The 72,089-nt window shown below is 43.0% G+C and overlaps 1 protein-coding gene across 3 annotated transcripts; it reads right to left on the bottom strand.

Annotated features, from left to right (window-relative positions):
- Window positions 1-11,491: 11,491 nt before the first annotated feature.
- On the bottom strand, window positions 11,492-69,970 carry SPACA7 (sperm acrosome associated 7). 3 transcript variants are annotated; one of them, XM_003832095.5, is made up of 7 exons: window positions 69,813-69,970; window positions 53,266-53,322; window positions 48,240-48,329; window positions 47,203-47,310; window positions 45,195-45,290; window positions 13,775-13,852; window positions 11,492-11,814 (listed from the first exon to the last, which is right to left on the bottom strand). In XM_003832095.5, the coding sequence occupies exons 1-7, from the start codon at window positions 69,955-69,957 to the stop codon at window positions 11,750-11,752; spliced, it is 639 nt and encodes a 212-aa protein (XP_003832143.3). In that variant the 5' UTR covers window positions 69,958-69,970; the 3' UTR covers window positions 11,492-11,749. The 3 variants fall into 3 exon arrangements, with proteins under 3 accessions (XP_003832143.3, XP_057155601.1, XP_057155602.1); XM_057299618.1 differs by having other exon boundaries at window positions 13,680-13,852; window positions 69,813-69,955; XM_057299619.1 differs by lacking the exon at window positions 69,813-69,970 and adding an exon at window positions 67,561-67,643.
- Between the last annotated feature and the right edge of the window lie 2,119 nt (window positions 69,971-72,089).

Genomic DNA, 72,089 nt, shown 5'->3' with positions numbered 1-72,089 from the left:
AACAGACCCCAGCGCTGAGACAGTGACAGTGAGCCTCTGTGAACACCTGCGGGTCCCCAGCCCAGCTTCTCACTGTGAAATCTTGAGGGGCAGCGGGAAAGTAGGGGCCGACCTTGCTCCAAGTCCCTAACAGGGAGCCCGCTTCCCTGAGGGTGAAGGCAGAGGGGCTCAGCTTGTGCAGGACCAGGGCGGGGAGAGCCCGGGGAGGGTGGGCGTGGCGGGCAGGGCACGGGGAGCGGACCTTGAGCGGCCGCCTGCCGCCCCCTCCGTGGGGGGTGCAAGGGGTGGAAGCTGTGAGTGTGGACACGAGTGAAGCGGACGCAGGCAGGGCAGCCTCAGGTTATTCCAAGGGGGCTTTCTGGTCAGAGTGGGAGGGGTCTGACATCTGTGGTTCTGTGGTCACACAGCCTTTACCCAGTATTGAAAAGTGATGATGCCTCTTGGGAAACGGAAATGGCCAACAAGGGTGCGTTCACCTCAGTCCTCCTCACCCGTTCACCTCAGTCTCCTCACCCCCACCCTGCTCTGTTGTTCACCTCAGTCTTTGAGACAGGACCAAACGCAGAGGCGGCGCTGGTGCAGCAGGGTCAAGGGGCAGCCTGGGCACCAGCCTCTCAGCCTCCCGGCCAGTCAGCCCCCAGCCGGTCTCAATCTGTCGGTGCTTCCTTGGGTCCTTCTCCAACCGGCGTCCTTTTCAGCAGCAACAGGGAGGCTGCAGAGGCTTCCGGGCTGTGGAAGTCTTGACCAACAGAGCCAGGGGCCAGAGTTGCGAGCGATCATAGCCACTGTCACCGAGAGGGCTTTCTGGGTCGCAGCCGCTGTCGCTGAGGGGGCTTTCTAGATCATAGACACTGTTGCTGAGGAGGCTTTCTAGATTGTGGCCTCTGTCGCTGAGCGGGCTTTCTAGATGACAGCTGCTGTTGCCGAGGGAGCTTTCTAGATCATAGACACTGTTGCTGAGCGGGCTGTCTGGGTTGTAGCCACTGTCGCCAAATGGGCTGTCTAGATCGTAGCGTCTGTCGCCGAGCAGGCTTTCTGGGTGGTAGCCTCTGTCGCCGAGCGAGCTTTCTAGATTGTAGCCTCTGTCACCGAGGGGGCTTTCTAGATTGTAGCCTCTGTCACCGAGGGGGCTTTCTAGATTGTAGCCTCTGTCACCGAGGGGGCTGTCTAGATTGCAGCCTCTGTTGCCGAGCAGACTTTCTAGATGACAGCTGCTGTTGCCGAGGGAGCTTTCTAGTTCATAGACACTGTTGCTGAGCGGGCTGTCTGGGTTGTAGCCACTGTCGCCAAATGGGCTGTCTAGATCGTAGCGTCTGTCGCCGAGCAGGCTTTCTGGGTGGTAGCCTCTGTCGCCAAGCGAGCTTTCTAGATTGTAGCCTCTGTCACCGAGGGGGCTTTCTGGATTACAGCCTCTGTTGCCGAGTGGACTTTCTAGGCTCAGTCACAGGCCACATGCTCTGCGTTCGCTGCCTCCTCTGCTTCTGCCCGCTTCTCCAGGGCTCACCCATCCTGCAGATGAGGGGCCGAGGGCTCAGAGGGAAGGGCCCGCGTACACTGAGTGCATCGCTGTGTACACAGATCCCGTGGTGAGGCGCAGTCCCAGACCCCCGCTTGACCCCAAACCCCAGTCTTTACCCCCACCCAAAACCCCCAAGCCCCATGTCTCCCAAGCCCTTTCACAGTCTGCTCTGCCCACTGCCCCCACTCTCATGGCCTCTGGTGCAGCCACAGGGCCTTGGTAATGGGGGACTGTTCGGGGGCTATCTTTTCGGGGTCTCCTCTGTGGCCCCATCTGCCGGGGAGGAGAGGTCACGGGGGCCTGTGTGGGGCAAGGCAGCATGAAGGGCTTTGCTGTGGGGTCATGGGTCTGGGATGGGCTCTCGGCCACCCTGCGGCCTCCTGTCAGGTGTGCACAGCTGAGCCTGCTTCCCGGACGCAGGAGGCTGCTATTCCCGGACCCGCCATAGAGAGGCAGTGCAGGACAGGGCTTGAGGTCCCGGCCCAGGCGCTGCAGCTTCTGGGCTCAGCCTCGGCTCTGTCCACTGACAGATCCTGGCTTCTCCGCCAATCCCCCTGTGTTTAGCGGGGTGAGGATGGGAGGGTGAGGTGATGGTCAATCCTCATGTCAACCTGGCTGGGCCATGGCACCCAGATATCTGGACAGACACCCCTGGGACGCGGCTGTGAACTACTTTTTCTATGAAATTAATGTTAATTCAGTGGACTTTGAGAAAAGTCGTCTGGCTGTGGTGTGGGTGGGCCTCATCCACTCTGCGGAACGTCTTAAGAAAAAGACTGGGGTCCCCACAGAAGAGGGAATCCTGCCTGCAGAGAGCTCTGCACTTGAACGGCAGCGTCGACTCTCTCAGGTTCCCGACCAGTTCCTGAAAATCTCCCCCTCTGTGTGATGTGTGTGTGCGTGGGTGGGCGGTCCCACAGCTTCTGTCTCCTGGAGCCCCTCACCACTCCAGGCGTGGGGCTGCCCTTGGGGCTGGAGGGTGCGTGATGACCACAGGGTGGCGGTCGTGTGTCCTCCCTGCCTGGTGCCGTCGCCTTCGGGTGGATGAGACGTGTGGCTCCGCGTCAGCCTCCAGCACTGGCGGAGGGGTCGGTTGTTCTTATTATTAACCATCTCCGTCACTTCCTCAGACCTAGTGTTTTCGACGTCTAAGTCAGTCCTCACCACCACCCCACGAGCTGAAAGATCTTGCCCCTGACTTTGAGACGTGAACCCTGGAACTCCCTTCCTGGAGCCTGCGTTGCCCGGGTCAGGGGTGGCCAGGGTGAAATTGGCAGCACCTGGTTGCTCACTCCCGGCCAGCCCTGCCTGCTCCACCCAGCCCCGGGGACGGATTCCTGGTGTTTCGGGGCTGTCTGCCGGCCATCTGCTTGGTAGGGCCGTCGGAATCACCTTTTACAAAGCTCTTCTATCAGTGATTCAGGATCAAGGAGTAAGAGTGCTTTCTGGGTTGAAAAACATCGTGTGGGATCTTTAGCTGGAAAACATTTTATTAGAAATATTTTTCAAGTCTATGTGGCCTCTTAAAAAGTCCCATCTTTTTAACACAGTGTTTCCCGGGCCAGCCACGTTTAGCCTTCTAAAGCTTCGTATGCAGCCTCTTACCTAGGAAACGATGCAGCTGTTCAGTCTTTTGCAAGGAGCAAGCCTTTGGTCTAAGAAGCAGCTTCGGGGGTGGAAGAGGTGGTGCTGCTGGGAGACCCGCCCCAGGCACACGTGGAGGTGGGGCTCATGGGAGAGGTGGGGCCTGCAGAGACCCGTCCTGAGGTTTGTGCTCCCAGAGCTGCACGGGGCAGCGTGGGAGTCACCAGTCACACAGATCGTTTACATTTAAACTCATCCAGATAAAATGAAGAGTTCAGTTCTGCAGTCGCACCTACTGGAAGTGCTCAGGAGCCCACCGTGGTCCCCGTGCAGGGAGGGACTGCAGGGCGGGCTTCTCCTCCTGCCGAGAAAGCTCCCGTGGGCGCAGCTCCCACCTGGGTTTGTAAATGAAGCTTCCCGGGACACAGCCAAGCCCGTGGTTCGTGGGTCCCCTCTGCTGGCTTTTGTTTTTTTTTTTTTGAGATAGAGTCTTCCTCTGTCACCCAGGCTGGAGTGCAGTGGCGTGATCTCAGCTCATTGCAACCTCGGCCTCCCAGGCTCCAGCGGTTCTCCTGCCTCAGCCCCCCGAGTAGCTGGGATTACAGGTTCCCACCACCACGCCTGGCTAATTTTTTTTAAAAAATATTTTTAATAGAGACAGGGTTTCACCATGTTGGCCAGGCTGGTCTTGAACTCCTGGCCTCAGGTGAACCACCGCACCCGGCCTCTAGTGCTTTTGTGCTATAATCCGGAGGTTGAGTTGCCACAGGGACCAGAGAGCCTGCGAAGCCTCAAATGCTTTCCATCTGGCCCTTGATGGAGAGCCTTTTCCGACCCCTGCCCTCAAGCACAGCTGTGAAATCCAGCTGGGTCTGCCTGCAAGGCAGTGTGGCCACATCACACCTGAGGCCCACTGTAGGTGGTCATGTGGGGCGCGGGGTGCTGGCCTTGCCATGTTGTGAGTGGCAGGTCTGGGCTGTGCTACGGCAGTGCACACGGTAGGGCTTCTGTGCACAGCAGCAAAGGCGCCAGTCGTGGAGAGCACGACGGGTGGGGGGGGTGCGGGCAGGGAGCGGCCTCGGCACAGATGACCTCAAGTGTGCCTGAACGTGCGTGTTTCCCATGGGGTGTGTCCAGCCAGCGTGTGAGCAGCGTCTCCTTGGGCAGAGGTGCGTCAGGCCATGGGACTGCCTGGGACCATTTCCTTTGGCTGGGGCACAAGGAGACGGAGGACCACGCCAGAGCAGAAACCACCCCAATGCCCAAGGAAAAGGACCACAGGCTGTTTTCAGAGAGACCAGGAAGGGCAGAGGCCTCCTTGCCCACGGTCCCCAGGGGAAAGAGGCCATGCTTTCCAATGGAAATCAGGTTCATCTCTGGAGAGCTGTGTCTAGAAAGTGCAGTTCACCAAACAGCATAAACTCCAGAAAAGGAAAACTCACACTTGGAATAAAGGTGAGGAGGGCGCCGAGCATCGATAGCAGAAGTCTTTGGAGCCAAAGCCACGCAAGGACGCTGGCACTGGGGCGTGGGGCTTGGGCCTGCGTGGTTCTGGAAGGGTCTGTTCCAGCCGCCGAGGACTTGGGCTCAGCTGATTCAGCAGTGAAGACACAGGCAAGTTGGGGACGGGGGGGTCGTGGCAGTCCATCCCTCTTCTCTGTAGGAAAGCCACAGACAGTGGCTGGGTCCTCTATGGCTCTTGCTGTGTAGACACTACTCAAAAGTAGCATCTTCTGAAAGGTGGTGAAACTCCTGGAGTTGGTTTAACAGCAGACAGGCGTGTGCTTTTGTGAATAAACGAATGGGGGCCGGGCGCGGCGGCTCACACCTGTAACCCCAGCACTTTGGGAGGCCGAGGTGGGTGGATCACCTGAGGTCAGGAGTTTGAGACCAGCCTGGCCAACATGGGGAAACCTTGTCTCTACTAAAAATACAAAAATTAGCTGGGCGTGGTGATGCGTGCCTGTAATCCCAGCTACCTGGGAGGCTGAGGCAGGAGAATCGCTCTAACCTGGGAGGCGAAGGTTGCAGTGAGCCGAGATCGTGCCCCTGCACTCCAGTCTGGGTGACAGAGCAAGACTCCATCTCAAAAAAAAAAAAAAAAAAAAAAAAAAAAGAGAATGGTGGAATGGTGTCCTGACACGTATTCAGTTAAAATCTCAGGGAGGGCAAGCGGATGCCCTGTCTGCAGTCATTTGTCTCTGAGCACGGCATCTCAACGCTCCCTGTAAGTGACTGTCTCAACTATGCACTGTTCCAAGTTCTCCTGCTTCTTATCTGTGGTCACTGCAGGGCTGGGGGAAGCTTTGGGTCCCTTGGCCTCTGAACTGTGGTTCTCAGAGGACCCAGGGTTGGAATCTGTTCATCTGGACACAGCTGTTGGCACATAGGGACAGAGGCAACCTCCTCTGGAATCAGAGTGAGGAACTGGGAGGATCTTGGGCAAAAGGCCAGCTGTACCGCCGTGCGTCAGCACTTTGTCATGGTTTATGTTTTGGAAATCTAAGAGTCTGGGGTGTGGCTCTCAATCTTGTTCAGGCACCAGTTTACCTCAGAGCACCAGAGGTGACCAGGCCCTGATGCAAGATGGGGAGAGAGGGTTTGTGCATTTAACAACAGAGCAGCTGGTTGAGAAACTCAAACTGCAGAAGGAACTATACTTAGTTCACTAATAGGTGACTTACGCTATAAACGTGCAAGAGATGTTCCAGATAACGTACAAGTGTAACTTGATTCTAGTGTGAAGTTCCAATTCCTCCTCATTGATAGAGCCCTTAGTCAGCAAATCTCTCTCTCTCTCTCTCTCTCTCTGTCTCTCTCTCTCACACACACACACACAAACACACACTCACCGTGGATGTATCGAGCAGTGTCTTTCTGCAAAGCACTTTGTCAAGGTGGTTTGGGGACCAGCCTTGCCCTGGTCCTGACTCTGCTACCTGTGTTCTTCCATTACCCTGGTCTTGTTGTTCCTGGTGCACGTGCTCTTAGCCATTGATGATATTGGTGATAGAATGCAATTCTCAGAGCCCTCTCAGTCTGTCTGCAACAAATTAACATTCAATCCTAAAACTGTACAGAGTTTGGGAAGTGGCTGGGTGTTGCCGTTGGTGTTAGGCTCTTGGTTGGTCCTGCCCTGACTCACAGGAGGTGGCACGGCTGCCACCTCTAGTTTCTGGAGCCATCTCTGAGCTCCCTAATGTTGCAGTGCTCCCCACTGCTCACACACACCCCTTCCTCTGAGGTGGTTTTGATCTGTTCCCTCCCTGACCCCAAGTACAGAAGCTCTGTTTTTTCCTCTTTGTGGCAAAATCCTGTCTTCCTTGTAGATGTCAGGATGTAGCTGATTAACTCTGTTTCTAGATGAAAGATTCTAAAATGTGGTTCTGGGATAAGTAGCAGCCGCATCCTCACTGAAAACAATAGGAGAACCTCGATAAAATGCAGATGTGTATACTGAAAAACTCCCAAGACGGGCAGAACTTGAGTGGTCAAGATTAAGAGAGAAGGAAATTTGCGGATGTGAGTTTTATATTCTGAGCTCATCACCCCCTTGAGGCATTTGCTAATTCTTATGCATCACAGACAGGTTGCGCAGCACAGCAGAAAGCAGTTGCTAGGAGGCTTTCAGTAATCTCCCAGGGCTGGGAAGAAAAAATGTGAGTTAAGGGCTTCTTACACAGCCAGGGCTTCAGGTGCTAAGATCCCAGAAAGAAGGCTTGTTCAGTGTAGTGAGTCCAACTAGCCAATCTGCTTGTCCCCCCTAAAGCATTCCCTAAGTCCTCAGCTGTGCTGCTGGGGAGAAGGTCAGCAGAAAGTGGTAGCAGAGAGGCTGAGGAGCTGAAGAGTTTTCAAGCAGTCTCCTAGTGTAAAAAATAAAAGTTGCATTTGAAGGGCCCTGGTAAATTCTCAGAGCTCTAAATTGGAATTCCCATAGGAACAAGGAAAACTAGAAATAGACCAGGTGTTACAAAGACAAATCTAGTATTAAAACAACTTAATTAAGATGATCTGTCCTCACTCTAACTGGCTACCAGAGCTAGATGTCTTTCAGAGTTTCTAGTTTTTCATCACACGATGTCCAGCATTCCATCAAAAAGTACCAATCATATCAATAATCCAGGCAATAGAAACAGACTTCTGGATAATACAGATATTGGAGTATCAAATACAGATTAGGCATAACTATGATTAATATATCCATAAAACAGATGAGACAATGGTGAACGTCACAGATAAGTGGAATCCATAGAACCAAATGGAAATTCCAGGATTAAAAGATGTAGTAATTAAAATTTAATTAATTATTTTAATTTTTAATTAATTAAAATAAAATATTAATTTAATATGATGATTAAATGATTATCCAAAGCTAAAGAGAGATTTAGTGGTCTGGATGTAGGTCAGGAGAAAATATTCAGATTGAAATAAAAGAGAACAAAAAATGAAAAATAAAAAGAGTATAAGAAAAGTGTGGGACAGAGCACAAACATCAAACATGCATAATTGGAGGAGAGAAGAGAGAGAGAAAAAAGGCACAGAATATTTGAAAAGACAGAATTTTTCAGAACTTACTAAAGAAATAAGCCATGGGTTCAAATATCACCATAAACCCCAGACAGGATAAATGCAATGAAAACACAGCTAGGAATATCATTGTAAAAATGCTGAAATGAAAAGGCAAAGAGAAATGATTAACATTAGCCAGAGGTAGAAAGACACATTACTGTCCAAGGAGCAGTAATAACACAGAGAGCGACAGTAGATTCCCCAGGAGAAATGATGGAGGTCAAAAGACAATGGAAAAGAAAGTACCTGGTAATCTAGAGCCTACATCTAGTGAAAACATTCTTCAAAACATGAAGGTAAAGATATTTTCAGACGAATAAAAACTGAGGATTTTCCCAGTAGGGCTACACTAAAATACTAAAAGGAGTTAGTTGGCAGGAATGTACTGCTAGCCAGAAGCATTAAAAATGCATAACAGAATGAAGAACAAATAAAGGAGTAAATATGTGGATAAATCCGAAACAAATATTAACTGCATAGAACTAAGTATAATATTTTGAAGCATTTAAAATATATGTAGAATTAAAATCTGTGACAAAAATAATGCAAAAAATGGTAAGTGGAGTTAAGTATTCTTCTATTCTTGCATTATTAGGAAATGGTAAAAGTGCTAATTTTAGGTTATAGGAAGTCCAAGATGCATACTGTAGTAGTCTGTAATATAACCTTTAAAATAATATTAAAAATACATAATCCATGATCTAATAGAGGGGGAAATTGAATGAAAAAAAAGCTTGCTCAATCTAAATAAAGTGAAAGAAGAGAAAAGGAAGTGGTAAAAGTATTAATTTTAGGTGATAGTAAGTCAAGGATATATATTGTTGTCTCTAATATAACCTTTAAAACAATATTAAAATACATAATGATCTAATAGAGGGGAAAATGGAATTTAAAAAAACTTGCTTAATCCAAATAAAGTGAAAGAAGAAAAAAATGAGGCATGTGAGACAAATAGAAAATAAATAGTTGCTTCATAGATACAAACCCAGCTCTAGCACTGCTTATATTTCATGGAAAAGGATGAAATATTCCAATTAAAAGACAAAAGGACTGGATTTCTAAAAATGTACTCCTATATATTACTATATATATATATTACTATATATATATTACTATATATATATTACTATATATTACTATATATATTACTATATATATATTACTATATATATTACTATATATTACTATATATATATTACTATATATATTACTATATATATATTACTATATATATATTACTCTATATATATTACTATATATATATATAAAATACAACATTATAGGATGGAAAATGATATACCATGCAAACATTTACCAAGAGAAAGTTAGCGTGGCTATGTTAATATCAGACAAAATGAATATAAGGCAAGAAGAAATATTACAGATAAAGAGGAATATTTCATAACAATAGAGGCTTAAATCCACCAGAAAGACAATTTAGTCTGTAGGACCCTAGCAATATAGCTTTGAAACATACAAAACAAAATAGAACCAAAGAAATAAATCCCTTGCATTCACAGTGGGGATCTTTTACACCTCTTTTGATACTGGATGACCAAAGAGGAATGAGTAAGGAGATATTTTAACCACACAATTAACAAACTTGGTCCGATTGACTCTGTGGGATCCCACCCCCAAAACTTCAGAATACACCATCCTCCCAAGTTCCAAATGGAATTTTTACCAAAATTGGCTGTATGTTTGGCCCTAAATCAAGTCTCAAAAAATTTCAAAAAACTGAAATCATACAGCATACATTAATATGTTTCACCATTTTCTCCCACCCATAACATATAATAGGGGACCACTCTGGCCACAATTCCCACCCTGGGTGGCAGAGCCCCCCCGACACTCACCCACCCCTGCCCTGGCACCTTTGGGACACTTTCTTCCTGGAATGCCCATCCTAGTACATGTGGGGGTCACTTCCACCTCACAGGCACATCTTTAACACCCCTGTAAGCCAGTTCATCACTTGCCTTGGGGTAGCCAATATTAACATTGATGATTTTCCTCATCAGCTTAGTTCCCGACTCTGTCTTAAGCCTCCTGGGAACAGCAAGCGTGTGTCCCATATAGCAAGCGGGGCGTGCTTGAGCCCTGCACAGCAATCATCAATCTGGAGACCCAACGTGTTCCCATGGCTGTTTTCAGTGCCATCCCTGAGAGAGGGAATATTTTGATGTGATCAAACTAATACATCAAACTTCCAGCTTTTGAAGACTGTGTAATCAGGGATCTCATGTGGTCAGGACAGAGGAGAGAGAGTGGTCAAATCAATGACACTTTATATGTTTTGTCTTCTCTGGGTCAGCATTGCTCTGCCAAGGTTTCCTGGGGGACAAACCCTGCAAGACCCTGCTTGGAAAACGATGATGCCATTGACGATTAAAACATCCAGCAGCAAAGGCCTGGCCTGGGGCACGGTGTCAGGGCTGCAACAGGCCAGGTGACGGTGTGGCAGTGAGTGAGCCACTGAATAACTCTGAGCCCCAGGCCCACTCGTGTGGAGTGGAGGCGACGCCTGCCTCCTGGCCTTGCTGTGAGGACTCGGTGGCCCACTGTGCATGGAAACAACTTATAAACCACAGAGTTCACTAAAAATGCTTTGTGAGATCCATGCACAAGACAGAAAAATAAAAACTACAAGTGTACAAAGAAAGGAGAACTACACGGAGCTGTCCCTGTATTAATAGAGAGGCTGCAGCGTGGTTTAGTAGACACAGGTTAGCACTGGGCATCAGAAATAACTGCATCCTGCCTTGCCACTGACTTACTGAGTAACTAGTGAGTCATATGTCCTCGCTGCCTCGGTTTCCTCATCTGGAATTGAGGGATTGCATGAAAGGCCTCAAAGGGTCATTCCAATACAAGCATTCTCTGATTCCAAACCCTCAGTCTTCTGCAGTTGCCTTGGAGACACCATAGAAAGAGGGCACAGGACGTTTGCATCTCTTAGGAAGAGAGCACAGCCAGCAGCTACAAGTACAATGGCATTGTCTGCTTCCGTTTCCAGCTGCCTTTGAAAATGGTGTTATTAATGGAAAGGACACCAATCCACTGCTCAACTGTGCAAAGGGCATGGAAGTCGTCTGTCCAGGATTGTTCTCAAACGCAATCCATGAGCTTCTCCAAGCCTGGCTGCCTTTCTAGAGAAATGGGAAAATCGTATTTTGTGCTACATCTTTCCAGACGGGTCACTTCAATGAATCCAGCAGAGGTTGCAGCCCCTCCACAGTCAGAATCAGTTTGGATAAGAAAAGTTGCCCAAGATGTGTCCTGGTCACCCCCAGCCCCTACCCCCAGGTAACGCTGTAGGTCACACACACCACCTGGAGCAAACCTTCACCTTCCACAACACACAGTCCCAGCCAGCATTCCCAAGCTTGGCAAACATTCCGATGCAATGAGGCTTCGTGTGTGCCCATGTGTTGTATGTGTGTGCGTGTTGCATGTGTGTTGCATGTATGCATGTATTGTATGCACGTGGATTGTATGTGTGCACATGTTGCATGCGTATGTGTTGGATGTGCATGTACGCTGCATGTGTGTGGATGTTGCATGTGTGTTGTATGCATACACATGTATGTGCTTGCTGTTGTATGTGTGCACGTGTTGTACGTGCATGCGTGTTGTGTATGCATGTGTTGTGTTTGTATGTATGCGTTATGTGTGTGCATGTGTTATATGTGTGCGTGTGTGTTTTGCAAGGCATGGCAGTAGGGAAGAGACTCTCAGGCCTTTGTAGTCTCTGTTCCTCATGGACGAATTCTTTATGAGCTCTGAGATTATGTTATTTGTAGACAGAATATTCTGATGCTCTTATTTCCAGGTTTGATATGTTTTTTTGTTTCTTGTTTTCTTCTTTTTTTAAAAAAAAACCCAAATCCCACATACCCTTTGGCTTAACACTTAAATAAACCAACTCCAATTGGGATCGTGTGAATAAACGATTTTCCTTTATGCGGAATGGTTCAGAGAACGTGGGCGTGTGCACACAAGTGCCCTGTTCCGGAGGCTGGTGGGTGGGGGTTCTAGCAGGCTCCTCTCCTGCGCAGGGGCTCTGGGGCTGCGGCCTCACTGACTGCCTTGGCTCCTCCTCTGTGCGCTGGTCCTCTGCTGCTCTTTACGGAAAATGTTTCCTGTGTGGAAAGAGGAGATTTTGAGCCTGGCAGTGTGTGGTATGAGAGAGATGGGGGCACTGGCAGGATCGAGGGACACCAGGGGACAGGAGGAACCAAGCCCTCAGTTGTGGAGGGAGGGGAGAGCCCTGCGGTTGTGTCTGGGGCAGGAGGACCGGGTGGGGGCGCTGGCTGCGTCAGGCTGCCTTTGGCTCTCCCCGCGGGGCCACCCTGTCCAGTGTCATTTCCCCTGCGTTCTCCCTCAAAACCCATCGACAACGCCAAGCCTGGCGGAGCTGGACTGGTCCTCCTCCTCCTCCCCTCATGGCGGCCGGCTGTGGATCTCATTCCTGGGATGTCAGTACCAGGAGGTTGGGGACTCCTGGTTCTTCACTGTCCAACATTGCCAGGGCTCTGGAAGTCCCCACTGTCACCTCCGGGGCTTCTGTTGCCGACGGCCACACCTAGAGGTGCTGGTGATGTACAGGAGCTTCATCAGTGCAGAGGCCCCTGTCTTTTGCTGTCTGTGTTATAGGAGAATTTGTGGTTCTCCCTGCAGAACAGTCAGGTCCCAGGGAACTGGAATCTTGACAAGGTCAATCATGAAATTGTATCTAAAGCAGCAGAGGTTGTCCTGGACAGTGGCACAGTCTGGGATATTGGCCGTAGCTTGAACGACCGCTCACTGCCCTTTCTACACCGCGTGTGTTGGCCTGGTCCCTGCTGCTGGGGGCACGAGCAGACCTTGTGGCCTGGGGTTTTGTGGTCCCGGGACTGACACTGGCCTGGCAAAGTCTGAACATGGGGGGCTGGGGGCCCCACTTCAGAGAAGCTCCTGGCCTGTGCTCGATGACAACTCATGCAGCAGGGAGGTCTCCAGCGACGTTTCCCGGGACCGTCCTCTTTGGCATTTTAACAAAGGACGAGCTGGCCGGCTTCCCACGCTTGTGGACAGTGAGGGGCTGGGAGCAGTAGCCGACAGGCTGGATGGAAAAGTCAGAACCCCAATGCCTTAAGAGGGGACGGGGAGGTCCACCTAACCGTCCTCTAGTGGGTGAGCTCCCAGGCAGGGCTCTCTGTTTTATGTGAGAAACCCCAGAGCCTAGGACAGTGCCTGGCACGTGGTGGGTGCTTGGGAAGCACCAGTGGAGGTGAGTGAAGGCGACAGGGTCTCAACGTCTGGCTCTGTGCTCGGGCTATGAAAAGCCAGCCATGTGGCTCAGCAATGGCTCGTTTGCCAAAGTCTTTGGCATTCACAGACAGCAGCTCGGCATTCATGGTGTGACGTGCTCCAGATGGAGGGTCTCAGGCTGCGTGGACGGGCAAGTGCTGCAGGGTATGGGAGGAGGGTCTGGGCACACTGGGCTGCCATGTGAGTCAGGGATACCGGGAGGACAAGAGGGCTGTCAGCCTCACCCAGGACTGGCTCCCAGGTGTTCTGGAAAGCTCCTAGGAGAAGCCTGGGGCCAGGGACAGAAGCCACAGGATCTGCATGGCCAACTCTTAGCAGGCGGACAGTGGTGGAGCTGTGTGAACAGGGAGTGGAGAAGGGCTGGACTGGGAGTCCCCACCCCACGAGAGGGTGGGGGGCCTCCTGAAGGGGGTGTGGGGGCCCTTCCTGGGCCTGTCATGGGGGAGCAGGCTCCCGTCATCACGTGGTTGAGACCCTTGAGTAGGTGGGTGGTGGCAGCCTTGTGAGTCCTGATTATTCTTGGGAAAAGGGGGACTAGTCCCCTCCTCCATTCAGCTGAAAAGGGAGAGCACTCCCTCATTGACACGGGCCTCGACTCCTTGAATTGGACTTGTCCGGTCAGGTGTCCACACATCAACGGTCGGACAGGGGCTCCTGTGGAGCTCAGGTGGGTCCACCTGGGGGCTGGGCTCACCTGCTCTCCCTGGAGCTGCTCGGAGACACACCTGTCCCTTGAGCAGGAAAAGAATCCCCAAATGAGAAGACACTTATCTATTATTTCCAATCTACCTGGAGATCTTCCAATATTTTGAAGGATTTGGTCCAGAATGGATAGATTTTCATACTGAGTGTTCTTTGAATTCTTTTCTGTGGGGAAAACAATAAGTACAATGATCACGCTTTGTAAATAATTAAGGCATGATTCCACTTTTCCTTTAACTTCAGGGAGCCGTAAGCACTGAGCAAAGCAGCACCCACGCACAGAGCAAGCGGGGTGAGGTGCCGCGGCTTCTCGAGACACAGCCTCAGGCGAGGCCATCAAAAACATTTCCTCCAGCAAGCCCCAGAAAGTGTGGCTTGGTGCCCAAGCAATGAGTGGAGTCCTACATCTTTATGCTTACTCTGTGTTTTCTCTTTACACTCTTAGGAGACACTAGCATAGAAGTATTCTGTCCACTCTGTGTCCTAAGGGCTCCCCACTGCTGGTGGTGAGCAGGGCTCCCTTCTGTGGATCTGACACTCATGGTCACTTGAGCCGTGGTCCTTGGACCCGGACACAGGTTTTACAGACACTGAATTTCCCCCACCTTTCTTCCTGGCCAGCCCTTTCTACCGATGACTATGCTGTGTGGTCCCCGCTGCTCAGGAAGAGGTGCAGGCAGTGTGAGCGGCTAATCAGTTCAGGAGTGGCTCCAAGTGCCCCCAGACCGGCTCTGGCTTCTGCAGCTGTTGGGTGGGAGGCTCCCTTTGGAACAGCCACCAGCCTGGGAGGCACATTTCCTAGTGGGGGGCACCCTACAGAGAACCCTAATCCTCTTCCTTTATTTACTTTTCTTACTCTCAAAGCACGCCAGGAGGACCCACCTCTCTTTAGTTCTCCCAAAACTCCGTGCAGGTGCAACCTGGAATCCTTAAAAATACGGTTTGGTACATCTGCATTTTGTGAACACATGAATAATGACTACTGTTGACTGGCCTGACCCCTCAGTCTCATTTCTTGGAAATAAGAATCCCCCATATATCTGCCGAGCACCTGGCAGGCTCAGCAGGTATTGCTGAGTAAATGAGTCTCTTGTTGACATTAATGTTACAGGAAATGAATAATTATGACATGAATTTATATATGTCCTATGGGATACTTAGATTTTACCAGGTCCCAAAGTCTTAAACTGAAGTTTAGGCACAGTCAGTATGTCAGGAATGATATTATGAACCACGAAACTTTTCTTACTCCCAGAAGTTACAGACTACATGGGGAAGTTGGGTTTTCTGGCAACAAGGAAGAGAGGATAGTTGCAGATCTATTTTCCTCTTAATCCGTTTTACATTAAGAGGAACGTGGATCTGCAAACATTCATTAAAGGCTGCAGGCATCCTTAAAGGCTGCTTCAGGCTTTAAAAACATTTATCTAAATTATTCTTAGGTCCTCAGTTTATATGTTTAATAAGGACACAAGCCCATGGAACAATTTTTAAGTTTTAGGAAAGACGTTCAGTGAAACATCAGGCTGTTTCTGGTGGTTGGTCCTCACTACCAGTTTCCTCCTGGAGGCCACAACTGTGACCCAGTTTCCTGTGTATTTTTCCAGGGATAACCTACACCAGAGAGATTACTGCCAATTTCATACTCAAAATGAATTCACACAGAGTTTTTTTAGAGAAGATTCCTTAGAAAATTTTGGCAGATAATTCAGGTTAGCTATTTGTGGAAACATATGTAATTCATCATTGAATACAAAACATTTTATCTTTAGTTTGCTTATTTGTAATCTCTAGCCCTTGGGAGTCCCAGGGAAGAGTATATAATGCTAACATTTCCCCGTTCCCTATGTATGTGTGGTTTCATTCGACTATAGGGCACCTGGTGAAACCCGTGGGTAATACTTAGTCTTCATGCGTAGATGAGGCCCCAGTGAGGCAAAGCACCTTCCTAAGGGCACTGAGGCTGTATGTGGCTGAGCTGGGAGAACCCAGGGGCCATCACCCCAGTCCTTGCTTTTCCTTCCAGAGTTGAAATGCAGAGTTTCTCATAGTTCCAGGATTCTCAATGGAACCACATGGGTAAAAATCTAGTATTTGAATTTTTAATGTCTGGAAAGGATGGAGTAACAAGGATTAGATTTATCCTCCCAATTTAATTAAAAAACAAGAAAAAATACATGAAACAGTGATTTCCCATATATCGGAGAATAATCAGCAAAGAGCACTGATCCCCTGAGAGATGGAAAGCAGCTGAATGCAGCCCTATGCTTGCTTCAGGCACTGCCTGGAGAGTTTCCAGGGCAGCATTAGGAGTGAGAACTTACGCAGAGCCCAGCGATCTCAATATACTGAGGGGTTTGGAGAGGTCAAAGTAGCTAGAGTTCAAAGGACAGAGTGAGACACACACACACACACACACACACACACACACACACACACACACACACAGAGAGAGAGATGCAAGGGATGCCTCGAGCCTTCAGCTGATTACTGGCCAATGAATGGCTGTAAGAAAACTACTCAAGGATGGAAAAAGGACCACACAACTGAACAGGCAGAACAATTTCCAGAGCTCACACAGGCCAGAAATAAGTGGGGTTCCTGTCAGAAAACTTTTTAAAAAACCCTCATAATACACAGGACATTGAGTACACAGAATTACATTGCTTCAGTAGTGGGGAATAGTAGACTTAGAATAAATGCTGCTTGGTCCCATTTAATATAGCATAAAAGCAAGCCTCAAAAGGACCAAACTGCTTTAAAGTAACTTAACTGGGTAAAAGAACAGGCTCAATAATAGTTTTAAAAATACAAGACTATCTAACACATAATGAAGTAAGATTCACAATGTCTGGCATTCAAACAAAAATGACCAGGTATGTGAATAAGCAATAAAATATCATCTACAATGAGAAGAAAAATTAATCAAAATTGACCCAGAAATGACACGAGAGTAGAATTAGAAAGCAAAAGTATTAAAAATGTTTTTATAAAACTATATACCATATGTTCAAGAAGCATAGAATGTCAGATTAGATAAAAAAGCAAGAGCCAACCATACGCTGTCTATAAGAAACCCCCCTAAAGACACAAATGGGTTAAAAGTAAAATGATAGACAAAGATATGACATGCTAATACCAATCAAATGAAAGGTAAAATAGTTGCTTAAATCTCAAAGTATATTTAGGGGCAAATAATATTACTAGGAATAAAAGAGTCATTTCTTTCTTTCTTTCTTTTTTTTTTTGAGATGGGGTCTTACTTTGTTACCCAGGCTGGAGTGCAGTGGCACCATCTTGGCTCACTGCAGTCATGACCTCCTGGGCTAAAGCCATCCTCCTGCCTCAGCCTCCTGAGTAGCTGAAACTACAAGCGTGTGTCACAACACCAAGCTAATATTTTATTTTTTGTAGAGGTGAGGTCTTGCTATGTTGTCCAGGCTGGTCTTGAACTCCTGGGCTCAAGTGATCCTGTTGCCTCAGACTCCCAAAGTGTTAGGATTACAGGCATGAGCCACTGCACCTGGCCAAGAGTCATGTTGCAGGGATAACTCACCAAGAAAACATAACAATCCTACAGGTTTATACACCAAATAAGAGAGCTTCAAAGTACATGAAGGAAACACTGCTAGAACTAAAAGGAGTAATGAACACAGCCACAATTATGGTTTGAGATTTCAACAGTGCTTTCTCAATAATCAACTGAACAAGTAGATTGAAATTTAATAAGGATATAGAAGAGTTGAACAAGTCTACTTAGCATACTTGATCTAATTGACATTTATAGAACAGTCCACCTCTTAACAGTATAATACACATACTTTTCAGGAACACTTGGAATATTTGCTAAAGCACACTATATTCTGGGCTATATTTAAAGTTTTAAAATTCATTTAACAATAATCATGCCATATAACATATGTTTTCTCACCAAAATAAAATTAAATTATAAATCAATAAAATTATGGTATCTGGAAAAAACCTCCAAATATCTGAAACTAAATAGCACACTTCTTTTTTTTGTTTTTGTTTTTTTTTATTTTTTGAGATAGAGTCTCGCTTTGTCACCCAGACTGGAGTGCAGTGGCATGATCTCGGCTCACTGTGATTTCTGCTGCCTGGGGTCAAGTGACTCTCCTGCCTCAGCCTCCCATGTAGCTGGGATTACTGGTGCCCACCACCAAGCCCAGCTAATTTTTGTATTTTTAGAAGAGATGGGGTTTCATCATTTTGGCCAGGCTGGTCTCAAACTCCTGACCTCAAGTAATCCATCTGCCTCGGCCTCCCAAAGTGCTGGGATTACAGGTGTGAGCCACCATGCCCAGCCTAAATAGCACACTTCTAAACAACCTATGGATCAAAGAAGAAATTTAAAAGGTGAATGATAAAGTATTTTGAACTGGATGAAAATAAAAACACAACATATTGGAATTTATGGGATGAGATAAAAGTGATACTTAGAGGAAATCACTAAACCTTTCTATTAGAAAACATGAGAAGTCTCAAACCCATGATCTAAGTATTCACATCAAAAAGTTAGGAAAAAGGGGAAATAAAATTTACAATAAGCAGAGGAAAGAAAATAATGTTAAGAGAAGAAATCACTATAATTAAAAACAAAATAGAGGAAAATGAAACAAAAAACCTGGTTCTCTGAGCAGATCAATAAAATGGATGAACCTCAAATCAGACTGATTGATAGGATTTTTAGAAAGATACAAATTACTAGAGAATTGCTATCACTACCGTTCCTGCAGACACTGAAAATGAATAAAAAAAAACTATTGTGAAAAACTTTTGCCAATAACTTTGCCAACTTAGGTGAAATGAGAAAGTTCCCATAAGGGCCCAAATTATCAAAGCTTCTTAAAGAAGAAATAAATACACAAAATAGCTATCTATTAAATAAATTAAGATTGTAGTTAAAACCCTTCCATAAATAAAATATAGGCCCAGATGTCTTCACTGATAAATGCTATCAAACATTTTGGGTGGAAATAATATTCATTTCATATGAATGTATCTAGAAAATTCAAGAAGAGAGACTACTTCCCAACCCATTTCTATGAAACCATTATTACCTTAAAACCAAAGCTAGAGAAAAGCATTAAAAACCCAACAAACCATAGACCAATGTCCCCCAGGGATACAGATGCAAAAATTCTGAACTAAATTTCAGCAAATTAAATCCAACAATATAATGACCAAGTGGGTCAAAAATCAATCACATGTGATTCTCCTCATCAACAGAATAAAGTAAAACCAAGTGACCATCCCAACAGATGCAGGGCTGCAAGCTGCGGCTGATGGTCAACTGTGGACGCACCTGCTTTAGTGAATAAAGCTGCCTTCGACACAGCCATGCTCATTCTTTCATACACTGTTCACGTTGCTTTTGTGCTCCCATGGCAGGCTCGAGGAACAGAGCCCACATTGCCCTCAAAGACTGAAAGATTTACTGTCTGACTTTGTACAAAAAATATTTGCTATGCTCAGAATAGATTCAGAAAAAGCTTTTCTCAGAATTCAAACTCCATTCATGAACAAAACTCTCAGCAAACTAGGAATGGAAGTCAACTTCTTCAACCCAACAAAAGGAATGTATAAAAAATCCCTGCAGCTAACATCATCCTTCCTAGCAAATGACCAAATGCTTTCACTCTTATGAAAGAATGTCTGTGCTTATGACTCCTATTCAACATTCAACATTGCACTGGAGATCCTAACTAGTGATACATGGCAAGAAAAAGAAACAAAAGACATATATGTTGGAAAGGAAGAACAAACGATTCCCAGGTGATATGATCCTCTACGTAGAAAATCCAAAAGAATCTACAAAAATGCTACTGGAACTAAAGAGTGAGTTTAGTAAGGTTATGGGTTATAAAGTCAATATACAAAAGCAATAATATTTCTATATATACTAAAAATGAATAACTGGATATTGAATTTTAAAAAGTGCCATTTATAATAATATCAGTAACTACTAAACACTTATGTATAAACCTAATAAAATATATGCAAGATCTTTATGCTAAAAACTATAAAACGTGAAAGAAAGCAAAGATCTAAATAAGTGGCGTTGCTCATAGGTAGGAAGACTGGAAATTGTTAAGATGGCAGATCTTACCAAATTGATCTATAGATTTGTAGCAATCCAAATTAAAATCCTAGCAGAATTTTTTATAGACATTAATAAGCTGTTTCTTAAATTTATACAGAAAGATAAAGGCACTAGAATAGCCAGATTGATTTTGAAAATCAAGAACAAAGTTGGAAAATTCAAACCTGTGATCAACATACAGTAACCAAGACAATGAAATGGGCAATGAGGAAGAACAGGTCTTACATCAACAAAACAAAATAAAAAGTCCAGAAACAGACTTGCACATATATGATGAACTGATTTTCGACAAATATGCTAAGGCAACTCAAGAGAGAAAGTTGAATTTTTTAGCAAATGATGTTGGAACAATTGGACATGAATATGCAAAAATCCAAACCAAAACAAATCAAACCAAAACAACAATAACCTCACACCATATCTGCAAGTTAACTCAATACAAGCATTTAATGCTATACATTTCCATTTAAGTATTTTGTATGGCAGCCCTAGGGAACCAGTAGTGACTAAACATAGTGACTGAACATAGTGACCTGTGCCTGCATGGGGCTACTGTTTGTTAAGGATACAATGCTGAAATCAAATCAGTTCCCTGGGGATCCCAGACCTGGCAGATGGAACTCTGGTGCTGTCCACCCTAGGACCCGTGATGTGGGCCCAGCCTCCAGTGCCATGGGGGGTGGGGAGGCAGAGGGTGCTTTGCAGCTCCCAGACCTCAGAGACTTGCAGAGACAATGTGTCCCCCAGAGCTGTACCATCCTGTTCTTTAGCTCTCAACCAGGGCACAAAAAAATCATGTTACGCTCTGAGAGCTTCTCTCTCTCTCTCACACATCTTCTTTGTCTCCCTGTCTCTCTCTCTCTGTCTCTCTCTCTGTCTCTCTCTGTCTTCTCTCTCTCTGCCTCCACTCTTGGTGAAAACAAAACAGTTTCATACTTACACTCTGTCTTTATTCTGTTCTTCTTTTTCAAATGTTGGTGCCAATCGAATAAATGGACTTTATGGCCCATCCTGGGTGGCCTTGCGCTGCCTGAAAACTGGGAGCAGAGTCAGGGCACTCCCAACCTTGGCTCCAGCGGCCAGGCCGAGCTGAGGGGAAGCCATCCCATTTCCTAACCACCAGGGAGAAGGCATGTTTCCTTCCAGTTGTATCGGCTTCATCGTCCATCTTTTCTGTTTCAGACAATTTATCCTTGTCATATGCCATCAGTAAACATGGAGAAATGGTTTTCCCCATCTTTTCTTCAACTTTTTTTTTCAACTCATGCCCTCTGACTCGCATCTGTTTCTATTGCAATGTTCTCCTGGCCTATGTCACCCTGCAGGGGAGCCTGTGCGCACCCTTGGATCCGGGCGCCCACGCCACCGTGGCACATGGCTGCCCTGTCAGGTTGCATCTGAGTTGCTGGTAAGGTCATTAGGACTTTGTGGGATTTACCTTTCCTCCATGTTAATGAATCCAAGGGGTTTTTCCTTTACATTCTCACAGAAGCATCTTCTCCAGTCCTCTGCTCAAATAAGGGTGAAGCTTTCACATTCTCCTCAGTGTCTATGCATTCATTCATTCATTCAACAAACACCTACTCAAGGCAAGGAGCTAGGGTCGGCATGGAGGGTGCACTCTCTCATTCAGGAAGCCTTGTTCCCATGGGGGGATATGGACATACCGAGAAATACCTGCAGCCCAGAGCAGCAGGTACTGAGACAGCATGAACAGACAGCTCCCAGCCCAGGAGACCACGCCACTGGCCCTGCCTCTTGTGTTCCTGTCATCTTAGGAGCTGAGCTAAATCAGGAGCTGCCTGGACACTTCCATTTGGCTTTTGGTAAAAATTAAAAGGCATGACTCAGGCTGGAGGAGGAGGTGAGAGGAAGCAAAGCAATAATTGGCAGTAGAGGGTCCCAGAGGAGGCACTTTGTAAGATTCAGACTCCATTTCTTTAACTCTGTGCCATGGAAGCAGGGTTCGAATTTCAGGATGGATTTTTCTTTTAATGAAAAGGACCAAGCCTCCCAACACAATGCCATTGTCTATATGTGAACCTCTGTCATTCTGTTCTCATCAGAGAAACAGCTCATTCGAGTAGATCATCCAGATCCTCCCTGGCCCGGGCCAGCTCTCATTCCTGACGCATCGTGAAGTCCACAGACTGCTGCAGGGAAGCCGTAACTGGGTAAGAAGCAGAAGCTCCGCTTCAGTGTGATGAGAAGGCTAAACGCAGAATTGAAATGACGGCGGTGACAGGGGAATCTTCACGCTCCCAACGCAGCATCACCACGGATGCACCTAGGTTCTTTGGAGTGCAGCAGAGACGCTGGTGGAGACAGGGAAGAGCAGTGCTGGTCACGTGCAGTGCCTTCGGGTGGGTAGGGGCTGCTCTGCCTCACCCAGGGGGATCCTTGTTCGGATTCACCCCATATTTATCAGGCTTTTGTTCACCCCTGCCTCCTGCATCTTGCTTCTCCTGCCTCAAATGCTTCATGACGTTTTCTTTAAAACGAAGTTCTCTCAATGTGAAATGCTTGGCCTTTTCCAGCAAAGTCTATTTTGCTCTCACTGGCAGATACTTCAGCTGGGTATGGAATTCTACATTGATAGCCATGCTTTTAAAAAAATCTTTTGAAGATATGATTTGCTGTCTTTTGACTTCTATTGTTTTCTGTGGAAATAACCGTTTACAGTCTAATCGTTCTGTTTTAGAAATCTTAACTTGTTTCAGGTTGATTGCCAGATCGTCTCTTGGATTTTGGAGTTCTGCAGCTCTACAAGTGATATGTCTAATTTCATTTCTATTTCTCTTCCTTTAGAACATACTGTGATTCCTGAATCTGAGGATTATGTTCTTCACTGATATGGGGATAACCTTGATAATCATTCCTTCAAACACTGCCCCTTGCTCACTCTCCATTCCCTCCTGTGGGATGTTGGTTCTTACCTTTTATGTTTCCTGGTCTCTGGTTTTATAGCTCTTTATGCTAAACTTGTGTAATGTCTCAGGTTCACCTTCCAATTTACTTTTTTTTCAATTATGACAGATCTGCTGTTCCACTCATCACTTCATCTTGAATTTTAATGACTTTTTTGTTTCCGTTTCTCCTAGTTCTTTTTTGGTATTGGACAACTTTGCCTGTTTTTCACAGTGTCTTGATATTTTCTGTTCTCAATTCCATTTCTATGCCATGAATAATTTTAAGCATGTTTATTTTAGCATAAGCATTTAATGCTATAAATTTCCATTTGAGCACTGCTTCAGTTGCATCCCACAACTTCTGACATGTTGTGTTTTCCTTTTCATTTAATTAACCCTTTCCCATTTGCCCCGAGAATACTTGCCAATGGTACGTGTGGCAGCAGCATTTACCCCAAGATACCTTTACCATGAAATATCTCACTTTTAATTTTTGAATCGCTTGAGTATATCGACTTTGGAAACAAAAGCCATCATTCTATTTATAGCATTCTGTTTTTAGTAGAGGTATTTTTATTTACAAAATATAGTAATTCTCAGTTGCTGAAAATGTAAAATCCTAGAAAATGTAGCATTCCTATGTGTAATGTTAACATTGTTCTCAAACAGTTGCTGGCCAAAGATTTGTTCAATGAATCTGATTTTTCTGAAATAGACAATTCTGATGATTCAGAAAATTCTGATGTTAGTTCTGCTTAACTCCAAGAACACTTTTTCTATTTTATTTTCACACTGAAAATCAGTCAGATTTGCTTCTGCCTTAAAGAGCATGTTTATGTAAAAAGCAAATGAGCACTGGCAGTGAGATGCACTTCATTTTTCTAAATGGGAAAAGGGTTAAACATTTTTGAATTTCCCTTGTGACTTCTTTGTGCATTGGGTTATTGAGAAGTGTGTTGCATAATTTGCAAATATTTGGAGGATTTCCCCACATCATTTTCTATTATTGATTTCTGGTTTATTTCTGTTGTGTGCAGATAACATACTTTGCATGATTTTAATTATTTTAGACTTGTTGAAGTTTGTTTTGTGGTCAAAAAGATGGTGGATGTTGGTGAATGTTCCAAGAGCATTTGTAAAGATATGCATTCTTCTGTTGCTGGGTGGATTGTGTTCTATAAAAGGTCAATTTGAGTAATTTGGCTAAAAATGTTGTTTTGGCCTTTTACGTCCTTATTCTGTCTATTTCTTTTATCAATTACTGAAAAAGAGTGCTAAAGTTTCCAAATATAACTATAGATTTGTCTGCTTTTACTTTCATTTCTATCAAGGTTGGCTTCATACTTGTTTTGAAGCTCTGTGGTGGATAGTGCATAGATATTTGAGTTTATTGTGTGTTTTCCTAAGAAACTGACCCTTCTAAAATGATCTAGTTTTCCTTTTATCTTTGATAATGTTGTTTTGAAGTCAACTTTGTCTGATAGTAACATAGCCACTTCAATTTTCTTCTTTCTTCTTTTTTTTCTAAAGTTTTCTAGAAAAACATTTATTTTCTCCAAGTTTTAAAGTGTGTCACCAGGTTTGTTGTACAGATTATTTCATCATCCAGCAATTAAGCCTAGTCCCTATTAGTTATTTTTCCTCATCCTCTCCCTCCTCCCATTCTCCACTCTCAAGTAGGCCCCAGTGACTTTTGTTCCCCTCTATGTGTCCATGTGTTCTCATCATTTAGCTTCCACTTATAAGTCAGAACATGCGGTATTTGGTTTTCTGTTCCAGTGTTAGTTTGCTAAAAATTATAGCCTCCAGCTCCATCCATGTCCCTGCAAAGGACATAATTTCATTCTTTTTAATGGCTGTATAGTATTCCATGGTGTATATGCACCACATTTTCTTTATCCAGTCTCTCAATGATTGGCATTTAGGGTGATTTCATGTCTTTATTATTGTGAGTAGTGCTGCAATGAACAGACACACGCATGTGTCTTTATAATAGAATGATTTATATTCCTATATTTATATTTGGCCCTTGGCCTATAGTTTGACAACCCCTGGTGTAAAACATTTAGACTTAAGGTAATTATTGATGTTTTTGGATTAAAAACTGCCAACTTGCTAGCTGTTTTCTATTTGCCTTATCTGTTCTTTATTTCTTTTTCCCCTTGTCTTCTTTGAATTAATTGGGTATTTTTAAATATTCATTTTACTTCCTCTATTGATTTGTTATTCACACCTTAAATATTTTTAGTGTTGGATCTAGGCTTTACAAATATGTATCTTTAACTTATTGCAGTCTAACTTTAAATAGTAATTTATCACCTCATGTAAAGTGTGAGAACCTTTAAATGGCATACCTCCAGTTGCCCTCCTTTTTGCTTTGTTGACATACATTTTTTTTTTTTGCATGTTTCTTTCTTTCTTTTCCCTTTGGAGATTCAATTGTATTTCAAGTGATCTCAACTAACAGTACCAAAATGTCTTTCATATTTACTTCATTTTTACTATTTCTGGTACTTTTTATTTCTTTGTACAATCCACATTTTGGCCTGGAGAATGCCATTTAACATTTCTAACTTTGCAGATCTGCTAATGATGTGTTATCTTTGTCTGAAATAATCCTTATTTTTGTCTTCATATGTAAAAGATATTTTCTCTGAGAATAGAATTCTGGGATGGCAATTTTTTCTTTCAGTCATTTAAAGATGTTATTCCACTGTCCTCTAGATTATATAGTTTCTGATATGAAGTTTGCTGTAATTCCTATCTTGGTTTTTTTCTATGTAAAGTGTTTCTTTTCTCCCTTCTAGCTGCCTTCAATATACTCTCTTTTTAAAATTTCAACTTAAATATGATATGCCTACAGTGTGTGTGTGTCTCTGTGTTTAAACGTATCCTGCTTGGTGTTCTCTGAGATACTTGGATCTGTAGTTTGATAACTTTTATTACTTTTGGGCATTTTCAGCCATGATTTCTCCCTCTATATTGCTCTCTCTCGTCTCTTTATCTTTCTGTGATTTCAATGATATGTATGTGAGGAAATGAGGTATTTACCCATAACTCTTTGGTAATATGGTGTTTTTTCATTCTTTTTTTCCCTTTATGTTTCAGTTTTTATTTCTATTGACCTATTTTCAAGATAGCTAACTTTTTTTCCTAGCTGTGCACTGTCTACTGATGAGCTCTTGGAAGAAATTCTTAATTTAAGAAATTATGTATTTTATTTCTAGTATTTCCATTTGACTCTTCTTATAATTTCCATATCTCTGCTGAAATTCCTCATCTTTTAATACATATTTTCCACTAGATTATTTAACATAGTAATCATAGTTATCATTGTCTGATAGTTCCAACATCTGGGACATCTCTGTGTCTGGTTCTGTTGTTTATTACTTTATAATGGGTATTTTTCTTGCTTCCTTTTGTGTATTGTAATTTTTTATTGAATGTCAGACATCATGTATGAAGCACAGTAGAGATTGACGTAAACCGTATTATGCCTTAAAATGGGCACACCTCTTCTTTCGTCATGCCATTAGCATGGGGGTTGAGCCAGTTTTGTCAGAGGTAGGTCTGGCTTGGAATCAGTTGTGGCTATTGACATCTTCAAGGCACTGAAGAATCAAAGTCCTCCAGAAGTGTGCTGCTGTTGCCTTGTGTTCACAGTAGGAGCTAGGGGGCCAGAGACTTTCGTAGTGTGTCTATTTCCCTTTAGCCTTCAGCCTTCCCTGAACACCTGCACGGCAGAGCGGGTTTCTTTCTCAGTTCTTCCCTTCCCTCAGGGGATATACTCCCTTCACTGGTTACTCCCTGCTAGGCCTGTGATGGGCAGGGGATTTCTCACTTGTCCTTATCCAGCCTCACTCTCAGGCAATCTGTGTTGTTTGATCAGCACCCATGTCACTTCTTTCAGTAGCCAAACTTTGCCTTTTACAGTGGTTGGTCTTGGGTGGTATTTCTTGTCTCTTCCTGTGGTAACAGCTCTCTGTTAGTAATGGTGAAGGATCCTGGCCCCAAGGTAGTTTAACATCTTTCTTCTAGAGGCAGAAAAGTTTTGCTTTTACTCCTATCCCCAGAAGTCATAGATCTTTGCTTGTGCTTTGGGAATAAGAGGCTTTGCTGTCCCTCCGCAAGAGGCTTTTATAGCTTCAGAGCTACTGAGAAAGTGGGAGGGGTCACCTGTCTGTCCCCAGCTGTGGGTGATCATTCCCTACATGCCTCTGTGGCCCTGCTGTGCCCCAGTCCTTCCTGTGAGCATCTTACAGAGACCTATGGAGAAGACCTTGTGAGTGCAAGCCCCCTTGTGCCTGGGGCCTCTGGATTTTTCAAATGCATATTATATCCCACACTTGGCTATTAAAAAATTCAGTGGTTACTTCTTACCCACTTGTATGGTGGTGACCTGTTTTTCTCCTGCTTGGCTAAAAATGAGAAAGCTCATGTGTTCCAGCTCTGTTTGGTAGGCTTGCCTCTTTTTTGAATTCTGCCTACTTTACCCTGCTACTGGAATGTTCTTATGGGCTCAAGGAAAGCCATGGTTTTGTAGATGATCCCACTTTTTATTATTAGGGTGAGAGTAGCGTAGCATTGTTTTGTTTTTTTTTTTTTAAAATGGAGTCTCACTCTTGTCTCCCAGGCTGGAGTGCAGTGCATGATCTCAGTTCACTGCAACCTCTGCCTCCTGGGTTCAAGTGATTCTCCTGCCTCAGCCTCCCAAGTAGCTGGAATTACAGGCACCCACCACTGCACCTGGCTAGACAGTAACATTTTTTTTACAGCATTCTAAGTGGAGGTAAAGAACCTGAAATGTACTTATGTCAAATGCTCTATCAGATTGTTCAATTATCTGAAATTCTTGAAGTCTAGTAATGCTATTATTTTGCCTGCTGCTTATTATCCATGGCATATTGCTTCCCATAAGTTTGTGTTTTGAATTATAAGCTCACCTTTGGCAGAGCTATTGTCTGTGAAAATCCTGTGTAGCCCAAGTTAAGGGAATCATTCTTTACATCAAGTTTGTATTTGCTTCTGCCAAGTGCCCTCTGACCCAAAGTGTCACCAGATGAGACTTCCTATCATGCTGGTTTCACAGATTAGCTATTCCAGAATACACAGAACTTGAAGTCCCCATGTGGTACAGGCTTACACAGACATATTTCCATTTCCCTGTGATGGTAGATGGTTTTTTATCTACACTATCCTTTTACTGAGGGTGTAGTCTTGTTAGCAGTCGTAGCATTATTCAGGGATGTCATTTGCAACACTTTTCTTCCCTAGGCCTCATCTTCTGCAAATAAACTCTAACAGCCAAATTTCTATGTTTCATAAGGGAAAATTACAGTTGAGGATTGTTCTGCAATTAGATCTGTAACTTACTGCTCTGGATTTTAATTCTCTCTTGGTTTTCTAGCCCTGAAGATTTCCTTTACTTTGCTGTCAGATCATAATAGACATTTAAAAATGTTTATTATGTTTTATCTAGAATTTCTAAAGATTTTCAACTTATATAGTTTTCAACATTGGCAAACACAAATAAGTAAATTGAATCTTCTAAGTCCTTTGATTTGATTTCCATGTGACTAAGGACTATGGCAGCTGCCTAGGCCTGTGTCTCCCAATATTTCCTCAAAAAATGACACAGAAAAACAGGAAAGAAAAATAAGATTACACAAAACTATACACTCAGGCATAACCTAACTATAAAATACTCAAATATCAAAATAACAGTAAGTAAAAAATAAAGAATAAAAATTTAAAAGTTATAGTGAAGAATCTCTGTTCCTGCCCTACATTCACTCCATGCAACATTTATTGATGAGCAATGGCAGGTTGAGATAAAACAGTGAGAAAAGCGAGCTAGAAAAAGCCTAATATTGATCTGAAAACACTATCAGAATAAGCAACTCCACTGTAAGACTGAAAATACTAAATATGGGTCCTGGGTAGATCAGAGAAAGGGCTACAGAGAAAGAACTTAAAAAGCACATGTGAATTTTATGTGTCAGTCTTCAAAATATATAACACCTGGGAAAGAGAAAAGACAAAAAATAAGGAGTAGGCTCCTTTTAGAAATTGAATGACAAAGGACAAAAGTAGCAAAAGGGGAACATGTATGGTCCTGTAAGATTAAAAAGAACCAAAAATATCAGAGGATACACTTATTTTTCTTATATCAAAGCAATCAAAATATTCACTAAAGGATCAGTATTTTTCAATACTGATATAACTTAAATGGAAACGTAATAAAAGGTAGAAAAGTAAGTCAGAAAAACAAGAAAATGTAATGAGATAAAGAAATAAGTAAAAAACATCAATGAGGAAATAATAGGAAAATATAATACAGGCAGGCAAAGAAGAAATAACATCTGTATAATTGGTGTAATTGAAGAAAACAACAGCAGCATTAACTATGGAATAGAATGAATATTTGAAGTTATAATTAAGATAACTTTATAGAAAAATAATAGGTGAGTCTAATTTTGAAAGGATCCATTTTGTATCTGGGAAAATTAATACCAAGATGTATCCCAGTAAAAACATTAGATTTCAAAGATAAAACAACCAAAAAAGCAAGGCAACAATGAAGCAGCATTCTCTATCTACTTAATGAAAAAAAAGTATAAACCAAGGATTTTATATCCATCTAAGTGTCCATCAAACATCAACTTAAACATACAAGAGTCTAAAGATTTGTGTGTCCATAGCACATTCTTCAGTAATCGGCTACAGGATGAGCTTCATCAAACCAAAAGATAACTGGACAACTTCAACAAGAACGGTGATGGTGAAGGTGGATACACACACACACACACACACACACACACACACACACACACACACAACTCATAATCATATATGTAAGTGACTGAAACATAGGTGAGATTGGAAAACTAATATGCAAATGCTATATGTATTGACAAAATAGAGGTGATAAAACTAAACTATGGGAGGTGATAAGGGAGATGAAGAGGAAAATAGAAACTCATTGATGTTGATGCCTAATTGAATCAATTAGGCAATGATTGATAGTTCAAGTACACCATTAAAAACTGACAAAGCAGGGGCTGGGCATGGTGGCTCACGCCTGTAATCCCAGCACTTTGAGAGGCCAAGGTGGGTGGATCCCTTGATGTCAGGAGTTTGAGACCAGCCTGGCCAACATGGTGAAACCCATTCTCTACTAAAAACACAAAAATTAGCCAGGCATGGTGGCAGGTGCCTATAATCCCAGCTACTTGGGAGGCTGAGGCAGGGGAATCTCCTGAACCCAGGAGGTATAGGTTGCAGTGAGCTGAGATCATGCCACTGCACTCCAGCCCAGGTGACAGTGACAGTCTGTAACAACAACAACAACAACAACAACAACAACAACAACAACAACTGACAATCCAGAAAGTGGAGCAAGATAGCTAAATATTACCCTCCAGTGATTGACCCCTGTAGGAACATAAAATTGAACAACTATGCATTCAAGAAGTCACCTTCACAAGAACTGGAAAATCAGATGAGTGATCATAGTACCTAGTTTTAGCATAATAACAGGAAAAGACACATTGAAGAAGGTAGGAAGGACAGTGTAGTATTGCCTACACCACCCTGCCCCAACACCAAGCAGCACAGTGCAGAGAGAGAATCTGTGTGCTTCAGAGAGGGAGGGAAGTGAGTGTGGGACCTTGCATTGGAGCTCAATGCTGGCCTCACCACAGTGGAACACAGCACCTGGCAGAATTCCGTGGTCCTTGATTCCAGGCCAGTGCCCACAGAGGGAGCATTTAGACCCACCCCAGGCCAGAGGAGAATCGCTGCCCTGCAGGATGAACCTGAGTCCTGCCCTGCTTCACTGCTGATTACCTAAAGTGGCCATAGGTCCCAAATAAATTTCAGTGTCAGCAGGGCTATAGTGACCACAGTCCTTGGGGGAACCCTGTGGTGCTGCACTGGTCTGGGAGGCAGAAGGCTTGGGATGCAACCCAATTTAACACCAGATGCGGGGGCCATAGAAGTGCCCACATCACAACTCTCTCAACTCCAGGCACTGTAGCTTAGAGTGAGACTCCTTCTGGGGAGAAGGAGAGAAAAGAGTACAGGGGCCTTTGCATTGGAACCTAGCACAAACCCTGCCACAGCAAAACCACACTGGGAAGAACCCTGAAGCTCCTGATTCCAGGCTATTACTTCCAGACAAGATTTCTAGGCCGACCCCAGGCTGGAAGACCATAATACCAGCTTGGTATGATGGTCCTGAGTCCTGGCTGGCTTCACCACTGGCTGACGAAAGTGACCTTGAGCCTGGAATAAACATCAATGGCAGTTAGGCAGTAGCAGCTGCAGACCTTGGATGAGCTCTGGTACTGTGCTTGTCTGGGCAGCTGTGGGACTTTGGGTGAGACCCGGCATTGGTGCCAGCTGTGGCAGCCATGAGAGTGCCTGTATCACTCCTCTTCCAACTCCAGGCAGCTCAGTGTGGAGAGAGATTCCGTCTGCTATGGGGAAACGGAGGGAAGTGAGTGAGGGACTTTGGGAGCCCAGAGGATTCTCCCTGATTTTCCCCAACTGCATCAGAGCTGGGTATCTAGGAGGTTGCAAGGGATTTGCAGTGTAAATGGACTTCGGATGCTCTGTAGTGCAAAAGTGGCTGCAGTGACCACAGGCTTAGGGACTCAACAGGCAGTCAGTCTCCTTTGAATCAATGAAAGGTCCTCTGAAGGATGGGTAGAAACAAAGCCCATGTGATGACTGGAATAAATATCTAACTTTCAATGCCCAGGCACCAGTGAACATTCAGAAGCATTAAGAACATTCAGAAAAATATGACTCCGTGAAATAGATGAAATAAGGCACCATTAGCCAACCCTAGAGATATGAAGATGTGTGACTTTAAGACTGAGAATTCTACAAAAATATAGCTATTTTGAGGAAAACTTCAATAAGACACAGAAAAGGTTGGGCACGGTGGCTCACACCTGTAATCCCAGCACTTTGGGAAGCCAAGAACGGGCAGATCACTTGACGTCAGGAGTTCGAGACCAGCCTGGCCAACATGGTGAAACCCCATTTCCACTAAAAATACAAAAATTATCTGGGCATGGTGGCATGTGCCTGTAATCCCAGATACTTGGGAGGCTGAGGCAGGAGAACTGCTTGAATCTGGGAGGCAGAGGTTGCAGTGAGCTGAGATCACGCCATTGCACTACAGCCTGAGTGACAGAATGAGACCACATCTCAAAAAAAAAAAAAAAAAAAAAAGACACAGAAAAGCCATTCAGAAACTTATCAGATTAATTTAATGAAAGATTGAAATAATAACAATAATAACAATAATAAACAAACAGAAATCCTGGGGCTGAAAAACATAATTAAAAACTGAAAAATTAATCAGAGTGTCTCAACAGCAGAATTGATCAGGCAGGAGAATCAGGCTTGAATACAGGCTGATATAGTTTGAATGTTTGTCCCTTCCAAATCTCATGTTGAAATGTGATCCCCAGTGTTGGACGTGGGGCCTACTGGGAGGTGTTTGGGTCATGAGGGTGGATCCCTCATAAACAGCTTGGTGCCTTCCCCTCAGTAATGAGTTCTTGATCTTTTGGTTCACACAGGAGCTGGTTGTTCAAGAGCATGGAACTCCTCCCATCACTCCCTCTTGCTCCCTCTCTGATCACACAACACACTGGTTCCCCTTGCCTTCTGCCATGAGGAAAAGTTCCCTGAGGCCCCAACCAGAGGCAGATGCTGGCACCATGCTTCCTGTACAGCCTGCATAACTGTGAGCCAAATAAACCTCTTTTCTTTATAAATTACCCAGCCTCAGGTATCCCATTATGGCAACACAAAAGGGACTAATACTTAGGCCATTTAAAAATATACAGTCAGAGGGGAAAATAAAAAGCAATGCAGAACACTTATGAAATCAAGAAAGGGCAAATCTATGGAGTCATGGCCTTAAGGAGTAGAGAAAAAGATAGGTGTATAAAGTTTATTCAAAGAAGTAATTACAGAGACCTTTCCAAACCTAGAGAAATATAGGAATACTGAAGTACAAGAAGATCAAAGATCACCAGAAATATTCAACCCAAGTAAAACTACCCCAATTTATCGAATAATCAAGCTCTCAAATGTAAAGGACAAAGAAAGGATTATAAAAGAAGCAAGATAAAATAATCAAATAACATCTAAAGAAGCTCTGATACATCTGGCAGCAGACTTCTCAGTGGAAACTTTATAGGCCAGGAGGGAGTTGGATGACATATTTAAAGTGCTAAAGGAAAAAAAAAACAACTCTTCCAACCAAGAATGCTCTACTCAGCAAAGCTATCCTTCAAACCTGAAAAAGAAATACTTTCCCAGACAAACAAAAGCCGAGAGAATTCACGTCCACCAGACCTGTCTTACAAGAAAGGCTGAAAAGAAGTCTTCAATCTGAAAGAAAAGGGTGCTAATGTGCAACAAGCAATTATCTGAAGGTATGAAACTCAATGGTAAAAATCAGCAGACAGGAAAATTCAGAGCACTCTAACACTGCAATTGTGGTGTGCAAACCACTCATATCTTTAGTATAAAGATGAAAAGGCAAATCTATTAAAAAAAAATTTTTAAAGAGATAGGCAATATAAAAAGACAAATTGAGACAACAAAACGTGAAAATGCAGGAGGAAATGAGTTAAAGTGTAGGGATTTTTAGTTTGTTCTTTGCTTGTTTATTTTCTTTTCTTTGTGATCAAAGTTAATTTGTTATCAGTTTAAAATAACTTGTTATAGGATGTGTTTTTTAGGTTTCCTAGTAACCACAAAGCAAAAATCTGTAATAAATACACTAAAAACAAACACATAGACCAAGGAGACAGAATAGGGAATCTAGAAATAAATCTATGCATTTACAGCCAATTCATTTTCAACAAAGGCACTAAGAACATACATTTGAAAAAGGATAGTCTCCTTTATAAATGGTTCTGGGAAAACTGGACATTCATATGCAGAAGAATGAAACTTGACCCCTATCTCTCACCCATATACAAAAATCAACTCAAAATGGGTTAAAAACTTCAATGTAAGACCTGAAACTATGAAAACATTAGAAGTAAACATTAGAAAACCACTTTAGAACATCTGTCTGGGCAAATATTTTTTGAGTAAGACCTTAAAAGCACAGGCAACAAAAGCAAAAATAGACAATTAGGATTATATCAAGCTAAAAAGCTCCTACACAACTAATGAAACAATCAATAAGGTGAAGAGACAAAGAATGGGAGAAAATATTTGCAAACTATCCATCTGACAAGAAATCAATTACCAGAATATCAGAATATATAAGGAACTCAAACAACTCTGTAGCAAAAACAAAAAACAAAAAACAAAAAAACTAATTTAAAAATGGGCAAAAGATCTGAACTGACATTCTCAAAAGAAGCCATACAAGTGGCCAACAGGTATGTGAAAAGCATTAATCACCAGGGAAATGCAAATCAAAACCACAATGAGATACCATCTCATCCCAGTTAAAATAACTTTTCAAAAACACAGGAAATGTCAGATGCTGGCAAGGATGGGGAACAAGGGGGAATCCTTGTACATTGTTGGTGGGAGTGTAAACTAGTTCAGCCACTATGGAAAACAGTGTAGAGGTTCCTCAAACAACAACTAAAAACAGAACTACCATATGATCTAGGAAGCCCACTGATGTGATGGGTATATGTCTAAAAGAAAGCAAATCAGTACATCAAAGAAATCTCTACACTCCCATGGCCATTGCAGTTCTGTTTACAATAGACCAAACATGGTATCAACGTAAGTGTCCATCAGTGGATAAACGAATAAAGAAAATATGGCACACATACACATGGAATACTAATGGAATACTATTCAGTCATAAAAAAACAAAATCCTGTCAATTGCAGCAACACAGGTGGAACTGAAGGACATTAGGTCAAGTGAAAGGCACACAGAGCCTAATATCATATGCTCTCACTCATATGTTGGAGCTAAAAAAATTGATCTCATGGAGGTAGAGAGTGCAATGGTGGTTACCAGAGGCTGGGAAGGTAAAAGGGGAGAAGGAAATAGAGAGAGATTGGTTAATGGGAACAAAAATACAGTTAGATAGAAGGAATAAGTTCTAGCATTTGGCAGCACGGTAGGGTGATTACAGTTAACAATATGTTATTGTATATTTCAAAAGTACTAGAAGAGAAGATGTGGAATGTTCTCAACCCAAAGAAATGATAAATGATTGAGGTGGTGGACATCTCAGTTACCCAGATTTGATCATTACACATTGTATGCATATAGCACAATGTTAAATGTGCCCTGTAAATATGTGCAACTATTATATATGAATTAAAAACTGAAAAACCAGATAGTATGTGGTGTAATAAGAAAAAAGGGAATTAGGGACATTTAAAAAGTTGTAAGTACAAAGGTGTTTAGTAGAACAAAAATATAAACTTTCTTAAATACCCAAAATTTTTTTTTTATAATTTAAAGAACAGGAATATTTACTTCCTAAAAAAAACATAGCAAATGTAACACAATCTACATAATTTTATGATATTTTGACAGGGTCGTGATGAATTATCAGTCACACTGATAATGTAAATGAGCTTAACTCATCCATTAATTATTTTTTTTAGTTTTCCTGAGAAAGTAAGATCCAAGTATATGCTGTATACTTAAGTGATGTTGAGTGGTTAAAAATAAAGAAATGGACGGACAACATTTTGCTTATCCATGTATTCGTCAGTGGGCACTGGATTGCTTCTATGTTTTTGCTATTGTGAATAATGCTATGAACACAGGGGTATAAATGCCTCTTCAAAACCCTGCTTTCAGTTATTTTGGGTGTATACCCAGAAGTGTAATTGCTGGGTCATACAGTAATTCTATTTTTTATTTTTTTGAGGCACCACCATACTGTCTTCTGCAGTGGCTGCACCATTTTACATTCCCACCAACAGTGCACAAGAATTCCAATTTCTCTGCATCCTCCCCAGTACTCACTATTTTTTTAATAGTCTGAATTGGACTACTCAGGTGCGTCATATAAGTGGAATCACACAGTATTTGTCCTTCTGTGATTGGTTTATTTCACTTAGCATAATATCTGCAAGGGTCATCACTGTTTTACTATGTGTCAGAATTTTATTTCTTTTTAAGGCCAAGTAATTTGCAAATTATATATCTGATTAGAGATTAATATTCAGAATATATAAAAACTCCTAAAACCCAACAACAAACAACTTTTATAATTTAAACAACAAGAAATATATATATATTTTTAATTGTACTTTAAGTTCTAGGGTACATGTGCACAATATGCAGGTTTGTTACATATGTACACATGCGTCATGTTGGTGTGCTGCACCCATTAATTCGTCATTTACATTAGGTATATCTCCTAATGCTATCCCTCCCCCATCCCTGCACCCCATCACAGGCCCCGGCATGTGATATTCCCCTTCCTGTGTCCAAGTGTTCTCATTGTTCAATTCCCACCTATGAGTGAGAACATGTGGTGTTTGGTTTTTTGTCCTTGTGATAGTTTGATGAGAATGATGGTTTCCAGTTTCATCCATGTCCCTAAAAAGGACATGAACTCATCCTTTTTATGGCTGCATAGTATTCCATGGTGTATATGTGCCACATTTTCTTAATCCAGTCTATCATTGATGGACATTTGGGTTGGTTCCAAGTCTTTGCTATTGTGAATAGTGCCACAATAAACATACGTGTGCATGCATCTTTATAGCAGCATGATTTACAATCCTTTGGGTGTATACCCACTAATGGGATGGCTGGGTCAAATGGTATTTCTAGTTCTATATCCTTGAGGAATCGCCACACTGACTTCCACAATGGTTGAACTAGTTTACAGTCCCAACAACAGTGTAAAAGTGTTCCTATTTCTCCACATCCTCTTCAGCACCTGTTGTTTCCTTACTTTTTAATGATCACTATTCTAACTGGTGTGAGATGGTATCTCATTGTGGTTTTGATTTGCATTTCTCTGATGGCCAGTGATGATGAGAATTTTTTCATGTTTCTGTTGGCTGCATAAATGTCTTCTTTTGAGAAGTGTCTGTTCATATCCTTTGCCCACTTTTTGATGGGGTTGTTTGTTTTTTTCTTGTAAATTTGTTTGAGTTCTTTGTAGATTCTGGATATTAGCCCTTTTTCAGATGAGTAGATTGCAAAAATTTTCTCCCATTCTGCAGGTTGCCTGTTCATTCTGATGGTAGTTTCTTTTGCTGTGCAGAAGCTCTTTAGTTTAATTAGATCCCATTTGTCAATTTTGGCTTTTGTTGCTATAGCTTTTGGTGTTTTAGACCTGAAGTCCTTGCCCATGCCTATGTCCTGAATGGTATTGCCTAGGTTTTCTTCTAGGGTTTTTATGATTTTAGGTCTAACATTTAAGTCTTTAATCCATCTTGAATTAATTTTTGTATAAGGTATAAGGAGGGGATCCAGTTTCAGCTTTCTACATATGGCTAGTCAGTTTTCCCAGCACCATTTATTAAATAGGGAATCCTTTCCCCATTCCTTGTTTTTGTCAGGTTTGTCAAAGATCAGATGGTTGTAGATGTGTGGTATTATTTCTGAGGGCTCTGTTCTGTTCCATTGGTCTATATCTTTGTTTTGGTACCAGTATCATGCTGTTTTGGTTACTGTAGCCTTGTAGTATAGTTTGAAGTCAGGTAGCGTGATGCCTCCAGCTTTGTTTTTTTGGCTTAGGATTGTCTTGGCAATGTAGGCCCTTTTTTGGTTCCATATGAACTTTAAAGTAGTTTTTTCCAATTCTGTGAAAAAAGTCATTGGTAGCTTGATGGGGGTGGCATTGAATCTATAAATTACCTTGGGCAGTATGGCCATTTTCATGATATCTATTCTTCCTATCCATGGGCATGGAATGCTCTTCCATTTGTTTGTGTCCTATTTTGTTGAGCAGTGGTTTGTTGTTCTCCTTGAAAAGGTCCTTCACATCCCTTGTAAGTTGGATTCCTAGGTATTTTATTCTCTTTGAAGCAATTGTGAATGGGAGTTCACTCATGATTTGGCTCTCTGTTTGTCTGTTACTGGTGTATAAGAATGCTTGTGATTTTCGCACATTGATTTTGTGTCCTGAGATTTTGCTGAAGTTGCTTATCAGCTTAAGGAGATTTTGGGCTGAGACGATAGGGTTTTCTAAATATACAATCATGTCATCTGCAAACAGGGACAATTTGACTTCCTCTTTTCCTAATCAAATACACCTTATTTCTTTCTCCTGCCTGATTGCCCTGGCTGGAATTTCCAACACTATGTTGAATAGGAGTGGTGAGAGAGGGTATCCCTGTCTTGTGCCAGTTTTCAAAGGGAATGCTTCCAGTTTTTGCCCATTCAGCATGATATTGGCTGTGGGTTTGTCATAAATAGTTCTTATTATTTTGAGATACTTCCCATCAGTACCTAATTTATTGAGAGTTTTTAGCATGAAAGGCTGTTGAATTTTGTTGAAGGCCTTCTCTGCATCTATTGAGATAATCATGTGGTTTTTTCTTTGGTTCTGTTTATATGCTCGATTACGTTTATTTATTTGCGTACATTGAACCATCCTTGCATCCCAGGGATAAAGCCCAGTTGATCATGGTGGATAAGCTTTTTGATGTGCTGCTGGATTCGGTTTGCCAGTATGTTATTGAGGATTTTTGCATCAATGTTCATCAGGGATATTGGTCTAAAATTCCCTTTTTTTGTTGTGTCTCTGTCAGGCTTTGGTATCAGGATGATGCTGGCCTCATAAAAATGAGTTAGGGAGGATTCCCTCTTTTTCTATTGATTGGAATAGTTTCAGAAGGAATGGTACCAGCTCCTCCTTGTACCTCTGGTAGAATTCGGCTGTGAATCCATCTGGTCCTGGACTTTTTTTGTTTGGTAGGCTATTAATTATTGCCTCAATTTCAGAGCCTGTTATTGGTGTATTCAGGGATTCAACTTCTTCCTGGTTTAGTCTTGGGAGGGTGTACGCGTCCAGGAATTTATCCATTTCTTCTAGATTTTCTAGTTTATTTGCGTAGAGGTGTTTAGAGTATTCTCTGATGGTAGTTTGTATTTCTGTGGGATGGGTGGTGATATCCCCTTTACCATTTTTTGTTGCGTCTGTTTGATTCTTCTCTCTTTTCTTCTTTATCAGTCTTGCTAGAGGTCTATCAATTCTGTTGATCTTTTCAAAAAACCAGCTCCTGGATTCACTGATTTTTTGAAGTGTTTTTTGTGTCTCCATCTCTTTCAGTTCTGCTCTGATCTTAGTTATTTCTTGCCTTCTGCTAGCTTTTGAATATGTTTGCTCTTGCTTCTCTAGTTCTTTTAATTGTGATGTTAGGGTGTCAATTTTAGATATTTCCTGCTTTCTCTTGTGGGCATTTAGTGCTATAAATTTCCCTCTACATACTGCTTTAAATGTGTCCCAGAAATTCTGGTATGTTTTGTCTTTGTTCTCATTGGTTTCAAAGAATATCTTTATTTCTGCCTTCATTTTGTTATGTACCCAGTAGTCATTCAGGAGCAGGCTATTCAGTTTCCATGTAGTTGAGTGGTTTTGAGTGAGTTTCTTAATCCTGAGTTCTAGTTTGATTGCACTGTGGTCTGAGAGACAGTTTGTTATAATTTCTATTCTTTTACATTTGCTGAGGAGTGCTTTACTTCCAACTATGTGGTCAATTTTGGAATAAGTGTGATGTGGTGCTGAGAAGAATGTATATTCTGTTGATTTGGGGTGGAGAGTTCTGTAGATGTCTATTAGGTCCTCTTGGTGCAGAGCTGAGTTCAATTCCTGGATATCCTAAGAACAAGGAATATTTATCTCCTGAAGAAACATAGCAAATGTAACACAATCCACATAATTTTATAATATTTTGATAGAGTTGTGATGAATTATCTGTCACATCCATAATGTAAATGGGCTTAACTCATCCATTAATGTTACCCATCCTAATGATTGTGAGGTAATATCTCATTGTAGTGTTGATTTATATTTCCCTAATGATTGGTGATAATGAACATCTTTTCATGGACTTATTGGCCATGTATATCTTCTTGGAAAAAAGTCTCTATTCAAGTCCCTTGCTAATTTTTAGATAGAGTTATTTGTTGTTGGGTTTTAGGAGTTTTTAAAATATATTCTCAATATTAATCTCTATCAGATATGTAATTTCCAAATTACTTGGCCTTAAAAAGAGAGAAAATTCTGACACATGCTAAGACAGGGATGAACCTTGAAGACATTATGCTAAGTGAAATAAACCAATCACAGAAGGACAAATACCATGTGATTCCACTTATGTGAGGCACCTGACTAGTCAAATTCATAGAAACAGAAAGTAGAATGGTGGCTGCCAGAGCCTGGAGGGAGGCAGAAAGGGGAGTTATTCCTTAATGGTACAGAGTTTCAATTTGGGGTGATAGAAATAATTCTGGAGACAGATGGTGGTGATGGTTAGACAGCATTATGAATATGTTTAACATCATGGAACTGTACAGTTAAAAATGGTTACCATGGCAAATTATGTTGTGGGTATTTTAGCACAATTTAAAAAATTGAAGAAAAAAGCAAATGAATAAAAATAAAAGTTTAAATGGTAAACTAAAAAGTAAAGAATGGACAAAATATATCTTATTATTTAATATGAAAGCAGAGAGATAGTGGTCCTTATGGCAGAGAAAGAAATATCCAATCCTCAAAACATTAACATGACAAAGAAAGTATCTTTTCGATGCTAAAAGTTGGAATTCACAATGAAGATATAATATTCATAAAAATCTATGCACCAAGTAACACAGGAATCATACTCATAAAGCAAAAACTACAGAAAATGCAAGGAGACACAGACAGAAAAATATTTATAATAGAGAATTTTTACACTATTCTTAACAAAAGACAGGTTGAATAGGTGTAAAATGTAAGAGGAGACTTAAACAACATAATCAAAAGGTTGTTGTTATTAACACACACCAGATTCCAGTTAAATCTTGACACTGGAGAATACACCTGTTTCTCAAGTGCTTATGGAACATTCACAAAAATTGAGTATGTTTATGTAACCATGAACAAATTTTGTAAAGTAAAACTATTACAAACAGTACTTTCTGATCACAGGGCAATAAAACTAGAAATTATTATGAAAAACAAAGACAAAATGCCCTGCTACCTGGGAATTGGAAAACTTTTGGTTAAAAGGGAAATACAAGCTAAAATGATAAATTTCTGGAAAATAATAATGAAAACACTATACACGAGAATCTGTGAAATACATTTAAAGAAACACAGCACTAAACACTTATTGGTAAAAGGAAAAAAATAAAAGAATTACTCAGGTCTAAAACTAGAAAAAGAGCAAGAAAGTGAACTATAAGAGAAAATAAAGAAGGTAATATTAGTGACAAAGGCAGAAATTAATGAGGTAAAGAAGAAAATACATCCTGGCTAACATAGTGAAACCCCGTCTCTACTAAAAATACAAAAAATTAGCCGGGCATGTTGGCGGATGCCTGTAGTTCCAGCTGCTCTGGAGGCTGAGGCGGGAGAATGGCATGAACCCGGGAGGCGGAGCTTGCAGTGAGCCAAGATCGCGCCACTGCACTCCTGCCTGGGTGACACAGCGAGACTCTGTCTTAAAAAAAAAAAAAAAAAAAAAAAAAGAAGAGAATACAATGGAGCTAATTAGTATATCAAAACACTGGATTTTGTCTTAAAATTTATATGGAATGAAAAAAGAGCTTGCATAGCCAAAGCAAGACTAAGCAAAAAGAACAAATCTGGAGGCATCACATTATCTGACTTTAAACTATACTATAAGGCTATAGTCACCCAAACAGAATGGTACTAGTATAAAAATAGGCACATAGACCAAAAGAACAGAATAGAGAACCCAGAAATAAAGCCAAGTCCTTACAGCCAACTGATCTTCAACAAAGCAAACAAAAACATAAAGTGGAGAAAGGACACCCTATTCAACAAATGGTGCTGGTATAATTGACAAGCCACATGTAGAAGAATGAAACTGGATCCTTGTCTCTCAGCTTATACAAAAATCAACTCAAGATGGATAAAGGACTTAAATTTAAGACCTGAAACCATACAATTCTAGAAGATAACATTGGAAAAAACCCTTCTAGACATTTGCTTAGGCAAAGACTTCATGAGCAAGAACCCAAATGCAAATACAACAAAAACAAAGAGATGGGACTTAATGAAATGAAAAAGCTTCTGCACAGCAAGAGAAATAATCAGTAGAGTTAACAGACAATCCACAGAGTGGGAGAAAATCTTCACAATCTATACATTTGATAAAGGACTAATATCCAGAATCTACAATGAAAAAATCAGCAAGAAAAAACAAACAATCCCATCAAAAAGTGGGCTGAGGACATGAATAGACAATTCTCAAAAGAATATATACAAATGGCCAACGAACAGTTGAAAAAATGCTGAACATCACTAACGATCAGGGAAATACAAATCAAAACCACAATGCTATACCACCTCACTCCTGCAAGAGTGGCCATAATCAAAAAATCAAAAAATAATAGATGGTGATGTGGATGTGGTGAAAAGGGAACGCTTCTCCACTGCTGGTGGGAATGTAAAGTGGTACAACCACTGTGGAAAACAGTGTGCAGATTCCTTAAAGAACTAAAAGAAGAACTACCATTTGATCCAGCAATCCTACTACTGCATATCTACCCAGAGGAAAGGAAGTTATTATATGAAAAAGACACTTGCACATACATGCTTATCACAGCACAATTTGCAATTGCAAAAATATGGAATCAGCCCAAATGCCCATAAATGAATGAGTGGATAAAGAAATTGTGGTATATATATGCTATGGAATACTACTCAGGTATAAAAAGAAATGAAATAATGGCATTCATAGCAACCTGGATGGAACTGGAGACCATTATTCTAAGTGCAGTAACTCAGTAATGGAAAACCAAACATCGTATGTTCTCACTCATAAGTGGGAGCTAAGCTATCAGGATGCAAAGGCATAAGAATGACACAACGGACTTTGGGAACTTGGGGGAAAGTGTGGGAGGGGAGTTAGGGATAAAAGACTACAAATTGGGTACAGTGTGTACTGTTCGGATGATGGGTGCACCAAAATCTAAGAAATCACCCCTAAAGAACTTATTCATGTAACCAAACACCACCTGTTTCCCAAAAACCAATGGAAATTAAAAAAATCCCTGGATTTCAGAAAAAACGATAAACCAGACAGATCACTGGCTTACTTGATCAAGAAGAAAATGATTAAGCATAAATTTACAAAACAAGAAATCATAAAGGGGAAATAACAATGGAAACAAGTAAGTTTTTTTAAAATCAGGAGATGATTTAAAGATCTCTATTCAAATACATTTGAAAACCAAGAAGAAGTAGATAACTTCCTAGGGAAATATAGATGGCTAAATTGACCCCATTGATTAAGAAACCTGAAGAATCACTTTTCCTAGAAGAAATAAAGTTATTAAGGAACTACCCCAGAAAAAGCACCAGGAAGAGGTGGTTTCACAGGGATTTCTCATAAATTTTAAAAGACAAAATGCTTCTGATGCTCTAAAGAACCAAAAAGGAAAGAAAAATTTCTAATTTTTATTATAAATTTTTTATTGTAACATCAGTATTTCAACCTGATAAAGATAGGTTTAAAAAAAAACCCAACCATAGACTAGAGTCATTTGTATATTTGGATGCAGAAATATGAAATAAAATATTGGCAAGTTGAATCTAATACCATTCTAAGAATATAATCAACATGACCAAATGGAATTTATTTTAGAAATGCAAGGTTGGTTCAGTATTAGGAAACTCATTAATATCATTCACTATATTTAATAGATCTAAAGAAAAAAACTATTGGCTCCAAAAATGATAAAAAAGACTTTGACAAAACGTAAAATGGTTGATGGATGCTTTCCTTACATGTTCAAATGTGTGTGCCTCAGTCCCAAAGCCAGAATCCTACTTACTGGATAAACATTATAGGCATTTCTACGAAGGCCATGAACAAGGCAAGAATGCCCACTCACTCCACTACTATTAAACATTATCCTGGATATATCAGTCAATGCAATTAGGCAAGAGATATCAATGAGATGCATAAAAATTGGTAAAGAAGAAGAAAACCGTTTCTATTTAACAGATGTTAATACAGCAGATCTGGAAAACCCTAGATAATTAATGATAAAGCTAACTCAAACAAGAAAATAATTCAGTAAGATAGCAGGATAAAATTAACCTATAGAAATCAAGGCATTCATATAAAAGACCAGTTAAAGTACACAATGATAGATAAAATCTTGCTTGTAATAGCAAGAAAGTAGACTGAATACTTAGGAATAAGCTTATCATGACAGTATAACACCTATACAAGGAAGACTTAAAAATATTCCTGAAAGATAGGAAATGACATTGAACAAACAGAAGGACATTACTTATTCTTAGATAGATCCACTCAACATTGTAAAACTGCCAGTTATTTTCTAAATTACTTTACAAATGTAAAGCAATCCCAATAAAAACATAAACTCAAGGAAAGGAAATGAGACATGTTACCAAAAATATAATCAGGGAAACATGGAAAAAGAAAAGCTAAAAAAACTAAAAGAGGGAAGTGTGTCCCAGAGGTTAAAATACACTGAATAACACACTGTGGTGCTGGCCCCTTAGTAGAGGAATGTGCTTCATGGCCCAGACAGGACAGTCACACACAGAAAAACTTCGTGTGTAATACGTGTGGCTTTGCAAATCATGGGACAAAGATGGACTTTTAAAAAAATGGTTCAGGGATAACTGTGTAGCCATTCGTAAAAATATAAAATTAGGAACACCTCACACCATGCTCAGAGATAAACTCCAAATGGATCCAAGAGCTAACGTAGCAGATGAAGTCCTATAAATACTGGAGGAAAACAAATTCTTCTTTAGCCTCAGTGTGGAGACAGACTTTCTAACTCAGAAAGTCAAAAGCTAAAGGCAGTCAGAGATTGATAATTTTGGCTACACAAAAATTGACGTTTTTTTGCATGAAAAATTATAAACGTAGTCAAAAGTCAACTAACAAACCCCAACAATTATCCATCTATCATCTATCTGTCTATCATCTTTCTCTCTCTCTCTCTAAATGTTTGTTCTTAAAATATAAACAGCTTTGAGAAATGAGGCTAAAAGACCAAAAACCTAAAGGAAAATGGGAAATTGTAATGAATGCAACATTTACAAAAGTGGTATAAAAATGGCCCTTAAACATACGAGATGTTTAAACTCACTCATAATGAGACAATTGCAAACAAAAGCAGTACTGAAATACCACTTCTCACCATGATGTTGGTGGAAACCTAATGGCATAACAAGGCATACTGGCGAGGCTGGAGGGAGACAGTCACCTCACACACTCATGCCTCCGTTTCTCCCACAGAGCTCTCAGTGTGGGCAGGGCACATTTACCTTTACTGGAAACACTCTTCTCACTGCCAGGAGACACCTGTGGCCCATGATAATTCTCAGAAGGATCGTCATGGAGATTTGCATTAGCATTGGCTTCTTTAATGACAAATATGGAAAAAATGGGGAAAATGTCCTTGATTACACACTTATAAGCACTTTGGTCATTTATTTATTTAAACATGCTAAGTTGAGATGCTAATATCATTTTCAAGTTTTATTTGAAAATATGTTTTGGAAACTCAATATGTGAATACAGAGCCAGGCCTCATCTGACTATTAAAACTAGATATTCACTCCTCCACATGTCCTTTGACCCAACATCCCAATGCTAAGAATTGACCCTGGAGATAATTCCCGACAATATGAAAATACCTGTGCTGCAGGCTGCTCACTGCAGCTGTGTTTGAGATGGCAAAATATTGCAAACAATGGAAAGATACATACAAAAGATAGTGACTGCAGAACTGGGGTAGGAAGAAAGGAGTGTGGCCAGGAAAGGAGGATTTGCACAGATCTGTGATTTGCACAGAAGTGTTTCCTAGCTCTTTCTGTGGAGAGGGCCTGGAAGCAATGCTGTGCCATTGAACTTAGCAAGCATCCAGTTATTGGCTCACAATCAGTAACGGTGTTAGTGTTTTATAACCCACAGACTATAGTAAATCCCTAGTAGCCCATGTAGACAGTAATAAGCAACCGAATACATAAACAGGGGAGGAGGGGCAGCTCTTTCTTAAAGCAGAATCCCAATTAATAAATGGAGAAGCAATGGCAGAAAGAGAAACTCGCCAGTTGGCAAACACCACACTGACCACCAGGCAGACAAATTCGGAGGTATTCATATTAATTTTAAATAAAATCTTATTCCTGTTTAAGTCCTGAAAAAATTGAGTTCAATGTTTCCCAACTCCAGACTCTGTCTTACTGGGGGGACTGTTCAGGGTAATGGATTGGGATGCAGATTCCTGGGCTCCTGCAGAAATGCTTGGCTCCTGGCACACCATCAGATACTGGAGCTGTGACCTGGTCCTGTGTGTGGGGAACACCACAGATGTCCTACATGTGTGTCCTGGTGATATGGTTTGGCTCTGTGTCCCCAACCAAATCTCATGTCTAAATGTAATCCCCGGTGTTAGGGGAGGGACCTGGTGGGAGATGATTGGATCATGGGGGCAGAGTTGCTCCTTGCTGTTCTCATGATAGTGAGTTCTCATGATAGTGAGTTCTCATGAGGTCTGGTTATAAGTGTGTGGCACCTCCCCCTTCACTCTCTCTCTCCTGTCTCCATGTGAAGATGTACTTGCTTCCTCTAGGGTCTTCTGCCATGACTGTAAGTTTCCTGAGGGCTCCCAGCCATGCCTCATGCACAGCCTGCAGAACCATGAACAAATTAAGCCTCTTTTCTTTATAAATTACTCAGCCTCAGGTAGTTCGTTATAGCAGTGTGAGAATGGACTCATATACCTGGGTATATACATGTGCCCTTTCTGGTTTTGAATCTCCAGGGTAAAGAGGAGGTATTTTGCCCCTCCATGGGGTCCAAGTATCTTATCCTCTGAACCTTTGCACACTGATTTTTTTCCCAGCAGACTCATCTGTTGGAGGGAGGCTTTTCCCTACTTCTGGGGGACCCCCCTGGGGGCACTCTGGCTCTCTCTGCACCTGCCCTGTGAAGGAGAAGTGACTTAGCTGAAGCTTTGGGAGAGGGGGCTAGGCATTGTGGCAGCACCTGCCTCCCTGTCTTGGCATCTGCCTGCCCATGAGACATTTCTGCTGTGCTTCCCTGGGCTGTGTTTTTTCCAGGGTCGGCCCCACAGCAGGGGGTGAGGAAGCTGGGGGTCCCTCAGCCCCGACAGAGACTGGGAGATCTGCCCAACCAGGGGAAGTGGGCACATTCTCCCACCAAGGGTTTATCCTCCGGGAAGGAGATGTTTCCGCCTGCGTCTGCCTGCCTCCTACCTCTCCCGTTACAGCTGGACTTGGGAAGGGGTAATTACTGGGTTGCATTTACCATCATTGGAAATTTTGTCCTCAATGCCAGGAGACAATTGTAAGTTCTCTAATAATTCATGATAATTCTCAGAATCACCAGCTTGATAATTCTCATCAATACCAGCATCTTCAATGAAGAACATGGAAAAAAATGGGGAAAAGTTTTCTTGATTACACAGGTATAAACATTTTTGGCCCATGCTTTATTTTACAATATATGGTTGGGATGTTAGTACAGTTTGCAAGCTCTATTTGGAAATGTGCGTTGGTAAGTGAAGGTATAAACAGAGTCAGGTGCCCTCTGACTCCCTTGAACCAACAGTGTGGACCTTGGCAGATGGCAGGTGAACCAATCCTAGGAACTGGAATTTACATTCTGGGTGCAAGATTTCAAGAGAGTGCTGAACTTTCCTGCTGCCGAATACATTTTCATGCACTGCGTGGGGATTTCTGATTCCCAGTTCTCTCCTTGGCAACTGTTGATTCAGTACTCTGTCTTGGTTCTACATGTGCTGTTCTATTTCCTTGCATATGTCTTTGACCATGTGAAGCTGCACTTGGGGAAGGCCATTCTTTGTGTTGGTTCATGACTCACTGTGTGGCTTGGGCAAGTCATTTGCTAGACCTTGGTTTTACCTTCTGTCAAATGGGGTGATGATAACTGCCCTGCTCTCTCAGAAGCCTTGGGTGAGCATGAAGTGAGAGCATGGGCGTGTGTGGGAGGAACTGTAAAGTGTTGGTTAGTGCAGGGTTCTCAGGTTCTTGTGCCCTGTGTTCCTGCAGTGGCTCCCGAGGGCGAGAACGTGCCTGAACACACACTCCAGAGATCCCAGAGTAAAGGGAATTATCCCTGCCAGTCTAGGGTTGACTTCCTCTGTCTCGGGAAGCTGTAGAAATGGTTTTAGATGCCATATTGTTCACATCTCCATGTGCCTTTGCCCCAGAAGTAGCTGGTCTTAATGCTCAAATTATAGGGTCACGTATTCCATACCACAGACCTCCAGGAATAAAGGCAATTAGAGGGTTAGAAAGGGGTGTGCTTGCTTTTCTCCTTACGTATCGGTGTTGATAATGTTGATGCTGTACTTGGCATTTCGCTCGGTGTTGTTTTATTCAGATCCAAAATCTCCTGGACCAGAATTTCATCTTGGGAGAAGCACACAAGATCACATTAGAGTCAGCCCCACAGGGCTGGCCCTTGGCTCCTGTCCCCTAAGGCCATCTGTACACACAGTGAATGGGAAACAGGAACTCCGGGAACCCAGGGGATGTGGGACTTGACTTTCGAAAGAACCTTCTCTGGGTGGGCAGGCCGCTGCCTCCCTCAATAATTTCAGAAAAACTGAGACCATTTGGACGTTTTGGACACTGAACATTGCCCCCCAAAGGTACAAGGCTGGACGCTTGGCCCACACGTGGTCCTAAGTCTCCTTCCTTCCCTGGGTCCCTCTGTCCCATCTCTGAGGCTCTCCCAAAGCTGCCCTCTGTGTGTGAGTGAGCGTCGCTCCTGATCTCTGTGTCAACACAGCCGCATTTTCTTCTTTTACGTCCCTATGGGTTCTCCTAGGGAGCTTTTACCATGAGAGCCCTGAGCTTTGTGTCTGACAGACCCGGAAAAAACACACGAGCTCTGCTCCCACCAGAATGTGATCTTGGACAAGCGTCCTCACGGCTCTGGGCTTTGGTTTCCTGTCTGTAAAATGGGGGTGTGTATTTGCCTGTGGGCTTTTCTGAGGGTCCAATAAAGCAGTGTATGCAGAAGGCGCTCAGCATGGAGCCTGGGCCATGGCCAGGTGTTGTGGCCACCGAGAGTCACCGCTGTCTCTGCAGCACAGTCACCAGGCCAGGCTGCAGTGCTGGGCTGGGCAGTGGGTCCTGGTTTGCTGGGACCCTCTGGGTTTAGCCCAGAAAGTCCCTCAACGAGGAGCTCCTCAGCCCCAGGCAAAGTGGGTGTCTGGTCACCCCAGGACCAGCTCGTGCGGAATTCAAAGGTAAAGGGGAAGAGGCTGGAAATGCCACTGGAAACGAAGATGTCACCAATACGACCGATAAAAAAGCTTTGTCCTGGGCTCTTGGTGTCTCGCCCAGCAGCCGCGCTGTCCCTCTTTCTCGCTCACAGAGCTGGGTTTTGGCAATGTGTGCCCCCAGTGAGGCCCCCTGTGGCCGGGTGGGCTACAGCCCTGTAAGGTAGGAGGAGTCTACCAGCTCTGCAAGGAATTTGCTCCTCCTGATAAAAGGGGAACCAGTGTCCAGGCCTGCACCCCCGCCTCCTGCCCTGGGAGTGGACGAGGTGTCTGGCACTGTGGACACCATCCTTGATCATGAGGCACGAGCTTGAGGAGAGGCCAGGACAACCTCAGGGACATGGCCTCGTGTTGTGAAACTGCCAGACCAGAGCTGCGTGCCACCTGCCTCTTAGCCGCGGGTGCCCCAGAATCCCAGCCAAGGGGCTGGGCGCTGCCACTCAGGCTCTGTCCGCTGGGGTCAGTGATTGGACGGAAGCACCAATCTTAGGAATTCCAAGTTCCTAAACAGTCGTGGTGTCCAGTGAGATGGGGTCTTGGAGAAGAGTGGGTATGCATTTGAATGGCAAGCATTTACTGGGCACTCTTCTGAACCAGACACTGCACAGGCACTGGGGGGCCAAGGATGGCCCAGCCTCAGTCCCTGGTCTCTACCCCACTCCAGCCAGCCATGTCCAGGAGGCAGCATTCTACAGCCGTGACCAGGCACAGCAGGTCAGCAGTAACAGAGCTTCCACCAAGGGCAGATGGGCTCCCAGGGCAAATGGGGGCAGGCAGAGGATAGGATTCAGCTGACCAGCCCTAAGAAGTGAGCCCTCCTGGGGCACTGTCTGAACTTCCTGGCCAACTCTGGCTTCAGTTACCCCATTGTTACTGGGAGTCACTCCTGTCCATGGCAGATGGGCTGTCTCTGCAACTCTCCATCTCTAACAACTGCACCCACAGTCCCTGACCTGGCCCAGTGTGACCCAGTCCACTCCATGCCTGAAGCTGGGAGTGGCCTCCTGGGGACCCAAACTCCTCGAGTTGCAGACACCCTGGGATTCCCTGAGGTGGGTGGATGGTGGCCCAGCTGTGGGGAGGCGCACTTCTGCTTGGAGAGCAGTCATGGCTTTGGGGGCCAAAGAGAGGCGGGGGGCCGAGCCACCCCAGGGTGAGCTAGGGCGAAAGGCTGCCTTGACCCTTCCACGGGCCTCCCTACCCTCGGGGAGATTGGTCAGGGCTAGAAAAACGCTTTAGGTAGAGATGAAGCCAGCAGGTGGAACAAGCTCTTTGTTTTAAAACCAAGTCTAACTGCTGATGGTTGAATTTTTTGAGATAGGAGAAGCTAAAATACAATGACCAGACCATCCATCAAAACAGCTGGCCAGGCTGGGCGCAGTGGCTCACTCCTGTAATCCCAGCGCACTGGGAGGCCGAGGTGGGCAGATCACCTGAGGTTAGGAGTTTGAGACCAGCCTAGCCAATATGGTGAAACCCTGCCCTACTAAAAATGCAAAAATTAGCTGGGTGAGGTGGTGCACATCTGTAATCCCAGCTACTCGGGAGGCTGAGGCAGGAGAATCGCTTGAACCCAGAAGGTGGAGGTTGCAGTGAGTTGAGATCTCGCCACTGCACTTCACCCTGGGTGGCAAGAGTGTGAGACTCCATCTCAAAAAAAACAAAAAACAGAAACAGAGCCAACCACACCTGCAGCAGCCAGTCCGGGGGGCTGGCCTGCTCTGCAGTAAGACTTGCAGGAAGTCAGACCTCCTCTAGCAACGACTCAGGCAGCCGAAGCGCAACCCCTGGACCGGCCGGCCCCAGAGGGCCAGGAATGCATCCATCACCGACAGCTCCTCTGGCTTTTGTCCTCGCTTCCAACTCAGAGCCGACCAGAGAAAGCCACACATGCTCCCTCACCAACCCCTCACCGCCCGTCTGATGAGCCACCCCCAGCACACCCAGCTGCAGCCTGCACGGGACCTGGGCTTCCTTTGCCTTAGTGAGGCCCCATCCCCTGCCTGACTCAGAGGCTCTGAAATTGCACGTGATGGTGACTCGGAGGCTTTGAAATTGCACGTGATGGTGGTGACTGCCCTCCCACAGCAAGCTCTGGACAGAGAGTCTCGGCCTGGCCTGCCTGGGTGGGCTTCGCTGACCTCCACAGGGATTTGAATTCTCACTGTCAATGCTTTCAGCTTTCTACCTAGAAGAAATCTGGGGGTGTGGATGGGGGTAAGAGCTGCTGCCTCCTTCTAGGTTTAGTTGGTCAGGACCCAGGAAAAATATCAGAAACGCCAGCCACTCTTTCCTCTTCCAGAATCCTTTTCTGAGGCCACTGTTTCTCCAGGGGTGGCTGAGACACTGGCTGGAGCAGGTGCTGGTCTCAGGACTAAAACTCTCAGAATCTGGCAACCGCCAGATTCACCAGGAAAGTGAGTCCAGTCACAGCCATTCCTTGACCTTGGGGAGTCTAACTCCTGCCTGGGGCAGTTCGCTTGAGTACCCAGAAAGTGGACGGGGCGGCAGGAGCAAGAATGGGAACATCCATTCATTCACTGCAGCGCTCACTCATCCATCCACGTAACCCATCAAACACGCAGGCAGGCAGAGCTTTTCCCAGGCCTCTCCCACCCAGATGTGGAAAGGGAGCAAAGCCTGACTTCTGACAGCAACAGCTCCTAGAAAGGGCCCAGCACCTGGGGGCCCTGCATTCCCACGGGAGCCCCTGTTCAAGGCCGTGCAGCCTTCACAGCCGCAGTCCCAGGCCCTGCCGGATGGAAGGTGGCCCCATCCTCTACCTCGACCCCACTCCACAGGCAATGCTGGCAGAGAAGTCCTGGGAGGTGACTGTTTCCCAAGGGCATCAATGTGAGCAGGGGTCAGGACTGCATGCTCTGAGTCCCAGCATTCTAGGCCTCAGTTTCCCCACATGTAAAACGAGAGGTCAGAGCAGAACTGCGGGCACTGGCTAAAGGTTCACACACTGGAGCGTGGCTGTCCACGTGGAAATGGCCGTGAAGGCAAAGGACACATGGAACTGTGGAGAGCCAGCGTGATGGAAAGACTGAAACATCTCATTAGTAATTTGACACTGATCACATGTTGAAATCATTACGTGAAATAAAATGTTATTGCAATGAGTTTCATCTGTGTCTTTTTTTTTTTTTGAGACAGAGTCTCGCTCTGTTGCCAGGCAGGAGGGCAATGCTGCAATCTCAGCTTACTGCAACCTCTGCCTCCAGGGTTCAAGGGATTCTCCTGTCTCAGCCTCTCAAGTGGTTGGAACTACAGGCACACATCACCACGCCCAGCTAATTTTTGTATTTTTAGTAGAGGCGGGGTTTCACCATGTTGGCCAGGATGGTCTCTGTCTCTTGACCTCGTGATCTGCCCACTTTGGCCTCATCTGTGTCTTTTTAATGTGGCCACTAGACAATGAAAAGCACATCTTCGGCTCATGCTGTGTTTCTATTGGACAGCCCTGGCCCAGGGCAGCGGTTCTCAGCCGGCTGTACTTTAGCATCACCTGCAGAGCCCTAGAGAAGCACAGAGGCACCAGGCTCAGCCAAACCAGCACGGCCTGCATCCCCAGGGTGAGGCCAGGGGGTCTGTAGTTTCCACCATCTTTCCAGGGGGCTGGCAGGGCTGAGGCGGTGGAGGAGGGGACGGCTCAGCCATGGGCCTCTCAGGTGCACAGGAATCGGTGGCATCAGGTTGAATGCGGTGCTGGTGCTGGAGGGCTGGGCCCGGCTTGCCGCTGGGCGCTTCTAACAAGCTCCCCAAACCAGGTGATGCAGATGCTGAGGGTCCTTGGACCTCACTTTGAGAAGCAAGGCTCCCAGGCACCTTTTAGGCATAATGGTCTAAAATTCTGTCTTCCTTAATTTCTTGAGAGTTTGACTCTTAAATGTCAGCAGTAAAGCTATGGGCCATTGGAATATGATTCTAGCCCCAAACCAATCAGTTCCCTCCGCTGTCTGCAGCTCGTACCAGGTTATCTGGGAAACAGCCACAGACAACCATCCAGCCCCCTTCACGTACAGGCCAGAGGTTGATAGGAGGGGCTTCCTTACCTAATAATTCAGACATATCCTCCTGTTTTGAACTGAATGGTATTTCAGTAGGTGAACCTAGAAGGAAATAAAAACCCTATAGTTTAACAATGTTCATTGAATTTGCATATTTTTCTCTTTAAATGGATATGGTTTTGTGGGTGCCCACCAGCCCCCTCTAGAGGAAGGAGCCCTGCCCAAGTTCCAGTCTCTCCTGTGGGTGATGAGAGATGGCCCCAGGAAAGTTCTCTGGGACTTGGCTTTCTTGTCTGGAAAATGTGGAGAAACAGCCACCTCCGGGGTGGCTGTGAGGATGGAGGACAATTGTCCAGGAGCTCTGAGCTGAGCCTGCCCTCCTGGTCCCTGGAATCACCCCTTGAGAGGTCAAGACAACATCCCGGTCGCAAGGATGACTGGGCTCACCCAGCTGCTTTGGGGTGAGCAGAGTAAGAGGGCACGTTCCTCTTGTGAAAGCAGCACTTGGCCCTCCTTTGTGAAAGGCGCCCACAGTGCATGCACCTGGAGGCTTAGAAACATGTTCTGGGGAAATGGGAAACATTGTGCAATGCTGTGGCTGCATCATGAAGACCTGGCTTCATGGCTCTGTTTTAGGAGGGGCAGGACTCAGAGAGATGGGCCACCCCCCTTTCTCCTCCTTCATAAGCAAAGTGATTTCAGGGTGGTCCCATCTGCAGGTAAGAGGTGGGGTCATGTGGGTGAAATGCTGAGGTCTGGAATATGGGTTGTCCACAGGCCCCATGACCTCGTGACCTGTGGCCTCGGCTGCCTGACTGATGGGAGCTGACTGTGCTGAGTGACCCTGAGAGTGGGTGGAGTTCTGAGCACTGCTTTCTCCTTGTTAGCCCCCACCCAGTAGTTCCCCGCTTCTGCCATTCACAGTTTTTCTTTATTGGGGGTGTGGCGTCTCAGCGTCCTGGGGCATTGCTTTGGCTCAAGGTCAAGGTCAGCTTCTTCCTCCAGCCCCGAGGTTGGGCTCAGCAGGGCCACACACCTTCCCTTTCCGAGTGCACAGAGCTTTCCAGTGGTGGCTTCTAGGATCTGAAGTTCCAACACTAAACCAGTGACAAAGCTGATTTCCAAATGGCTTTAATGACAGACAATCTGCATACCAATCGACTCGTCTGCGCACATGCAGGCTCAGAACAATGCGGGAAAATATGCAAAAAGGTCTGAGATGTGATGGCAATTGCTTCCCAGTATGCTGACCTTCGGTAAACGAAACAAACAAAGTACAGTTCTCTTTGGATGAGACATTAATGATCATTAAGAATGGGTACAGCTGCATCGTGCAAGTGCTTTGTTAAAAATATTCTTTTCATTTTGTGTCTGTCCCGTAATTATAATGGAAGTGTTGTGCAAGTCAGCCAGTAAGCATGTGGAGTAAAATATTTGGGTTTTATAACATCCGTGCGGTTTTTAAAGTGCATTGTCAAGTGGAGTGGCTTTGCCATATCCTTCATGTGTCACCTGTGACTTCAGCCTCACGGTTTTAAGGTGCCGCACGCCATGTAATTGTAAGAATCCACTGCTCTTTCTCGATATTTACATCGTGCACATGCTGGCCTCCGTGAAAGGTTTCCCTGTGGAGTTCTGAGACTTCATTCTGGTTAATTTGGGGAAAATAGCACTGCACCCTTCTCAATCACTAGGACCACGTTAACCGCTCTCCTCTCTCCCTCAAGGTCCAACATCTCAAGAAAGCCATGAAACATGGTCAACTCAATTTCTGAGGCAAATGCCTGAAGTGCCCACTGAGTCATTAAGGACCAAGGAGAGTAAGGAAACCCAATGTTCCTCGTGAGAAAGTGATTTAGAAATGATCCCTTAATTGGTCTTCAAGCTGGGGAAGACCTTGGTCACCTGTTTCAACCGTCTGGATGAGGAAATCAGATCTTGGGAGGTAAGGACTAAACTCTGACCTTTTTTCTCTCTTACCCATTCCTTACACAATTGTGACCTGAAAGCTTTCCTAAGGAGTAAGAAGAAGCCAGCTCTGGAAAACAAGAAACGAAAGACCCATTCCTTTGTCTCCTTGAGCCAATCATCCAAGTCTGTGACCAGACTCTCCTCCCTTTTGTGGTTTAAACAGTGCAGCGCCCCCAGCACTCCTTCCTGGTGAGAGACCACTGACCATGGAGTGGCTCTGGCCAGTCCATGTAGGACACGCAGTGAGGGTTTCCTGTCCTCTGCTTCACCTTTGGATGTCAGAGGCTGATATGGTTTGGATTTATGTCCCCACTCAAATCTGAGGTTGAATTGTAATTCCCAGTGTTGGAGGAGGAGCCTGGTGGGAGGTGACTGAATCACGGGGGCTGACATCCCCCTTGCTGTTCTCGTGATAGTGAGTTTTCCCGAGATTTGGTTGTTTACAAGTGCGTAGCACCTGCCCACTCTCTCTGTTCCTCCTGCTGGCCATGTAAGATGTACTTGCTTCTCCTTTGCCTTCTGCCATGATTGTAAGTTTCCTGAGGCCTCCCCAGAAGCAGAAGCCTATACAGTTCACAGAACAGTGAACCAATTAAACCTCTTTTCTTCATAAATTACCCAGTCTCAGGTATGTCTTTATAGCAGTGCAAGAACTGACTAATACAGAGGGCCAAAAATGCTGCTCTCGGATTGTGCTAAAACTGCCATGCTAACACGGCCATTTTTTGAACACGTACCCATGAAAAGGCATGGAGCTCAACTGCACATGGGCAAGGTTCTTCTGTTTACTGAAACCCCTTCTAAAACCCTCCTGACCCTCCCCACTGCGGCACTGGCTGTGCTCCTCTCCATTTTGCTGTGACTTTGCAAACCATACAGAGTGGCCATGGCCCAGATCTCCCCAAACTGGCTCCCAGAGTTCTCTCCTAGATGTAGTCTCTGCACCCGAGTTCTCTTCTCACCGTCTAATCTCCGTTAGCCTCCTTGCACCACTGGATGTGTCCCCCTGGGCCTCCACTCCTCCCCCCACCCCCATTACACCCTTCTCTTCCCGCTCAGCCCCTTGACTCCCAACAGTCCCTGGAGCTTTATGGACCCAGACAACCCCAGATCAACTACCTGATCTGAGGCTGAAAAGGAAAAAGACCAACTGGAAACAGGTGGGGCATTTTATCTACTCAGTGAAGGCTTTGACATATCCAGATGGCTGCTTCAGTCACAGCCTCTGTAAGATTAAATAATATCAGGGGAAAAGAAAGGCTTGAAACTCCCCTTCACAAATGCTGGTTAAGAAAGAAAAATCTTTAGCCCTTATTGAGTGGGTAACCTCAACATATCCCGTTTTTATCAGAAACATAATTCAGATAAAAATATAGAGTGGAGATAAACCAGTGAGTTTTGTGTTACTGTGTTGCCGGACTCATGGCTAAAATTTAAGAATGAAGCCATACAATCACTGTTTTCATGTGTCTGTCTGTATGTGTACGTACTTATGTTACATATATGTGATTTTTTCTACCTCTGGATGGTATTGCTGAAGTAATTATAAAATTCCTTAAAGGAGTTCTATTCAAATTGGCTTAGAGAAAAAAGATGTGCTTGATTAAATATTCCCAGGACTCCCAGAAACAGAGGAGCTAACCCAAATGTTTTTTAAGTTTACATTACTAGGATGGTTGATATATAAAGCTAGTTTGAGACTGTTAAATAAAGACAGTTTGTCTTTGGAATTGTCAGCTATAGATATAATGCAGACATAATTTTATTCTACTTGGGTTACCAGCCAAATAAAAATAGTTAACAGGGAAATAACTGGAGATGATGGTAGCTTTATTTGGTGTCATAGTGAAGCCACCTTTGTAAAATTATGACTGAGACAGTGAAAGAGATTTAACAGGCTCCATTGTGCTTTTAACCTCCAAGCTGTCCTTGCTTATTCCTGAGCACAGGCCGAACTAACTATGGGAGAAGGTTCATAGTTTATAGTATCAACAAAGACGGTAACAGCCCTTTCCCAAAGCAAACTTCTTCTTGCTTGGGGACTAGACTGCCTTTGTAAGACTAACATTAGCCATAAGATTAGAAATTATGGTTTAGGAGTCATGCAGTTGGAGGCTACAAGATTCTGACCTTCTCTAAACTGCTCCTAAGATCACTGCTTGAGATATTTTGCAGACCCTGCACTTGATGGATCAGCTGGCACCACCCAGATGGATGAAGTGGCTCATCTGATCTTGTGGCCCCCACCCAGGAACTGACTTAGTGCAAAAAGTCAGCTTTGACTCCCTATGATTTGATCTCTGACCAATCAGCACTCCTGGCTCACTGGCTTCCCCCTACCCACCAAGTTATCTTTAAAAACTCTGTTTCCCGAATGCTTGGGGAGACTGATTTGAGTAATAAAAAAACTCTGGTCTCCTGCACAGCTGGCTCTGGGTGAATTACTCTTTCTCTATTGCAGTTCCCCTGTTGTGATGAATTGGCTCTGCCTAGGCAGGGGGCAAGGTGAACCCCTTGGGTGGTTACAAATTTGGGGGCTTGTACAATACTGCCTTTTTGGATATCCACCCATGGTTCAGTGGCCCCCCTTCAACAATGGATCCAGAAGCCAGCCAGCCCAAGCAGCTTCCTAGTTCTCTTGGACTAGGGGCTGACTCTGGTACTCTCTCTACTGGCGGGGCACTGCCAACCCAATTTGCATGGATTTAATTGCAATGGAGAAGTAGGTCTGGGGAAACGTCCCTTAACTGTAGCCCTATCAGAGTGTCTGTCTGTAGCCCCATGGTAGGGTATCTGTCTGTAGCCCCACTGTAGGGTGTCTGTTTGGCTCCTTGGGGGTCTCGGCTGGCTCTTTCTAACTAGTAGGAAGATTCCTGGTTTGGGAGACTTCTCCTCACTCAGGAAGATTTTGAGGAGGTTTCCCAGATGGAGAATAGGAGGATAGTTTGAAAGGGATACTCTTGGAGTTCTTAGTTGGGGATCTGATTTGGAAGGCCTTGTGTCCATCTCATCTTAATGTGTGTTTGTGTATGTGGAAGGGATCTCTGAAGGGGTTGCTGATGGAAGTCCAGCAGGCCTAACTCAGAACCCTCCTTATTTGTCTGGTCACATTTGATGAGCCCTAGAGAAGGCTCAATAGGCCTGTCTTCGCCTTGCCCAGATATCTCATTGTGAATTACCGTTCAGAGGTTGTCCATCACCACCTGGAGTGGATCAAAGAAAACAGGGACCAATGGGAAAATGTTTGAGCTTTGCCAGGTTGACATTGGGTGCTGAACGAGGTGACCAATGTTTGTTTTCTTATGTGTGTTTTGCTGGCATAGAAAATGTTAATTCCGTTCTCCTTGCAGCCCACTGGGCAGCATCTTGCAAATTAAGAATCTTGCCTATGGTTCCATAAAACAGGAAATGGTGATTTTCTCTTGTAAAGTGGCTTGAACCCCACAGCTATGGTGCAGTGAGCAGGGTCATCAGAAACCACTCCGTTCTTCTGAAATCTGCATAGAAAGGGAGCCCGCAAGCCTGGTATGCCGATAAAAAGGATAAGAAATTCTTACCAGCCAAATTTCTGGTCTCTCTCTTTCTCTGAGTAAATGGTAAACTATTTGTCTCTCTGCAAGGGTTTAATTAATGGAAAAAGGATTTGTGAAACTAGTCTTAGGTGGTAGCAAATCTGGTGTACTTTGTGCTAAGAATTTGTCTTTCTGTGTTCTGTAATGGAGAAAGAAGTATCACAGGATAGAATGTGGGTTTAGGACCCACTTTCAAGCCTGCTTTTCAAGCCAGACTGGCAGGCTGGTCAGTTACAAACTTTGCTGTGGGTCCCTGAAACCAATACCGGATGAAATTTTTCTGTCTTGTTTTGTGTCCTTAAGAGCTTAACCTTGTGATCATGTGCAGTTACTTTCCCTTGGTTTCACCATCTAGAAGACAGGAATTTGGGGATTCATGTCCTAGTTAGCCCTAAACATTTTCTTAAGCAGTTAAAAGCCTTTGCGAGCTTGAAACTGGTTCTCTAGGCTCCTTCTGGAAAGAGCAATAGAAACTGCTCAATGCTGTAACTCAGTAGCTAAGACTTTGCTTTTTGACAATGGTGGCCTGGGTTCTAGTCTTGGTTTCTGTAATGATTCCTTTCTGATTTCTTATTTATGTAATTTTGCCATTTATTGAGGTTTTTTTCCCTCATAGATAGCTTCTGATTTCCTCTCTTGAATTTTCTTTTCTCTGAACTTGTGGAGATTCTAAATCTTGTAAAGAAAGAAACTTCTTACCATGTTTTTGAAACACCTAGGAGGTTACCTTTGGTAAAGTTCAGAAGCTAAAAATATTAGCCACTTGGCCTGGCTAAAGTCAGGTAATAAGAGATTTGAAGGGATTTCTTTTTTAAAGAGCACCATGGTTAAAAGTCAGGTTAATTAAAAGTGGATAAACAAGGTATAGATGTATTTAAAAGGCCTTTATGTTTTTCTCTTCTTGGATCTTGTTTTTCTGGAAAAAGTTTATTTTTCTTCTCAGTCAACTGTACTATTTGTCTCCATTTTTTTTGTCTCGTCACCCTTAAGGCACACATGAGAGGCCCTAAGATAACTTCTGGTAGCCAAGGACTCCTTGGGAAAAACAGAGGAGGCACCACAGACTCTGTTTTGCAAACAAACAAACACCAAAAAACAAACAAAAAACGACTCTGTTTTCCTCGTGAAACCCCAGGAATTAAAAGTGGATAAATCCCTCTCAAAATAAAAGGCTATGTTCTGTTTTGCATTGTGTCATCTGACAGTTTTGAGTTTTGGGGGTATCAGAAACTACTTCACAGTATAAAAAAGCTTTGGTGTATAATAACTAGGTAGGAAATCTACTTTAAGGGGTGGCTAATAGTAGTTAAGGAGGAATACTTGACTCTTTGCCTACTTGGATCAGCGATGCATGCTCTTGGGCATCTGGAAGATAGGGAAACATCCCCACCCTCACTGAGAGATGGGACTCCCATGGGGGATGGTCTAATTACAACATGGGCTGACTGGCTTTGGGTTGCCTTGCAATAAAATGCGCAGTAGAAGCATTGCACTGTCTTCTCCCGTAGTACTTTTCTCCTTTTGGGGATCCAGTGTTCAGTATAAAATGGCACCCTTAATTTTAGGGATCTGTCTTTGCCTTCCAGCTCTGCCTGCTTATTAGGCCCTAGAAGTTTCATGCTTTCCCAGCCCCATTCCTCCAAGGGCTCCACCCTGAAGCCAGTCATCCAATTAAAAAACTGGCCAATGAAAAATCTTACAAGTGCTGAATCTTTTGTCTGTCTATTTATATGTGTTGTATGCTTGTTTATATATAAAAGCACTCTGATTAATTGACTTAAAAAATAAGCACTTAAATCAAATGTTTTGTCAGAAAAGTAGAAACTTTAATGCATTTTTGTTCACATGACCAGTAATCTTTTAGAAATAAAAGCAGTTTTAAAAATTATTAGTAAAATAAAATATTTTTAAAATGTAGACATTTGGTCTAAATTAAGGTCAAATATCAGATTTGCTAAATGTTTTAAGGTCAAACTGTTTCCTTGACTTTTAAAAATTGTTCAGTTTACCTACTTTGAAGCATTAGATTATAGATAAGGCCTGGAGACATGTGGAGAGGCATGCCGCTAGCTATGCTGAAAAGACTCAGACCTTATCTTCATTTGTATCTCATGTCCTAGGCTGCAACCCTAGTACATAATTAAAATAGCTTACTTACCAGGTTTTTCACTAAAAATAAAAGTTGCTAAGAATTAACATTATAACATAAAATTAAGATTACTGGAGAAACAGTTTTATATACAAGATGTGTAGGGAACGTGTTTTTGGTAGAAGATTATAAGAAGGCATAGGAATATGGCTTTTGTTAAAGGGAATGCAATTTTGTCTAGTTCAGAGAGTTTTAAAGATTGTCTTAACCTAAAAGAGTAATGGGACAAAACTAAAGGTTTAAGCAAAGTGAAAAGGGTTTGTAAAGGGTTGATCTTATACAAAATTCTGTGGGTTTAAACAAGTTGGCTGAGATTTAATTAGCTTTTTTCTGTAGGCTAAAATATTAAAATCATACTGATGTGGGGCCAGAATTTGGGCCCATGTGTCCAAATAATAGGGTTTTCTTAGAAAATTCATCTACTCTTTGATGGAAAATTGTAAAGGTTTCTAAAAGTTTATAAAAATCTTACCTTATGGTCAAACTAATTAAAACCTGATAGAGATATAAAATTTTATTTGATAAACTAGCTTCAACATTAAAAATGCACCAATACATACATGAAATTTGGTTTTCTCTTTTGAAGACAAATTTTATGTAATGTTAAAATATAATGAAAGAGTTTTGTTTTCTCCTTTGGGTAAATGACAGGGAAAAAAGGGAGGAGAGAGAAGAGACAAGGTCAGTTAGCCTCATGCTGTCTTTATTGGGTCTTGTTTGGAAAGCTAAGTGTCCTCTATCAGAGTAAAGGTTTTTCTTTTAAGATTTTGAAGTTATCATTTTGGCTAAATAAATGACTTATTATAATGACGTGGGATTCTATTTTGTGATATCCAGTGTTTTAAACCTTTGCTATTTGACAAACGTTCCAAAATCAAATTATAAATTTTGTCTATTTCTAATCTAATATTTAAATATTAGGTCCTTTAAAGTCCAAAAATGACATGTGGCTTATTTGGTATAAAAACCATACAGGAAACATTGTCAAATACAAAATGGTGTTTGGCTTTCTTTGGGCTATATTTGTGTAAATGTGTTATTAATATATGTTCCAAAATTATGTAAAACTCCTATAATTCTAATATAACTCAGTATATGTTATCAGTAATAATTTTAATTATTATGTTAAATGACTGTGTGATACAGAGGTAACAAATTTCCTTGTCAATGGTGTCTTTAATAGTGGCTATACTAATTGTTTTGTCATCTGCAAACATTTTGTCTTGCTTTAGTCCTTTTCAAAAGGCAGTTTATAATCAAATATAAAACTCTAAGTATAGGTCTCAGATAACTTTAAAAATTATGTTATTGGAATAAAGAAAAAACCCAAACTTTAGAACTCTTATGGAAAACTAACGTATTAAACATTGCTAAACCTTTTGTTTTCCAAGTCAAGAGAACTTATTTCTTTAAAGCTATTTGCAACTTTTAACAAGTGAGTAAAATATACTCCTGTGAACAAAATTTACAACATATTTGTTTCTCTCTACCTGATTTCTCCAAAATTTGAAAACTATTTCTAAGTATTCTCAATTTATGGTAGTATAGTTAATTGCATAAGTGCAATAAAAATCTGTTTTCTTTTGTAACAGGACACAATTGGAGAAATTGGTCATTTTACCAAGGCTTTAACTGGACTGGCATGCTTCTTTAAAGAATCAAAGTTAACTTATAAAGCCAATTAAAGCCCGTTGGGAAATCTGGCCTCATACCTTGTCCACACAGAGTCCCTGTACAAGGTTCCTGACCTGTGCTAAATAAAAAATGTCACTTTCTAACAGGCCCAGGAACTGCAAGATATCTTGGGACCTCAAGAAAAGAGGAATTTGCTCAACTCATAGGTATTTAAGGTTACAAATCCATGGCTGGGCTCGGCTTTTAAAAAGTCTTATCTAAAATTCTTCATGGAACAAAGTTCCATCAAAGCCCATTAAAACCTAAGTGAAAAATAATTATTCTAGTTGTACTTCATGCAAATAATCAAGCCAAGTACTATAAGACTAAAGTTTATTTTGTAAATTGTAAATCATTTCTATCATGATTTGTTTTTCTTTAAAAAATAGGGACTGGAGAGAGAAAAATCATGCTTCCAAAAAACCTATAGTACATTGCTGTTAGTGCTTCTTAAGGTTTTTTTGGGCAGTTTAGACTAAATTATAAATTCTTTATGAGTTAGAATCCCCAAACTAATGCTTTTAAATATTTTTCAGTCTGTCTTTCTTTCTTTCTCTTTCTTTCTTTCTTTCTTTCTTTCTTTCTTTCTTTCTTTCTTTCTTTCTTTCTTTCTCTTTCTTTCTCTCTCTCTTTCTTTCCTTCTGTCTTTCTTTCTTTCTCTCTCTCTCTCTTTCTTTCTTTCCTTCTGTCTCTCTCTCTCTCTCTCTCTTTTTAGACGGAGTTTCACTCTTGTTGCCCAGGCTGGAGTGCAATAGCTCAATCTCAGCTTACTGCAACTGCTGCCTCCCAGGTTCAAGTGATTCTCCTGCCTCAGCCTCCCTAGTAGCTGGGATTACAGGCACCTGCCACCATGCCTGGCTAATTTTTTGTATTTTTAGTAGAGACAGGGTATCACCATGTTGGCCAGGCTGGTCTCGAACTCCTGACCTCAGGTGATCCACCTGCCTCAGTCTCCAAAAGTGCTGGGATTACAGGTGTAAGCCACCGCACCTGGCCTCAAATCTTTGCTTTTAAAATTAAAAATTGTACTCCTTATCCTAGGACTCATTATTTACCTTATAGTATGCTGTTTACTTAAATACTGTACTAAAACTATAGATAAAGGTAATAATGTTTTTACCACACAAGCCTTGGAAGCCCAGCCAGGCCTGCATGTGTCGCCCAGACAGTTGCAAAACGGTTCCACTCTTCTCACCTTGGGGTTCATTCCCATTCCCACTACGTCCCCTGTCAGTGGGAAGAAGCCAGAGCAATGACAGCCTTTTCCCGTCTTCACAGCCTGCACCTGAAGATTAAGGTGTTATTGGCCAGGCATGGTGGCTCATGCCTGTAGTCACAGCACTTTGGGAGGCCGAGGCGGGCGGACCATGAGGTCAAGAAATCGAGACGCGCCTCTGCACTCCAGTCTGGCAACAGAGTGAGACTCTGTCAAAAACAAAACAAAACAAAAACAAAAACAAAAAAGATTAAGGTGCTATAAAACCCAAAGGGAGAGATTGAAACCACGTTTGCAAGATTATGACTGAGACAGTGAAAGAGCTCCAGCTTAACTGACTCCCTCTTGCTTCTAACATCCAATCTGTCCTTGTTTACTCCTGGGCATAGGCTGAACTAACCTTGGGAGAAACCTAGTTGATAGTTTAAACAAAGACGGTAACAGCCCTTTCCCAAAGCAGTCCTCCTTCTTGCCTGGGGTCTAGATTGCTTTTGTAGGGCTAACATTAGCCCCAAGATTAGAAATTATATGGTTTAGAGTTATGCAGCTGGAGGCCACAAGATTCTGACCTTCTCTAAACTGCTCCTAAGATCACTGCTTGAGATATTTTGCAGACCCTGCCCTTGATGGATCAGCTGGCACCACACAGATGGATAAAGTGGCTCATCTGATCTTGTGGCCCCCACCCGGGAACTGACTCAGTGCAAAAAGACAGCTTTGACTCCCTATGATTTCATCCCTGACCAGTCAGCACTCTTGCCTCACTGGCTTCCCTCCACTCACAAAGTTATCCTTAAAAACTCTGTTTCCCGAATGCCTGGGGAGACTGATTTGAGTAATAAAAAAACTCTGGTCTCCTGCACAGCTGGCTCTGCGTGAATTACTCTTTCTCTATTGCAGTTCCCCTGTCTTGATGAATTGGCTCTGCCTGGGCAGGGGGCAAGTGAACCCCTTGGGCAGTTACAATAGCGTGTCTGCATTTTTTTTTTTTTTTTGGGACAGGGTCTCATTCTGTCAGCCAGGCTGGAGTGCAGGGGTGTGACCATGACTCACTGCAGCCTCGACCTCCCGGGCTCAGGTGATCCTCCCATCTGAGCCTCCCAAGCAGCCAGAACTATAGACACGTGCCACCACACCCTGCTAATTTCTGCATTTTTTTTGGTAGAGATGGGGTTTCACCATATTTCCCAGGCTGGTTTTAAATTCCTGGGCTCAAGTGATCCACCAGCTTTAACCTCCCAAAGTGCTGGGATTAGAGGTGTGAGCCACTGCACCCAACCTGTGTTTGCCTTTTAAAAACAGTTTCTAAACATCTATCTGGTGACTCATAACCCTGGTGTCATGATCAGTTAAGTAAAACAAGAGTTTCATTAATAATTTTTAAATAAGATAAGCTATTGAAACACTCAGTACTAAGCACAAGTTTTCTTATTTTATATGATACAGAGAGACTAAATGTATTTGAGTCTGTTAACAAAAGTTGTTTTTGCCACCTTGAAAAATTATGCTGTAGATAAATATATCTCTAAAAATTGTAAGATGGTATAGTCATACAATTTGCTACTTTGTTACAGAATGCTATATGTGACACAATTCACAACTGTCTACTCCTAGTTTTCTCTATTGAACATTGTAATCAACATAATCAACATGTGTAATTAAAACTACTGGAAATAATGAGGGTGAAGAAAAACAACTTCCTGTGCAAAGTATAAAGGAAAGTAAGATCTGTTTTTGATAAGAAAGCTTATGTGATATGAAGAATGTGTTTTTGTTGACGAAAAAGGTGAGTAATTTTGTCCTAAAGTGGTTTAAAATTTGTTTTTTCAGGAAGAGAAAAAACCGGACAAAATGTGTAAATTAGTATGGAAAGATGTAACGAGTCTCTGAGAAAAAAAGAGAGAGAGAAAAATCTTGTGTGGTGAAGATACACTAGCAGTAAATGAATTTTATTATAAGATTTTATAGATGAGCTTTAGTATCAATAGTGTAGCAATGCGGTACTGGAGTTTGATTTTCTCTGCCTGCTAAAAGGCCAAAGTTTTGTTGAATTACTGGTCTGTTTTTTTTTTTTTTTTTTTTTTGAGACTGAGTTTTGCTCTTGTTGCCTAGGCTGGAGTGCAATGGCGTGATCTTGGCTCACTGCAACCTCCACTTCCTGGGTCCAAGTGATTCTCCTGCCTCAGCCTCCCAAGTAGCTGGGATTACAGGCATGCACCACCATGTCTGGCTAATTTTGTAGAGATGGGGTTTCACCATGTTGGTCAGACTTATCTTGAAATACTGACATCAGATTATCCGCCCATATTGGCCTCCCAAAGTGCTGGGATTACAGGCATGAGCCACCACGCCAGGCCTGGTCTGTTCTTAATAAGAGATTGTAAGAGGTACTTGTTTCTTACCTGTTGAGTAGTCTTACTAGGAAACAAAGATTCTGTGTCTTATCAAATATTTCCTGTGTTTCATGTTTTCTTTATCATGTTTTTGATTACTTAAGAAAACTGAGTCTCCTCAATATTAAAAGAGCTAAATTGTTTTAAAAACCATGCTACTTCCTATATTTTCTTTAAAAATTCTTTACTGTCATTTAACTTAAATGGATAGCTACCATTTCATAGTAACTTATGATCCTATTTAACCAAATATTCAAACCTTTTATAATTTTTGACAACTTCATCCAAGTAAAATTCTAAATGAAGAATTTTGACCTCAAACTAATTTTGAGATTTCCCAAAGGGCCACCAGAAAATCTCAAAGGATTTGTTCTCTCACTTGGTGAAAAGAAAGATGTTAAACTAATTAGCTTTATTTGATACATTAAATTCGTAAAAAGCATTGTCAAATAAGGGATGTTTAACCTTCTTTATATTTGTATGCATATATGTTATAAGTGTTTCAGAAATTGTTTAAAATTCCTAGAAATTTTCACTGTCCTTACTGTCCATGATATGTCCTGGTATAAAGTTATGAGTCCTAATTTCCATTATTGTCTTGTAATGTTGTATGTCACAGAAACAACCAAATTTCCTTGTCAATTGCAGCATAATGAACTCTCATCAGATTTTTAACCATGGCCATTTTATGCATTTTATGCCTTTTGTCATTCAAGACAATTATTGTTTTACTCTGATGCTTTTTTGAAAGCTTTTGCAATCAGCTACAGTCCAAAAATTCTTTGTCTTCAAGGAGATTTTTAGGTAAGCCTCTGCCAAGTACTCTGGAGTAAGGTTTCTGACGCCTCTAAGATTGCACTATTAGGCTGGACTTTTCCAGAGCTCAGGGAGACATTGACGGATTTGTAAACCTGCTAACCCAAGATCAAGTAGATCAAGAATTAATGATGTGGGACTCAATGTGGGGACGATTATAATTTTTCTGAATTTTCTTGGAAATGTTTCTGGTTTTTTAATGTTTTGTTTTCCAGATTTAAAGAACTCTCTGCTTCCGGTTTCTCTTAGGCTATGCATAACGGACAACAATTTGGTAATTACACTTTCATAAACAAAAATGAAGCATTTATATTTTTTGTCCCACCTGATTACTCTAGAATTTGGATATTATGATTTTCAGGACCATACAATTGTTTGCATAAGTTTAATAAAAATTGATTCTCCTTGCAACAGGACACGATTGGAAACATTGGTCATATTACCAAGGCTTTGACTGGAATGTCATATTTGAGATTGATACATAGAATCAGATGTGACCAGACAGTTTTTAAAAACTGAGGTTGATTTGATGGAGCTGGAGAAACTGACCTGCTACCTGGCTCACTGGGTCCCCATCCCACAGGTGAGTGAAGAAGGTCATTTGCTGGCAGATCCAGGAACTTTGGGAACCTCGAGACCTTCGGAAGAGAGAAATTCACCCAAGTCTTTAGGTACCACACGTGAAGTCTGATGCTGAGTTTTTGGCTGGGCTTCCTAGCCTCAAAAAGCCTTTAAAAAATCTAATCTGAGATTCCTTGTAAAAAGCTCCAGCAAAGAAAACTCAATTTATGTGGTCCATTACCATTCTTGCTGCACTTATGTAAAGAATCAGACCAAATCTTGTAAGATGTGATATATTTTTGAGACAAGAATAGCATTACTTCGGTTATCTTGATCAAAAAAAGGGGGTGACTATAGAGCCATATTTTATGTTTTAATGAAAAATGGTAGCACACCCTTGTGAGTTATAACTCTGTGTATTCTACTTTTTTAAATCTTTTGATAAACTCCACCTTACTTTCTACTTTGTTATCTACCTGTAAACTGGACTGGATCCTGAAGCCTTTTAGAGTCCTTCAATGTTCCCAGGCTAACATTTCCAGTCTTTCTTCTGCCCTCCTGACTGGGTGTTAGTGAGAACTAAAGCCTGACATCTCAGGCCTTCCGTGGGACCATCTGGAAACGCTGAAGCTGGACACATCCATGCTCTGCCCCCAGCATAACCATGACTGTGGCTCTGATGGTCATGATGTCACCAAGGACACACCCCCTGCAAACTAGGAAATCCATCCTTGCCCCATTGGCTGAAGATGCCTCGAGCCCAAAATCCAGAAATCTTCTCAAGAGACTGCCCTCTGGATTCAGAAACTGCGTTTCCAACTATAAACCTTTGTTTTTCTTCTCTTTTTCATAGACATTCCCCTCATTAAATTCCCGACTACTTGTACCATCCAGCACACATCCTCCACCAGATGAAAAATGGACTTATCTTGTTCAAAGGGCAAAGGAATGTCTCTTCTTTCTTGAACAAGAGGAGGGAATGAGAAAGCCTCGCTCCTTGACTTACCTCATGCCAGGCTCCTCTGAGTCTTCTCTTTGACTAGGCCTTGACCCTAGCTTCTGCTTTTGTCTGCTTTTCCCCATGTTTAGTAGGAATCCTGTGAAGTCTTTTAGTGGAAATCCCCTAGTCTTGGCCTGGTCACCCTTGATATCTGATCAAATTCCTCACCCTCCATCTTTGATTATTTTATCGCCTTGGCTTCCTTTCAGGTCTGGCCTCCTGTTTGGCCAAACACAATATACACAATAACTGAACTTGAGGGTGAATACATGGAGGTTCATGATATTCTTCCAAGTTAGAAATTTTCCATAATAAAAAGTTAAAGTAAGTAACATATGCAACTCTCTCATGGACGTCTAGATTTTAAAAGGTCTTCAAAGATAGCAGACCTTTGTGTCCTGTTGCAAGGATAATCCATTTTTATTAAACTTATGCAAACAATTATATGGTCCTGAAAATCATAATATCCAAATTCTAGAGTAATCAGGTGGGACAAAAAATATAAATGCTTCATTTTTGTTTATAAAAGCCTTCTTGGCCTTTGCTGAATCAGTTTAGCAAAGAATTCTCCTACCTTTTAGCAATGTGCATCCACTGACCCACCCTGATCCTTGGCTACAAATCTCCACTGTCCCTGTGTTTGGAGTTGAGCCCACTCTCCACTATTATGAGACACCATGGTAGTAGCCCCCTTTGAATAAAGGCTGCCTGCCCATCTTTAGCAAGCATCACAAATATTTTTTAACGGTATGAGCTGAGATAAAGGCTTTTGGTAATTATGTTAGTCTGATTATGACATTGTAGATAATGCTTTTATCTCTTCGCAAGAAAATGTTTTACATGAGGTGGTAAGGCATCTGGGACGGTGCTAAAATACTCCCCAAACAAGAAAAGTGTGTGTATGTGGTGTGGAGTGTGTATGTGTGTGTGTGTAGAAAAAAACAAAATATGCACAATAATTGAACCTGAGGGTGAATACGCGAAGGTTCATGATATTCTTCCCAGTTAGAAATTTTCCATAATAAAAAGTTAAAATAAGTAACATTTGCAACTTTCCTATGGACATCTAGATTTTAAAAAGTCTTCAAAGATAGAAAGACTTTTCAGCTACATTCATTCCCCAAGGAATAAATGGTAAATTCATGTAGGCTGAGAATAAGAGGAATCCATGGGAGAAGAGGCCGCCGCTCCCCACCTGGTTCAGTTCTCTTTCTGCTGAGCCATCCCTGCGGGGCCCTACCTGGAACCACGGTTCTTGGCCGGAGCTCAGTTTCTTGCCAACAGCACAGCAGGAGGACAAAGCAGAGGGTCCCGTCTCCTTGGCTCACTGCCATGCTCCCTCCAGCTGAAGGAGAAGGACGTTCTGAAGGTTGACAGTTTCCCATCCTTGGTCTCCAGGACACTGTGGAATGTCAGGACCTGTGACATCACAACCAGGAAGGGAGCTGGGGTCCTGCCCTGGTGGGGAGGTCATGTCCAGGGACCTGTGACATCAGCACCAGGAAGGGAGCTGGCATCTTGCCTGGGGCGGGGGGCAGGGTTTCTGTCCAGAGTCTGTGACTGGGAAGCAGGGAGGAGGCTCACTGGGGTCTTAAGATAATAGAGATCCTCTCCACTCTTTCTTATTGCCTGTTATGGTGACTTCCTCTGTCCTGAGCACCCTGAGGACTCAAGGGGTAGATACTAATCAGGACTTAAGGGCCAGTGGCCAAAAGACAACAAAATCTGCTCCCATGGAAAGAGGCATATTTGAAGGATGCTGGAGAGGTTGTTGAATTACAGAGCAAGTGCCAGAACCGACAGATCCAGAGGGTCTAAGCACCTCTTAAAGGCCCCTTGAAGAAGAGAGCCTTGAAGAACAGAGGGCCATGGCCCCATGTCCCCTCCCACCCTCCCCCACACTCAAAGTTCCAGGATCATGAAGAACAGGAGACAGATGACCCAGGTTTCAGCCTCCTTTCCCCCACACCTTCTTTCTCAGCATCAGCCCCAATCTCTCCCTGGCAGTGAGACTTTAATCACAAGAGGAGAACATGGCTGCATTTCCATGTTATCATCCTCCCAGCTCTATCTCCTAGGCTTTCTAGAGCTTTCTCCATCTGTGCAGTGACAAAACCCCAAAGCAGTCACTCTTGTTGACTCCCCTGGATCCTATCTCACCCCTGGACTGACTCCTACATCCAGGGCTCAGAGTGGGGCAGCTGGTCTAGACTTGGCCGGTGGTGGGGTCCCAGGTGAACAGCCCTCAGATCCCAGCTCCATGGTGGAGAGGGCTGGTGTGTTTGTCTGTTCCCACACTGCTATATAGAACTTCCTTGAGACTGGGTAATTTATAAAGAAAAGAGATTTAATTGAATCACAGTTCTGCATGGCTGCGGAGGCCTCAGGAAACTTACAATCATGACGGAAGGGGAAGCAGGCACCTTCTTCACAAGGTGGCAGGAGAGAGACAGAGTACATGAAGGAGGAGCTGTCAAACACTTATAAAACCATCAGCTCTAGTGAGAACTCACTTCTTATCATGAGAACAGCATGCAGGAATCCACTCCCATGATCAGATCGCCTCCCACCAAGTCCCTCCCTCAACATGTGGGATTATGAGGATTATAATTCAAGATGATGCTTGGGTGAGGACACAGAGCCAAACCATATCACTGGGGCCCTGGACACACAAGACTAACAATGCCCCCGAGGTCTGGTCAGGACCCCAAGGATGGCTGACCCACCATGGGTCTCTGGCTCTTTAATTTTTATTGCTGGTATGGGAACCCACAGCACATTTTTGCTCAGGTTTTCCTCTTGATAGATGCAGTGGTAGCCAATCTACCTCAAGGTGTGGGGAGTATATTTCAGATTTTCAGCGTGTCCATAAAGGCACACTAAGCATGGTTGACATTTGCAGAAACCCAGTGGGTTCCAAGTCCCACTCTGAGTTAATGAATGGTCCAAGTGAGATGCTCGCTTCTATAACCCAGGCTCTTGCTACTCAGAGTGTCATTTTGGGGCCAGCAGCATGGGCCTAAGAGTCTGAATGTACAAACGGACAGCAGCCAGAGCTCCCATGACAGCAGAACCCTGCACTGATGCCTGTCAAACGGCACCCATTGCACCAAGGAGGGATGTCTGGCTAAGGCAGGCCAGGAACTTCCACCTCAGGGCGGAGGATGAGGAATTTGATCAGGGCTGGGGGCGAGGCCTCGTTGAGAAGAGGGGTCAGAGGAGCCTGGCTGATTTGGTTGAGGAATGAGTCATTCTCAAGGCTACCCGAAGCTCGGTAACTTAATACAGCCCACGTGTGATTGCTCACAGCTTTGTGGGTTGGCTCTGGGGGCTGCTGGCCTAGTGTGGCCTCATGGACATGTCTGAGGCCTCAGCTAGGATGCTGGGGCTTGGGATGGCTGAGGCTTCCCTCCATGTGGTCTCTCGGCCTCTAGCAGGCAGCCTGGGCTTGGTCACAGCAGAAAGGAGAGTAAGCCTCGATGCAAACAAGCCTTTTCTTGCACCACATTTGCTAATG

The sequence above is a fragment of the Pan paniscus genome, chromosome 14, assembly GCF_029289425.2.
Source record: "Pan paniscus chromosome 14, NHGRI_mPanPan1-v2.0_pri, whole genome shotgun sequence".
In the NCBI taxonomy this organism is placed as follows: Eukaryota; Metazoa; Chordata; class Mammalia; order Primates; family Hominidae; genus Pan; species Pan paniscus.
Note: the sequence above shows the minus strand (reverse complement) of the source record. Positions and strands in the feature narration are given on the sequence as shown.

Excerpts from the sequence above, each read along its gene's own strand:
- SPACA7 (XM_057299618.1), bottom strand. The coding sequence starts at position 69,906 with ATGGCAGTGAGCCAAGGAGACGGGACCCTCTGCTTTGTCCTCCTGCTG. Across the intron at positions 47,311-48,239 it reads AACATTATCAACACCGATAC|ATGCTGGTATTGATGAGAAT; the intron begins GTAAGGAGAAAA and ends TCTTCATTGAAG. Across the intron at positions 13,853-45,194 it reads GAAGAGTGTTTCCAGTAAAG|AAAAGAATTCAAAGAACACT; the intron begins GTAAATGTGCCC and ends TTTTCCCCACAG.